The following is a 60948-nucleotide window of genomic DNA, read 5'->3' as shown; positions in this document are numbered from 1 at the left end:
TTGCCCCTCTGCCTACTGGGATTTAACACTGCACTCGAATATGCTCTGGTGCTTGGCTGGCAGGGAGCAGGGAACAGGAAACATATCAATAATGCACTGAGGCATCCTTGTCAGCCCTCAGGCTGTGCCCAATTTGCATATGCTCCAAGCTGTAAGAAAACACTTTGCACAGCAGTGTTGCATTTAGCAGAAATTACATTATAATTTCAGATGTAGAAACTTCTATTCCACGTCTGAGGCAGGGAGGTGTCCCATTGGGCTGTGCAGTCATTATCTTAAACAATTGAAATGCATGCTTGTACTTCATCAAAATCAAGGGAAGACATTACTCCAGCCTCCACTTGCCATTTCAGTCCAAAGTGGAACAAGACTATTTAACTAAATTAGAAACTATATTATTTCCCAATAATTCCTTATGAGATGGAGTTTGGCCAGAGCAATTTTTCAGAGTGTGCATATTTGAGCCAGCATCTCTATCCATCTCTGCAAAGCAAATTGCCCCCACAGAAGCTCCCTTCTTTGAGAAGGGGAATGCCCAGGTGCATTTAGGATTTGTGCTCACACTTTTCTTCCAGCTCCTTTGTGCTGCCAAGCAGGAGACAGGACTCGAGTTTCCCTTGGGAGGAAGTTTTGCAGTGCTGGCAGGGGCTTGGTGCCTCGGTGTCCTGGTTTAGGGTAAATCTGGGAGAAAACCTCCAAAAGGAACCCCCCAGAAAGCAAACCCACACAGTCCCTCCCCACTACTGGTTCGGGAAGGATTCCTTGGAGAGAAGTGGAAAGAACCTGTTTATTTAACAGGCAAATCGCCCCCAGCACACAAAATGAACAATACCAGATGACAACTCTTTCACCGATCTGAAAAGGATGACAAATTCAGAAAGCCTTTCCTGGGAGTGGTCGCTCTGTTGTCACTCCCTCCGCTGCTCCCTCTCGGTGTTTCCAAGGTCCCAGTCCGGAGCAGGTTCGAGTGGTTCCAAAAAGGGAAAGGAAAAACAGTCCAGGGAAAAATTTGGACTGCTTAGCTGAACTAACTAACGAGCAGAAGCAAAAGGCAAGAGCAAAGCAGGAGCACAGCAGAAGAAAGAGCAAAGCAAAAAGCAAAAGCCGCACTGTGTACTGCCCCGTGTCCCGCCAGCCGTGGGGGAGCAGGCTGATAACAAAACACCAAAACAAAATATTTGCTCTTCAGAGCCAGTCTTGAAGGCACAGAACACAACATCCAGCATAAACAGAACAACGATTTGGGATACAAGCATCGTAACCTCACACTAGGACACGGCCATTTCACTGCCCGGATTTCTGCCAGGGCCTGGCCAGGGTCAGGAGGCAGAGGCTGAAGGGATGGAGCCTGCCTCTCGCTGCTTCCTCCAGTGTGGCACATCAGAGCTTGGAGATGGGTGAGAACCTATGCTTAAAGCTGGGGACTTGCATCGTTTCCCTTTAGCGTGCTTCTCTTCCAGAGTTCAACGGGAAGGGTGAACACCAGTGCAGAAATGCCCACAGAGACCTTTCTGCAAACCAAAGTGTGAAGCTCCTGACACATATAGTTTTGTGAGGTGATAAAATACTGCTATGAGGTAGCCCAGAAGATGACAGCCTTTATTTCAGCCTGTGCCATGCTGCTGAGCTGGCCGTGCTTCAGCTCAGCTGTCCGCAGCTGGTGTCTGCTGACAGATTCCTCCTCAAATGCCAGCCTCTGCCTTTTGGAATTCAGCCAGCTGTCCTGGATTTAACCAAGGTTTTGATGAAAATGATGGGGCTCAGGCTATAATCCAAGGAGTTTTCAAGTGAGTGATCCGGTCATGGAAGTCCAAATGCCAACACAAGCAATAATTATATCCTTTGCTTCATTTTTAACCTCATCTCAAGTGGCAGCTGCCCTCTTGTACTGTGAGTGCCAGGCATATTTCATAAAGAACTGTAGGAAGAAGCAGATGGCAAAGGGCGTCTGTCTTATATTTTCTTGTGCTTGGTAAGGTTAGAGACAGTGCAAATTCATACCCCTGTCTGATCTGTTCATTATAGACCAGGGAACACCACATCCCTGGGACTATGGAAGAACAGATGTGTGGCTTGAAGGCACTGCTGACCTTCTCTTGCACCCAGCAAGGTGTCAGCACCACTCCTAGAGCTTCCCTCTCCTCTCATGTGTAATGGGCTCTCACTTGGGAAACTTTTTTCCCTGCTCCTTCTATGTGTCCTGGGTTATTCTGTCTCTGTTATGTAAGATGAGTCAAAAAAAACCCAAAACAATGACAGCAAGGAAGAGGGAACAGAACCTGGAAAGCCAAGCACTACAAATAAAAAGCAGAACAGGAACTGCAGCTGGAGTCTGAAGCATTTGCTGCCAAGTGCAGGAGCTGAATGGGAAAAGAAAAAGTTACAGTTCACTCACAAAGAGCACATTTGATTTCCCCTCCTGGATTTTCACCAAGATGAAATTTCCTTTCTCTGTGTGTGTGTGAAAAGCAACTGTTGCAGGGGACAAACAGCAAGGAAGAGAACTATCTATAGCCATGTTTCACAGTAGAGGACTGTCTGGTTTGTCTGTTTTTCTATGTGTGGAGCTGGGAGCTGAACTCTGTGCAGAGAGCATAAAACCAGTCCCCAGCTTGACCCCAGCATGGTTTCTGGCTGAGGAAAGCCCTTGCTGTCAGAACCTGGTCAGCGGGGCATTGGAGCCCACTGGTGGGAAACCTGGATGTTGAGATGTGTCAGACTGTGTTGGCACATCACCCTGGCTTGTATTTTTGTTCAAATACATAATGCTAATTTTGCCAGTAGTTGGGGGGGGTGGGTATCTTTGATCCTGGGAAAAGAGATCAAGTACAAACCTGGGGGCTGAATCAAATGTGAATTGAAAAGTATTATTGGTGAAGGACTAGCAAAGAGACCAAGTGAAGGCAGCAACCTCTTTCTTCCCCAGAATGGATTTTCACATAGTTATAGAATGTCTTGGGTTGGAAGGGACCTTAAAGATCATCCCATTCCAATTCCTTTTGATAAAAACAAGCTGCTTGGGGTTCTATCCAGGGAAGCCTTGACCACTTCCAGGAATGAGGCATGCCCAGGTCTCTGGGCATCCTGTCCCTCACCATTTTGAGGCTAGATGTACCTTTTTAGCAACCTGTGTGTGTCTGGTCAGACCTCCCCTGTAGTCTGAGACACTCCCCTTGTCCCACACAAGGAGCATGCCTGGAGGGCCACAGTGTCCCTGGGGGACATCCATGTTCACTGCTCCAAAACATGGAGCCCCTGCAACCTGGCACTGCTTCCTTGCGGTGGTGGCCATTTCCCAGACCTGCCACACAGAGGTTTCCAACCAGAGGGGTTCAGGTTGTCAGTTCCCATACCAGGAGGCTGTGGGCTGGGCAGGTAATGAAGGAAGGAAAGCCTTGCTAGGCTGATGGTGCTAAAAATCAAGGTGCTAAAAATGGGCACCTCCTGCCCATCCAGCCCCTGCTGACCCAGCAGCCCATCCTGTTTCTGGATCCCTGTCCCCATGGGCAGGTTGATGGCAGCCAGAGGGGAACAATCAAGCTGCAGCCGAGGGGAGTGGGCCAGAAAGGAGGAGGGAGAGTCTCACAGGAGTGTTTTTCCATCCCCAGGGCTTGGGCAAAGCTGCTATGCTCTCTGTAAGCAAACCTGATTAAAAAGAGGCAGATCCTGATCCTCTCACATATATCACCCCCACTTGCTTATTTTGGACTGCCTGATCTATGTGCTCAGTGGTGCTTCTTATTTCACTGCTATTAGAGAGCATTTGGGGCTTTTTTCTCCCTCTGCTACTCCTTCTGCCAGTGCTTTCCCCGGTCTTTGTTTTACTTCCAGCAGCTCTTTCACCTAAGGTTTTCCCATTTCCCAGGGGTGTCAGTGCAGTTTAGTTCCCACACTGGTGCTGAAGGACTTGGTGTGGACCTCAGCATCTCCCATCTCACCAGGGTGTCTTTGTCTTTCAGAGGACAGAACATTTCCCACTTCTGCCAAGGGAGTGCAAAGCTCTTCCTCCAAAAACTGGGGCACTGAGCACGCCTGATTTGGGAAGGTGTCCAAAGGCTTTCCCACTCCCCAGCCTGGGTGTGGGCTCTGCTTGGCCCCCAAAATAAAGAGGAGTTTCCCTGGTGCTTGATCCTCTCAGCTTTAATACCAGCAGCAGCTCACTTGGGGAGTTGTCAATGGTGATAAACTCAGTCCCATTCTGTTTCAAAATTGGTTTAAGAAAGATGCCTGGCTGTTTAATATTTAAGCTAAATGTTTAATGTTTAAACAGGGAAATTGGTCTGATTGTCAGAAAGGGCATTAAAGCAGGATGGGAACTGGTCTATAATCTCTGACAAATGCTGCCCTTTCTCTGCAGCAGCCTGGTGCCTGGGAGCTGCAGGAGTTTCAGAAATGCCAATTTTAATCAATCTCTCTCATTTCACTTGCTGCCTGCCAATCCCACAGCAGTGAGACATGCCTTTCCCTGGGAAGGGGGCAGTGTTGTACCTGGCCCTGTTTCACAGTCTGAGATGGATTCAGCTGAATTGCACTGGTATTTCAAACCCCAAACTAATTTCAATAGAAATGTGTGGCTAAGGTGAAAAGTGAAGCTGGACAGTGTTGGTTCATGGGTGTATTGCAGATGATTTGGGGTGTCTTTTGTATGTACAGAAGTTCTGATGTCAAGTCTAAAGTAAGCCTGAAAATGAATGGCTCCAATTGCTACAAATATACCTATGGATAAATTATTTTTGAACAGGTACAGGCAGTGTTTTTCAGGTGGTGGAAATGTCCCCCTGGGGGAAGCGTGTGGCAGTGTAGAACTGTTTCACACCACAAAAGGCTCAGCAGCAGCCTGTGCTCCCTCCCTGAGGAGGCACTGTGGCCGTGCCAGGCTGCATGCCCAGGGCTCTCCTTGTGCACAGCAATCCCTGCTCTGCAGTGGCTGGAGCTGGGGAGGGCACATTCAGCAGGGAGCCCTCGAGTCAATCAGCAATTCGTGTAACTCACAAAAAGCCAAGCAAGACAGAATCTGAAGAAAAGTTTATAAGAAGATCAAGGTTTCAGGACTATTGAAAGGCACATTTCACCCATGTTGAACGACAGCTGAGTTCATGGACACGTACAATGCTCAAAATTCATGGCAAAAAGACCACATAATGATGGTACATTGTGAAACATACATTCCAGACTTCCGTAAAACACTCAAGTGATTATTTTAAGTGTATCATGTACATAATAAGAGCAGAACAGGCAGATGCATCCAATTACTGTAATTTACAAGGCAGTAATTCGAGCCTTAAATACATTTCTCCTTATTAGAAGAAGGGGCCGTGGATTAGCAGCAAAATGAGGGGCAGTAAATGGACAGGGAACCAGGAAGCTGCTGCCATTTGGAAAATAACAGCCAGCACCTGCTGCAAGTCGGGGGAATTCAACTTTGCTAATTCATTTCACTGTGCTGTGGCAGCACAAGGCTGGGCTGGATGGATGCTCTCAGGGCAGGCACCCTGCAGAGCAGATGTGCACAGATGTTTCCCTGGCAGTGGGCAGGATGAAGCCCAGCCATGCCTCCTCTCTCCCTGCTCAGTGCTGTGCCTCATGCTAATTACCTCCTTTCATCCAGCTCGAGGTTAAGTTTCACGTTGCGGTGATTAATAATTAATCAAATGCATTTGAAAATTAATTTGGCAATTCTACGACTGATTGGCATGCTAATCTCTTCTGTGCAGTGGGGATGGTATGGGAACAACCTAGGATGTTCTGAGCTGCTGACTGAGGTGAATGCATGAGGGCATTTACTGTCTGTGTGGTGAAAAATAAAACACTGAGTGGAAATAAAAGCATTCTCTGAGACCTCTTTGCAACTCAGAAAAGGTGTGATTTGCATCTTGCTTTCCTGTATCAGAAATATATCACCGATATTATTATGTCCAACCAAAAACAAATGGACAAGTTTGAAAAACACCCTCACAGTTGATTGATTTCTGTTTAGCTGGTAGCAACTGCAGTAGATTCGATGCATTAATCATGGGACTAAAAAGAAAAATCACAAGGAGAACAACTTTTTGCTCTTTCCAGCTGTCCATGCCACTTTTCTCCAAAATAACACTCATCTGGTAAAAGGGGAGGAGATGGGGTGTGCAGCTTCCACTGGTCCCCGCTAGTTTCGGCCAACAAGTCCCTTTTTATAGACAAAGAGCCCTGCAGCAGCCACCGAGGTGAGGCACAGCGTGCAGCTCAGCAGGCACAGCAGCCCGGGCGCCGAGGGCAGGTTCCTCTCCCAGAAGCTGGTGGGGAATGGTCGGGCTGGGACATCCTGGGGGAAGAGAGGAGATGGTGACTTCGGAGGGTGCCCCTCACCACGTGAGCAGGGAGGTGGCAAACGCCCCCCCTGAGGCTGGGGAGGCCACAGGTATTTCCCAGGTTGTGCAGGGAAGAAGAGTCATGGCTGTGAGATGTGTGTTCTGTCATCCTGAACAGCCACAGGACAGTGAAGACGGAGTTACTTGTGGCTGGAATGAGGTTCTATTTGGCTTTAAACCATGGCCTGGGACTTGGCAGAATTAGGCTGCATTTTTCAGTCCCCCAGGATCTGAGATCAGTGTACTTGGCTCTTAGTCACCCACCCTTCAGACAGGGGTAACAATATTCCTTGGACAAGTCACAGAAATTAATACCATCAGCATGTGAGGTCACTAAAGCCTTGCCTGGGAGCAGGGTGCACAGGAATCACTGAAATGAATCACTGGGCAGCACTGACAGAACCAGAGGACACGGTCTCAAGCTACGTCAGGGAAGGTATAGGTTGGATATTAGGAAAAAAATTTTCACTGAAAGAATAATAAAGTACTGGAATGCTCTTCCCAGGGAGGTGGTAGAATCCCCATCTCTGGATGTGTTTAAAAAAAGGCTGGACATGGCACTTGGTGCTATAGTCTAGATTCTGAGTTGAGGTGCTAGGACATAGGTTGGACTCAATGATCTTAGAGGGCTCTTCCACCCTCATGATTCTGTGATTCTGTGAAATAGGGACACACCTGACTGAGGGGGGTGTGCCTGTGGGTGAATCACCATCTCTGGATGTGTTTAAAAAAAGGCTGGACATGGCACTTGGTGCTATAGTCTAGATTCTGAGTTGAGGTGCTAGGACATAGGTTGGACTCAATGATCTTAGAGGGCTCTTCCACCCTCATGATTCTGTGATTCTGTGAAATAGGGACACACCTGACTGAGGGGGGTGTGCCTGGCTGGGTACCAGTGACACTCTGGCTCACCTTTGACGCTGGCTCTGGCATCCAAATTTCACTCTTGGAGATCTTCCCCATACTGTGCAGTACCTAGAAGAAAAAAATTATTTGTACCATGTGAAAAAATTATAACCCACAATACTTCCAGTATTGGAGAAACAGAGGAAGTCAGAGCAAGGTGACATTGATAAAAGGTGACTAGCTGAAAGTCTCTTGAACCAGAAAATGTACAATGATTTCTACTAGAGCTTCTCTAAATATTTTTTGGATGGTTTTTAGGTTTCTTTGTTTGGGGGTTTTTTGTTTTTTTTTTTTTTTTTCCTGAGTAAAAACAAAAACGCTTTTTCTCAAGGCAGTTAGAGAAATACCAAGGTGAGATTACAGCCATGAACTTGGGACACAAAACCTGTTAGGAGTGATGCTTCTGGGATATGGAAAGAGGAGAGATGCAACCCAGAGGCTCTCACAACATAGAATTATGGAGCCCTCCCTCACCTATTCCAGCAGTACAAAGCTCATCAAGGATTTTTCTTGAGAATAAACTGATTGTAACAATCATGGGGATTTTTGGGAGCAAATGAATGCCTCCAGAAGACAGCTCACTGTCTTTGTAACTACTGCTCACAGGCATGGAGAAAAGAGAAGTTAGGTGACTTGAAATGAAGCAAGGAATAAGGATTATAAGGCAAATATGACATTCTGTCAAATGGAAGTAAAAGAGTGATTTTCCTTTAAATAACAACTTCGTGGCTTTGCCATGCAGTTGCAACTGTAATGTGCACCCTTTAATGCTTTTTCCCCCTCCCTCCAGATTGTTATAAAGGGATTTCACTGTGACTGGGAACCCAGCCCAATGTGTGTCATTCTGAGGAGATTTAGACATTATCAGAGCCGCACATTACAATTTCATAAAGCTCAGTTAACAGGACTGTCTTGTAAAAGGAGAAGCAGAAGGGATAGATCAAAAATGAGAACAATGTTCAGATTTTCAGATTTCTTCACAGGAAATAGCTGTGAGCATTTGAAATGACTTAGATTAGTTTTAAAACATGCAGTGATTAATTTGTTAGAAATTGAGGTAGTGTATCTACAAACAGCATCAGGTTGGGGGGTTTTTTCCTCTAGACATGCAGTACATGGCATAAGCTTTATTTTAAGTCTTCAGTTCAGTAATATTCTGATTTGGTTGATATTCTTGGCTTCACTTTATTCAATAACCAATTAAATAAGTTAAAAAAATAAAAATACTTCGGTCACATTGTTTTCTGAGATCCCTCCCTGTCAATTCTAGGAGCCTTTGCACTAAATCAGACTCTCCAAGCAGTACTTAATCCTTTCCAGCCTTTTGATAGAGATGTTGGAAGCAGAGCAGTGGTCTGTACCTCTCTGGCTGCTCTCTCTCCTGCCTGCACAGCTCCCTCCATGTATCCACTCCACTGGGTCGCTGTCTCCGTGCCAGCAAAGTAGATTCTGTCAACAGGCTGGCGAATGATCCTTCAAAACAAGTGGAGAATGTCAGGTGACAAGTGACAGGAGGGTGATGATCCTTCTAAAAGCAATTTATGGCTTTGATGGAGCACAGGGCTTCAGCTCTCCAGAATCCCTGCAGACCTGGGCTGAGGTGTGACAACCTGTCCCTGCAGGATCACCTGCTTGCTTCTGCACACAAAATTCAAGGTCTGAGAGAGAGAAAAACCTAAGGCATAAATCAGTGTTCCCAGCTTCCATACAAAGTAATACAGGCCTTAGTTTAGTGCTGGGATAAGGGATAATCCTAACAGCCTCCAGCAGCTGATAGACTTACGTGTTCTGCATGGCAGCTTTGCTGTTATCCTGCCATTACAGTGGAATGTGGATGTGGTTTCTGCAGTGCTAGATCAACAATACCAGCTTCTGTTTGGAGGCTGGACTTGCCTGGCTGCTGAAGGCCTGGCATCAGGGAGCTGCATTCTCCCCACAGGGTCACAAATCCAGTCCCTCAGCCCTGCAGTGCTGCACAAGCATTCCAGCCAACCCAGCTGCAGGTATTGAGCTCCCTCTGCCACTGGGAATGTGCCTGGTGTAAGGAGTCCCATCTAATCCCCCATTAGGCTTTCCCTGTTTGCTTGGCAGCAGCTTCCCCAGGCCAGACACCTCACCCATCCCTGCCTGAGTTTGGATAAATGACAAGAGATCAATGACTGTGCATGGGACAACTCCTCCCCACGTGATCTCGGCTCAGGCAGGGTCTAACCCCATGCTGGACATGGTGAGGAGCTCCTGGGCTTCTCCTGAACCTGATGCTCCAGTCAGAGGACACCCTTCATCTGTCCAAGATGTGTATCCCCAAGGGCTTGGGGGGGTCTCTAGAGGGATGCACTGCAAATACTGCATAGCAAACTACTGTAAATAATCCAGAGGGGAAAAGTTTTGTGGCTTTAGCAGGTCCCTTTGTGACTGTGTTTCATTTCCTTAAAAGCCATAAGAGAAACTCTGTTCTTAGTAAAGCAAACAGCAATATCGTTGTTAGCTGGGGAGTAGGGGAGTGGAAAGAGGGTTGAAGTTCTCCTCATACTGTAAATATGCCATGGGTGTGTTGCACAAGGTATAACGCTGTACATGAGCTAAAATGTGAATTAGAAAGCAAAGCAATCTGTGTTTTACCTTCCATAGGAATGCATTATGCCTGGTGGGAAGTAGGCTGTGTAGCAGCCCCCTGAATATTGCTCCGTGGCCCAGTCCTTCTCTTCATAATGCACAGGCTGTGAGTTTCAACAGAGGAAACAGTGAAACACTGACAGAGAAATTGGAAAGAAAGAACATATTGCTTTTGAAGAGGGGGATAACAGGCTAAGAATACCTGACAAAGGAGTGCCATGTCATCTGGCTAATGCTATCCATCTGCACAAAACAATTTTTTGTGCTTTTACAGAAACACCAGTCTCCCACGGGCATACAAATTAAAACATGCACTGCCTTCTCTTTTCTTGTGCAGGGTGAGACTGGCAGTTCTTTTCTTCTTGTACTCAGACCTGCCCTCCCCTTGTTGCATGGTCCAACACGCAATTTTAGGTACACATTTTAGGTGCCAGGAACTTTGCCCTCATCATCCAGAACAAAGGAGCAACAATATTGTGCAACAGAGCCAAAACCAGGCATTAATTCCTTACTTGTAAAGCCTCTTTCATCCCCAGTGCCTTGGCATATGCCTCACTGATCCTCTTTTTCCTATATGAAAATAAAATCAGAGTCAGAAAAAAAAAAAAAGGGGTGTGGGGGGAACCTCTCCACTCTCATTTTTTTTATAAAAAACCCAAACTTACTGCAACACATTGGAAAGAAAGTTGGGTTAGGCTTTGTTTTTAAGTCAGATTTCAAGTTCTTATCTTAACATGCATATTTCAAATGCTGATGCCTAAAAGTTACATCTAAAATGGACTCAGGGAATGGGAAATGAAGGTTGATTTTGGCAACGAGCTTTAAAAAAATAAATCTTTGTACAGCTATTTTAGGATGCAGAGCCAATTCATCCTCATGTTCGCTGGTGTAAGACCAGAAGAAAAGCAATATAAATCAATTAAATCCCTACAGATTTACTATAGCTGGGAATAAAATATGAGCTGAAGAATGCTGCTCACATTCCTAAGCAGAGCTCCCCTTTCACTTGCACTGTACCAAAACTCACATTTAGAAAGTACTGTTTGTTCATTTCACTGACTAATGGGGAAACCATACTTTTATAAACACAGAAGTTTAAAAATTTTATCACCCAGTCTGAATGTGAAGGAGACCCAAAAGGAGACATGTCAGCACTGCTGTATCCCTGGGTTAAAGCATCATTCAGTGGAGATGTAGTCTGGGAACATGGTTGGAAAAATCTTCTCTGTTCACAAAGAGACCCAGAATTGGTAAATCATAGCATGGAAGAGTGGTCAGGACTTGGAAATTTAGAAATATCCATAACTGGATGAATATTAGCTTTAGTGTCTCAGCCTGTTTATGCTAAAATCTCAATTTCTGCCCCAATTTCCAGTGTTGGCAGTTGTACTGATCATGTATAAATGTGCACATTCACACACATATTCACACACATTCCTGTGGGGAAGCATCCCAGAGAAACAATTTGTTTCTGAATATCTACAGCTTCTGAACTCTTACCTCTCTTCCTTGCTGAGGTGGGCCAGTTTGAGAGCCTTTCTGCTAAGGATGAAACTGAAAACAAAAATAAGGTATATGAACATCACCCCAGCTGATTTGCAGGCTTGAAATGACTCTAAAAATGGAAAAGCACTTTACTGGTATGTAATGAGCTGCAGGTTTGTCATCATAGCTCAACATTAAATAATTCCCTATATTGGTCTGATCCAAAAGGACTGAAATTCTGAGTTTATTAAGCTTTTGCAGTCCAGCAGGCAGCTGCCTGTGTCACTTGGTGTTAGTGAGTGATGGCAGCCTGATGCTCTGACAGGCACTGCACAGTGTCATGGATCACTCCTGCAAGAATTAATATTAATTAATTATTAATTATAGAAATATTAATCCTGCAAGGATTAATATTTACTCTTCTTGAAGGAAACAGATTTGACAATCTGACCCTAGTGGAGATATCCAGGGGATGAAGTATGTTCCTACACTCTTTTAGAAAGCCACATAAATCCATGAGGAGAAAGAAAGCTGGAAACTCTTTGCCATATGGGACTTGGAGGAGGTCTGCTGCTCTCAGGTCATGGAAGCTTTCAAGCCTTGAACATGCCCATAAACATGTACAGTTCAATAGAAGGGGTGAGCTTTCCCTGCCAGACACTCAAGGAGTAGTTGCCTGACATTTCTATTGGCCTTTTTTTGGCAGTCTCACCTCAGATTATGGTGGAAACACGTGTAAAGATTGTTTGTTCATTTGGTTTCAGCTATTTTAAAAGCCAGTCAATGTTGTAATGTATTTTCCCACCTGTTTGTCCAAACTGTAACATTTTTACTTGTCAGTTTCTACAGAACCTTGATTTTTTCACTGCACAGCTGCCTCCCTGCTCCAGCAGCTGATGTTCCTCAGCTCAGTGGTGAGAGGAGAAAATGAGGATTTCTTGGACAATTGTGTTGTCATTTTGGACCAGGCACTAAACATAAAAGCCCAACATAAGCCAAATACAGGCTCAGATAGGTAAGACAGGGATTTATTTCTAAATCTACTCCACAGAAAAAAAAAGAAAAAAAAAAAAGAAAAAAAAATCCCACCAAAATACAACAAATGTGAACTGAATGCTTACAAAAGGCTACAGCAGAATTCAACAACTCCTTCCCAACCACATCTTTGTATTAGGCTGTTTGTAGCAGAACCTTCACCAAAAATTTATATGGACTAGAGAGGCACAAGAGGCTTGGCAGAAGTGCTCTCCTCCATCTGTGCCAGCTGTGGAAGAGGGAAAGAGTGATGTAACCTGGTCATTTCCCCTCTCCCTCCTGCTCCCACTAATTCTTACAAGAAGAAATACACATCTTGGTAAAGCCAGCAGCTTTTACCCCATAATGGCAGGGAAAGTTCCATCAGGTTTTGTGTCATCTATAGTTATTCCGATTGGAGACTCTTCATCCTCAATGACAAAGGAACCACAATAACCTAAGGGGAAAGAAACCCCAAGATGATTGTTAGAAAAACTTGTTGATGATCACTCTTTCTGATAGGAATGAGCAGGGGAAATTATCCCTAAAAGGAATTGTACAGTAATTCTGTTATTACAAATAACATCTACGTGTCTGAAGTGTCTCTGTAACAGTTTCTATATTCTCTCTTACTCTGGGAAATTGTGTAAAAATCATTAAAATTCCATTGTTAGCTAACAAGGAATTTCTGTGGATTGCTGCAAGTCCCTTTGGCTTTCTATTTTGGGGAGGATAAACATTAAAAATAAATGGATCTAGTCAGAATTATGGTGATTCATTCCATGAGTGATTTTGACCAAAACAAAACTCAGTGGAATTACATCTGGTCATTGCAGGCTCAAATTCCCACTATTTTGATTTTGCTGGTGATAAGATTGTTAGGAATGGTGTTCCATAACAGTAATGCAGCAGAAGCATGGGCTGTCTAATCTAGGACCACATCAGGACATGTTTCAGATGAACATGCAAAAAAATATCACCTAGAAGACAATGCATGCACCTGACTGTATTCCTGCCTAATCTCAATGGCCAGGTTATGCCCTAAAACATGCAAAAAATTATATTACTTTGATTAAGAAATATTCTTATCACTCTCAATATTGTTAGGAAGAAAGTGGAACTAATCTGTTCATACAAATAGTTCTGAAAATAGTATCAGTTAAAGCGGAGAAAAACAAGATATTACAGCATGGAAAAAATATCTTGAGCTGAACAAAAAGCTAACCTACTTTTCCCAGTCCTCTGAGATATCAAGTCTGCAGAACAGAAGATTAAAATCAGGGAAAGGTCTTGCTTGCACCTGAAGCTCTACTTGTCATCTGCTGTAAATTCTCTTTGGCTGACCTAAGTGTCCTGGCAGGAGAAGAAGGGAGCTGATGCTTCTGTGCTCTGCAGGTTTCAGCAAGGTTTCCCAGGGAAACATTGCTTGTTCTCTTGGTCATCCCACCTCAGCCAGCTACTATGTGATTTGGGATCCTGTTTGGGTCTGGACAAGGCATGCACTCAAGCTCAGAGAAAGGCTTCTGCTTTCTAAGGAGCTTTGCTTTTCTGTATGTTTGATTTTGGGGTTTTGAACATTTAACCCTCCCTTGGATTTATTTCCTGATTGTTAGACAGCAGAACTTCAAATTTTGCACAGAGTTCCCAAGTCCTCTGCATTCCCCACCTACCCTTCCTCCTCCAGAAGGCTTCCCTGTAGTACATCATGGTTTTTATGACACTGCCCATAGGCAAACGCTGAATTAACTGGTTTCTGTCTGGTGGCAGCTCTGGTTTGTAGTGAATCTTAGTTGTCAGGATTGGAGGGATGGCACTGATCACGTACTTGCCCTGAAATGCAGAACAAAGTCAGCACAAGGAGCTGCCTCCCTGTGAACTCATCCCACAGGACATGTTTGGAAGACACTCTTAATAGCTGCTAACAGCTTTCCCACTCCTGACCCTGCTAGGTGGCTTTCCCACACACAGATTTCCAGGTGACAAAAGTAATTCTGCCATTTCAGAAACATGGAGCTGGAAAAAACAGACCAGAGTGAAACTTGCCTGGAGACAGTTGGGGAAATGGCACAAGAGACATCCTGTGGCCTGGGTAAAACTGCCTTTATTATCTCCAGGAAAATATGACCCACATTTGTCCCAGTTATAAGATACTAAAAAAAAAATCACATTTGTGCGCATTCACAGGATGTTACTTCAAGACAAGAATACTAATGGTGATTCCAGCTTTCCTGAGTGTGCTCCATCCCTCTCACAGGCCCTGGGTCTGACTGGAGCAGTGCAGGACTCTGTAGGGTGACACTAAAGCACAACACTGCTGCTCTCAGGTGCTCTCAGGCTGGTGGGGCTGCTGCTGCCCCATGGGTGCCACTGTGGGTCATCGTGGGTGATGGAGCATTTCAAAGCACCAGAGTACAGAGGCAAAATCTTACTAAAGGTGTTTGAAATGTTGTTTTTTTTTGTTGGTTTTTTTGGTTTTTTTTCTGTGCTGCAAACCACAAATGCAGACACAAGCAGGAAGGTTATTTTTTCTTCCTTTGAAATGGTCTCAATGAAGAACTAAAACACAAAAATACATAAAGACATAGAAAGTTAAGGCAGAAAAGTCAGAGTAATGACAGAAACCAAGTAGCAGAACACCAAGAAGAGAGCCAGTCATAAATAAATCTGTAAAGCAGGTTCCATGGAGAATCAGCATAGTCCAAGAAACAGACACACACAAATGGATACTTCCTGATTACAGCAGCCTAAGAGATACAGCAGATATATTCCCCTACTAATTGCATGCTCCACTCTTATTCTGATTGAATTACCTCATATATCTCATGGTTTAGAGTCTCCACAAGGACATTATCACCTGTCTGATCGATACTGATCACAGGTCTCTCCAGTTTAACTCTGCCTTTGAGGCGTTCCATTATTTTCTCTGATATCTGACCGGAACCCCCTTTAAACTTCCTCTCCTAAAACAACAAAGAGGAAAGAAACACGGACAAAAAAATCAACAGCATTAATCACAATGATATTGAATACAACTTCTGCTCACCATCATGAAATTGCAGGCCAAATCTTCAAGTCCTTAGGGTGCACAAAGACACTCAGACTTTCAGAAGAGCGAAGGCATAAACCTGAGCCTCAGTGAGGATTACTGGCTAAACCACTTTTGCAATGGCTTCCCTAATGACCTGGCTTAAAGACTCTTTAAGCCCGGAGAACATGCACATATAATGCAGGCTTTCTAGCAAAAATAAACATTTCATTTCATTCAAAACACTTTCTGAGTATTTTACCCACCACAGTGCTACCAAAACCCTCAAGTGTGACAAAGAAACCAACTCTGCAGTGAAATGCTGTGCCAGCCCAGAAACAAGACAGATCTTTAGCTGAGTCTGGTCTCAAGGTAATGAGCTTTCTCCCTGTGTCTTCTCTGGGAAGACACAAAGACAGCACTGCCAGGAAAAAAGCACAATCTATGACACATTTCCCTGCAATGTCCACGCAGAGGTCAGGGGAAGCACTGAAACCTCTTTCAGCTGCCAGCCACCAGCGGGAGGTAAAGCAGCTCACTTTTAAGTGTAAGATGCTGGTACTGGCAGGGAGGAAAGGATCCATAAAGTTTAGTGCTGCAAGACTGAAATGGCTGCCCAAGCAGGTTTATAAGACTTGGAAGGGCCACTAAGCCAGAAACCCTTAGTGCTTTTGCTCAACTAAAATTGACTGGGGTGAGGGAAGAAGGAAGCATGATAGGAACAAAGACAGCTTCTTCCATCCAGCTACAAAGAAAATAAGTTCTCTTCCCAGGTAGCTTTCCCTTTTCTACATGTTTCATTCAGCTACGAGTATCTTGGGATTAATTTTAACTCTTGCTGCAGCATCTAGCAGCTGCTGATGTGGGACAGCAAACATAACTGAGGGGCTCCTGAGGAGGAAGGCTCTTAGCCAGGTCTGTCTCCTACCACAGGACAGCATCAGCACTGTTTACATCCTTCCTGAAAAGTGATTGTCTATTCTTACCACAATGGACAGATGTTGATGGAAACTGTTGCCATGTGAGCTGACCCAAGAAGGAAGGGCCTTTTGCTATTTACCTCCAACTCTTGTCATTAGAGGCTTCAATAACAAAGAAACATCCACATTTCACTCTGAAGTACACTTGTTCTGAACTCTTGTAAACATTCAAATAACCCATAGAAAATAAATCGGCAAAAAAGCAACACAACTGCAACAACTTCAACAACTGCTGAAGTAAATGCAGAAAGCCCCCAATTCCTTAAATAGTCCCAATTTATTTCACATCTTAGCTAATAAAATCCTAAAACATTAACAATAAGCATTAAACAGAGTTAGTTGACAGGGCTGTATCACCCCATGAGAAAACATTTCTCTCTGATGCCCTCATCTTTTCATTAATTGCAGGGTTTTGATGGGTACAACACTGCACTTGCTCATCACAGTTTCAAGAGAGGAGGAAGGAAATGAGACATTTTGTACCTGGCCCCCATTGGTGATAGAGAAAATCCTGAATGTGCCCCCACACTGCCTCACATACCACAGGAACCAGAGGGCAGAGACTTCGTGAGGCTCAGACGTGACGTTGACGTTGACAAAGACCGTGGCGAAGTCTCTGACAGCTCTGCGTGAGACACAGGACCAGGAAAAGGCTGTCAGTAAATAGGACTTCCTGACTGCTTTCAGGATTTTATTTGCCATACTAAACAAGGGCTGCTTTCCCAAAGTCAGAAAAGTCAAGTTGATTAATATTTGTTTAATTTTTCAGTCTGTGGTGAGTCTGTTTAAATGGGTTTCTACCAGCACCTCCTTCCCTCCCAAATTATTTACTTTCTGATTTCACCTCCATTAAATACCTTCCCAGCTGCTATTCATTTCATCAGAATAAATATTTTTTTCAGCAGAAGAACATTTTTTGTCATCTGTTAGTGAAACCTTTCTCCATTTTTCATGGCAAGCTCATTGGGCACATCAGTTCCAGGGTCTGATGGGTCCTGAGGGACTGAGCAGCCACGGAGCCCAGACATTCCCTACCTGTCATGCAACACTGCTGCACTGATCCTTTGTGAAATCAAGAATCAGACTTGGTAAATAACCCAGACAGAGAAAACCTAATTGGCAATCATTGCAATAAAACTAAGGAAAGGGTCACTTGTCTACCACAATAACTCCTCTGAAATAAACAGAGGAACAGCAGCAGCACCAGAGGATCTGGCTATTCACATTTCCTGCATTTGTGGCCACAGATTTGTAAGAAAATTGAGATCATTTTGCAAAGAAGGTAAAAGGACTTTGACTTCAATGAAGCTTCATGAAACAACATGAATTTATAATCATCTGATAAAGGAAGGAACTTTGCAAGTTATCTGGGCTAAAATATGTAACTTATAAACTTTTATAACTTCATTTCTCAAAGTATGAAGTCCATTCACCCCTATTTCACTAGCCAGGATATGAAAACAGCCTGCACACAAGAGTCCTCTGTGACAATTCCGAGAGCACCAAGACACTAAACAGTTGCAGCAGGTTCAGGCCTAAGAAATATGAAAAAAGTCTCCAGGATCAGTAGATGCTGATCTGTAACACAGGGCAAACAAATCTTCTTTTGTAATCTTGGCCCTGAGTCATACAGAAAATGCTGTGAAGAGCTTTTCTGTTTAAGCACTGTTTTTTAACTGTGCGTAGAAAAATGTGGCTTGGCTAAAAGATCTCAAATGGGTTTTTACTGAGTTTTGAATGCATTTCAGCTGAGCACATCCATTAAAACTGGATGTTTTACTGACAACGTTGGCAGTAGAAGCTGCCCAACAGAGAAGTCTGTTAAAGGAGGGATCACTACAAACCCAGTCCTGCTTATGCTCCACCAGCTCCATGGCTAAAAGCAGCAGTAAAAACTGGAAAAAGAAGAGACAGTGCACTTGCAACAGCAGTTCAAAGTAAACAAGTCTGTAGGCAAAAGGCTCATAAAACTAATTGCAAAGAAAACTCCAATGGCACAGGGAGCCTGAGCAAGTCCAAATGGCTGTACAGCATATCCCATGGAGCTGGAGCAAGACCTAAGCCATAAAAATGAATTTCAAATGGAGAGTTTTGGTCAGGAAGCTGCAGGCACAGCACTAACCCGCAGTCAGAATGAAAGGGCAAACAGAGCACAGCCACACAAATAAAAGACACTGAATAGGAGGGAGGAGATGTTAGAGAACAGCAGAGGGGCTGGCACAGCAAGTGGGGACAGGACTGCTCATAAGAGCACACTTCTCTTTGCCTTATAAAGAGAAATGATTGAAAAGAGAAGGGAAAGTAAGAGAATTTCCAATTGTCATCACCTCAAAGTATTGAACATTGTTCCTTTTTTTATTTGTACAGTGCAGTCCCTCACAGAAAACACACCAGTCATTTTATAAATGATACAAGACCTTGAGCCCTCTTCCTACCAGCTGTTGTGGATGTTCTGTTGGATCTGTTGCTCACAAACAAGGAGGACCTGTGGGATGATGCAAAGGTGAAGGGCTGTAGTGGCCATGAGACTGTGGAGTTTAAGATCCTGAGAGGAGTACAGCACACAGCAGAATGGCAGCCCTGGAATTTGGAAGGGCAGATTTCATCCTCCTCGAGGGCCTGAATGTCAGGGTCTCATGGGAAACTGCACTGTAAGGCAAAGAGCCCCAGGAGAGCTGGCTGGACTTCAGTGATCCAATGGTTTAAAGTGAAAAGGAAGGTGGGAAGAGCCCACACCACCACTGCTGTGTCCAGGGACCTGCTGAAGCAAACCCCAGGCTCCTCCAGCACCTTTGGTGCCACCTGCCAGCCAACCAAGGCCCATCTCTGTCGCATTCACATTCTCTGAAAAATCCCTTCGCCCAGGATTTTTCTCCTGGGAAGATGAGAAGCCTCAGAAGAAGCAAAAAAAATTCTTATCTCGTTTGGTTCTCCTGTGTTGCGCTCCTGTGTGGAATGTGTTTGGAGATTGTTTACCCACAGGTGATTGTTTCATTGGTTTCTGCTGTAAATTATTTTGACTCAATGGCCAACCAGTGCCAAGCTGTGTCGGGACTCTGGAAAGAGTCACGAGTTTTTCATTATTATCTTTTTAGCGTTCAGTAAGTATCTTTTCTGTATTCTTTAGTATAGTTTAGTATAGTTTTTAACACAATATAGGATCATAAAATAATAAATTAACCTTCTGATAACATGGAGTCAGATTCATCATTCCTAGATCTCAAACACCTCCTGATCTGTACTCAGCTGTACCACAGACCCTGCCAAAAAGCCACTATCATTCCACAGCTGGCATTTCAAAGCAGGTAAAGAGTTACGTACTTGGTCCAGCAAATCTTGTTTATCAGCTCTTTCATGGTCATTTTGTCCCATTCTTCAGCATGTGGAGCATCCCATGGTGCATCAACAGGAATCTGGAGACAGAAGTGAAATACCCAAAAAATGATTCAGTACTTCACCGTTGCCTGGTGTGCTGGATTTAATTGATGTGCACAGATTTAATTGATATGTTGGCCAGGAGTTACTTTTGTCCCCTGCACATGGACATAAATTTGGAACAAATTCACTAAATGGAATAGTTTCCATTCACTCCTTTGGGCATGAATTGTACCATGACCACCAAATCTGTCTTTGGCTGACCAGTGAACCATATCCTTGTGTTGGGACTCATCTGGCTTTTAATTGTCCAGAAGCAATTCCAATTTAGTTGTCTTGGTGTCCTCTAGAAATTGAGGGGAAAGTTCTTTTTCCAGTCAGTTCCAAGACGAATATCCAAAGGCCCCTATGTCTCTCTGCTAATTGCAGAGTAAGAAAAAATGTCTAGATATTTTTTAAATATTTGAGGCAGCTAAATTCTTAATAATAATTATTTGCATGTGAGTAATGTGATGTGGATCCCTAAATCTTTTTAAAAATGTACTATTGACAAAAAGAAGTGTAGTATAATACATAAATTTGATTCTGCAAAACTACATAAAACCAGTGGAATTTGCAGGAGTACAGTGAGTTATACTTGGAGATTCTGATAAGCCCTTGGTTTGTTGCTAGATTTTATGGAAACTGATGAATATTTGAAAGAGAGTATAATGCTCCAGGGGCTGCAGTTGTACTGCTTATATTTTGAACTTTAAAAATAAAGTTACTGTGAAGTCAAACTGGAGCCCAGCTTAGGCAGCTACCAAAAAAAAAAATCATCTTTACTCAAAATGCTGTCATGAGGAAAGGGGAAAAAAATCCCTTCTAATATCCCAGCTCATGGAATATTTTTTCCTGTCATGAGAAAATACGTACACTGAGTTCAACCTCATTTTTTCAGATATCTTAGATACCTCCAGATCTTTTTGTCTCCTCTCATAGAATCATAGAATAGTTTGGGTTAGAAGGGCCTTTACAAGTCCACCCCCCTCTCAGTGAGGAAAACCTATTATTTCTGTCAGTTCCTGGGCAATATAGAAATTTTTCTGATGGATGTTTCCTTTCTGTTTTGTTCTGTTGTTGAGGGCTTTTTAAAAATATATTAAATAAGCAGTAAAAACCCTGCCAGAAACAAAACAAGAACAAACTCGATTTATTCATGGAGCATTGCAGGAAACACAGAATTTTGACAGCCTACCTCTTTTCCCATCTTGTCCACGGTTCTCCAGAAGTTATTGTAATCCAGAAAAACCAAGGGATTCCATGTTGAAGGGCAAATGTCATTGAAATTTCGTGACTTTCCCTGAAATGCACATAAAACCACAAGCAACTGAAATACAACAGAGCAGATCTTCATTACTGAAGAATATAAAATTCTCAGAGTCATCACATGTTTGATTTTGCCCCAAAAGACCTGGCTGGACTTTTGGGTTTTTATTATTTTTCCTGCATAAAAATGCAAGCAATGGAATGCATGTTGCTAAATAGGAGGGATAAAACCAGCTGGACTGGCACTAAAAAGGACAATAATCCCTTTTTATATTTACTGTTCTGAAGGGGTGGGGAGGGGTACATTTGGTCTGAGCAGGTTGTCAAGTTCTGGGCTAAGGATACTCAAGGCATGGCCAAAGAGGCAATATTCCTCGTTCCTAAGCATCCTTCATTTTTTACATTTAAATGAATCTTCTATCTGCCTGCCGCTGAAATGGTCTAAAATGGAATACATTTCAAACCATTCAAGCACCTTCATGGTATACCTCACTTTAAAAGCAAACATACCTCTTTTATTATTCCATGAAAGAAACCTAGTCCAAAAAAAAAAAAGTCTGAACAGGAAGTTTTTGGCTGCAGGAAGAAAAATATTGTACACTTGCAAAAGTGGTGTCAGTACTTACAATGTGTGTGACACAGAGTTGCAGCAGAGGCTGAAACTGTTATTATCTGAAACTGACTGTTTCAGATAATCCTGTGATATAACGACAAGAGAAAGAATCTAACAGCAGCTGCTTCTTTGTGATAACTTTAATCTGAGACAGGAGAGGAATGAGCAGGTAACATTTTATTAATTTGCTTTGAACCTTCCCCCACGTAAGTCAGTCGTGAATTTCGGATCAGACCTCTCTGTTCCCTGCCCTTCCAGCTGTGTCAGCAGTTTGTGTGAGGATGCAGGGAACCCTGACCATGACAGGCAGGAGCTGTGGTGCTGAAGCAGTTTGCACCCTGCTTTTCAGTGCCACGGAGCCCGTGGCAGCCCAGCACACCTGGCAGGTGGGAGTCACGGAGCAAGAGAGAGGCTGCATGATTCAAACGCAGGGAATGGGGACACGGGGACACAGGACACGAAGCAGGAGCCAAACGCGCCCTCCTCACACTTGAGAGAGAATTTATTGATCTTCCCCACTGACAATTGTGTGTAAATACATTTGGGCTCCTGATGTTCTGCAGAACACCTTTCTCTGCAAAGATCATAACAAAGATAAAGGCTGCAAGGCGAAACTCAGTGACCATAGCAAGCTTTCAGACTTGGCAAAAGGAGTGAAATACTGAAATTCCTACACTTTGGTGAACTCTTGTCAGCCCCAGGAGAGGCACAGTAGGGGAGGCAAATGTACGTGGGTAAGGGACCACAGCAAGTCCTGGCTGACCCTGCCTGGTGCTGTCTCCTCTGGAGCCCATCAGGTCACTCTGTGCTCTTCCTCCTCATCATCTTCAGTGAGGGCAGCAGCAAAGCCACTCTCCTGTTCCATCCAGACTCAGCAATTTCTGCTCTGGGCCAAGGAAAGCACCAGCTTCTGATCTCAGCAATTAGTTCAGCCTGAGATCCACAAGTTTAATGGGTTTTGTTGTTGTTGTTGTTTTTGGTTTTTTGGTGTTTTTTTTTTTTTTTTTTTTTTTTTTTTTTGTTTGTTTGGGTTTTTTGGGGTTTTTTTTGTTTGCTTGTTTGTTTTTTTGTTTTTTGTGGGGTTTTTTTTGTTTGTTTGTTTTTGGCGTGTGGATTTTTTTGTGGGTTTTTTGTTTTGTTTTGTTTTTTGGTTTTTTGGTGTTTTTTTTTTTTTTTTGTTTTTTTTTTTTTTTTTTTTAATTCCAACAAATGTTGTGCCTTCAAGTCACCAGGAAGTGGTTGGTTACCTCTGGATTTCTGGGTATGTAATCTCAATCTTGTGTGCCACGTACTTTTTTCTCTCTTTTATCCCTATTTTGTTCTTTTTCAGACTTACACTGAAGGAAGGTGGCAGGGGGCAGGGGGGATGCTGCTCCAGCCTTCTCCAGGTGCACGCCTGCATGCAAAGCATTTCTGCCACGCCAAGAGCAGAGTAAATGCTCCTGTGAGCTCCCAGCAGGGAATCCTCCACATGACACTGGCTCCTCCTTTCCCTTGAGGACAGTTTCTCACTGCCAGGCTGCAGCACTGTGCTCAGCCACAGAAAAGAGGGCCAAACAGTGCCTGTAAAGGGAAATATTGCATCCTACAGCTTTTACTGTCATAAACTAAAGCTGTATCAAACTAGGAGATACTGATACCAAGCAGCAACACACTACTAATAATTTTATTCTTATTGCACAACATTTTGCTTTTCTAAAAGACCATCAGACACTCTCAAAATTAATTTATTGCTAGTCTTTTTATTGTGGTTGGGAACACAGGTGCCATGCACATTCCTTCCTTGACATGCTTTAACCCCAATAATTCTGCCCTCCAGCAGAGATGGGGTGCAATGCTGTCAGGGCACCCAAATCAGGGTGAGGAGAAGTTATTACTGCCCTTCTGTTCTGTTGATACTGCAGCTTGTGCCCAAGCAGGAGTAGCAGCAAAAGGTCCCCAGTTTTTCACTGTTCAGTGAAAATCTCTTTCCCAAAGTCTTTCTGATGAGTGACTGTGTTTGTACAGAGTGATGTAACTTGCAAACAGCTCTCCTATCCTCAGCTTACTTAGCTTAAAACATCTTTGGCCAATGCCATAGCCCAGGGAGATCAATGGGAACACGTTTTAACCCTTGAGAACTACAAAATGACAACTGATAATTTAAAAAGTCTAGAGTTGTGTCACTTGTGGCTCTCTTCTGCATGTAAAAAAACCCACAACTTCAATAAGACTGGAGCCCAATGGCAGGAAAAGCTGGAAAAATACAAGTGCTAACAGACCTGGAAGAGGCTAAGACTGAATTCAGAGAGGCTGAAATAGTTTCCAGACACAGTGACACTTGTGTGGTGGGGCTGTACCTATCAGAGATGGGATCTGAGGAAACCCAACTCTAGCAAATTCCAGGCAAGAAATTCCCATTTCCCATCAGGCAGCACGAGCCCAACAGCCATAGACACATCAGTTCTCCAGCTTTCTCCCTGGCACAAGTATCTCCACAGCAGGGAGTAAATCCAGCCCCAGTGAGCTGGGCTGGCAAATTATTAATTTGGTTTTAATATTGTCTCCCTGCTAGGCAGAAGAGCTCTGGCTGCAAGTTTCACAGAGGAGCTCACTGCAAACAGGGGAGGTCTTGCAATATTCCATTTTTAAACAAATTTATGGTGTTCTGGATGTATCACTTTCAGAACTACTGTTTTCTTAACTGAAAGGCAAATAACCTACTGGCTTAGCTCCCATGCTAACACATGGCTGCCGGACTGACCGACAGAGTTTATCTAACTCTTTTTTTCATTTCCTGGTGTGTCAAGTGGTTTCCTGCAGACCACAGATCTGAGTCCTGCTGCCTGCTTGGATTAGTTACCCCACACCAATCCAAAGAAAACAAGATCCTCAAGCACCATCCCTCAGTGGTTAGAAAAAGGCAGTGAGAGATGAGCTCTGCAAGGTCGCTTCCCTGCCCAGGGCTATGCTGGAGCTTTTAGCCAAAACTGCAGGAATTAACCCCAAGCTGTGACACCACCCCAAGTCTCAAATTGTGCCAGAGGAGCAGACAATTTTATCAGACTTGAGAAAGGCAAGCCTGTCCCCTGCCTGCTGTGCCAGGGGCAGGGCACATCCCAGGAAGCACAGGAGGAGCATCCCCCACACCCCAGAGCAGGGGCTGTGACTGCCTGGGGCTGTGCCCAGCACAGAGCAGCAGCTCCCCAGGCTGTGATCCCTCAGGTGAGAATCCTTGCCTGATCCCACCTGCAGCAGGTGAGCCGTGCTGGGCCTGGGGCTGTCTGATCCCTGTGTGAACAGCAAGTTTGTGGTGATGGCAGAGTCTGTCAGACCTACCTGCTGCACCCTGAGCTCTTAATCTAAAGGCACCATGAAGGAAAGAAAGGACTAGAGGGCTAATCTGAAGCACTGTATAGAAATCCTCATATTTTATCAAGTGTTCCCCCCTCTGAAAATCATAATTCTTAATTAAGTAATATTATATACCCTGGAGCTGTGTGCTGCTGCCAGATGTTGGAGGAGTGCAGTTATAGAGAAGGTTAATACCACAGCAAGGCCCAATGCATTTACTTTCTAAGGTCTTCTACTAAAAAGATGAAAACAGAGCTTCAAGGACCTCTGTTAAAACAAAAAGCTGTCTGCCAGCTCAGAGAAGGGAAAACTCCAGCACATCTGCCCCTTCTCAGTCCAAAAGCATCCTTGCTGAACTATGGGACAGTAGCCACAGAGAAATTTAGCTGGTAAGAGGGCTCATAACAAACACTTCAGCAAACACTTCAGTTTTAAGTGACAAATTTACGAGGACATGATACAAAAAAAAAAAAATTCTGACTGACATTAAAGGAGTCCATGTTACCATGCTAATTGATGGGAAAGAAAGAACAAATTAAAAAAAAAAAGAGAGAGATAAACAATAGTTACATATTTGGATTTTCAAAGGAACTGTAACTACAAAGGAAACCTGCACCAATGAAGCAACTTTGTTAATAAAGCTTGCAGTATGTGGAATTTTTCCACACACATATGGGAAAAATTCCTGTCAGAGAAAAGAAGCTCATTAATCCCTCTGGGGGTTTTCACTTTCTCTTGGCTGCTTCCGCTGCTCGGATAAACTATTTTCCCACTTTCTCCCAGCTCAATCCAAGCAGTATCCTGGGAATCTTCAGAAAAAGCCAAGCTGAACTGATTGTTAAGGTAAAGAGAAGACCAAAAATCTCTTAATCCAAGGGTGCTGGAGATTACACACAGATGTCACAAACACAGCTAGAGCTGTGCTTAGTCATTGCTCAAAACTTCCTCTCCCCTCTGACAAAACCACACAACACTGCAGACTCTGGAGAAAGCTCTTGGGAGGAGACCTTCCTGTCTGGCCCTGGCTCCACACTCCTGGACAGCCACCAGACAAACACCAGAGAGCTGAGACACAAGGGGAGAAGATTTAATCAGACCTTTCAAGGTCTGCAGGTGGCCCATGGCTGATGGTGTATCAGCCCAAGAAGCTGAAAACATCCATCTTTCGGATTAATATTTAATTTCTGTTTGATATGACCCTTTAATATCAATCAATCTCTTTGCTAGCACTTTCTGCCATCTAGGAAATGTCACAGGTGCTTTGTTCCTGGAGCTTCTTTGATGAATGTGAGGGGTGCATCTGCAGCTGGGAGAGCACAGACCCTTAGCTGCACCTCCCCATCCAGCCTGGCACCAGTGTGCAGCAGGCAGGAAAGAGAGAGGCAGGTAAAAAAGAGCCCTGGGCACTGAGCAGCCCAGCCAACAGCCAGGACTGCACAGACGGAGTTCAATAAGCTTCTTCTAGACGTGGGATATAAGAGAGGGTTCACCAACACATCCCTAAATCAAAGGGCAGGGTGACTGCACAATGTCTCAAGGAAAAAGAAAGGAGAAAAAGCTGTGGAAAACCTTAGGAAAAGAAAATAGAAGAAAAGGGTTACAATTCATGGGAAGAGGATGTGGGAGAAATGAGACCTACAGGAAGAAAAGCATCACTATTATTCATCCAGTGCTTAAATCTGGGAGACCTTAAAGCCCCTTTGCTTTCACCCTGGTCCAAAAATTACAGCTCCCTTGGGACCCTGATCAGCTCAGCAGGACCACAATGACAAATCCAGAATTGATCCACAGCCTGTGATCCAGTTGAAGAGCTCATAATGCTGCCTCTTGCTTAGAAATAGGCTTTCACTTCAAAGAAAACATACAAAATTACATGGTCATTAGCAGGGATGTGCAAAATGCAGTGTGGGACAATAAAAAGCTGCAGCTTTGGTGTCGAAATGGATTAAGGGCTCAAAGTAATGTAACCCATTAGAGCCTTTTACTTAACATAAAGAAGATAAGTGCCTTTTAGGATGCTGAGATATTAATGCCTGAGCTTAAATTAGAGTGGGACAAACATTCTGCTGGTACAAACCAGCCCATCCCTCTTGCTGTAGAATTACATCAATTTTGCATGAGGGGGTGACAAGTTAAGTTTTTTAGTATTATGGAGTGGCTGTGCAATTATTTAAGATGTGCCTGGTTTATGAGCATGGCATCAATCTGCCCAATAAGGAGTGCTTGCAGAACCAGATGGTAAAACTTTGCAGCGTGAACACATTGCTCTAATTCTTAGGAAAAAAAAAGGGGAAGGTAATAGAAATGAAACCAATTAAGGATCCATCTTAACAGAGGATGGCTTGTCTATATCAAGTATGTCAACTGTGACTCATACAGGCTTCAAGTCTGGTTCTGCCAGAGTCTGTAAAGTGCCAAAACTAAATAATATTTTTTAAAAAATTGAAAGCGATGGTCTTTGCAAATTAAAATAATACTTTGTGTTATGGATACAGACAGTCACATCTCACATCTATGAGTCTTAAGCCTTTTTTTGTCGTTCTCCCTGTTGCTCTCACCCTGCCCTGGTTTTGGCAGCAGGTCCTGGGTAGGACCTGTGCAGAAAGATCAGTGGGCTAAAGATCTGGCACAAGGGCTGGAAATCTGCTCTGAGGACAGGTTCCATTGCTGCTCACTTTAGCCACAACAGGACTTGCTCAAGAGTGGCCACCTGGACTCCTGCTGCCCCACATCTCAGAGGTGACATTTTGGTGACTCTTGGGAAGAGCTTGTGTGGCACCATTATCTAGAGAGGGAAGCTCAGAGTCTCAGATTAGGTTATTAACTTCCAAACATGCATTTGTGAGATGAATCCCACTCTATGGGACTGGGGAGATCTCATGTGAATCCAGTCATGTAGGCAAAATATATTATCCTACTCCCAGGCTAGTTCCATAATACTGTTCTCCAGTATCCTCATTCAATACTGTCCATCAATACTATTATTTTTTAAATTTAAATTTGGCTTTTATTTCAGAACAAATATTTCCTGAATTTCAGGCAAAACTTCTTTGGAGGGTATGTTCAAAGACAATGTGCCAAATGCACCCCAGATTTTTTAGCTGCTGTCAGCTGCATTTTCTGAAGACTTTCAAAAAGAAAATAAGAACCATTTGTTACACTCCCAGCATGTTAAATCAGAATAACAACACTTCAAGCAGTTGATTACTAAGGGTAAGTTTTAAATGAAACCCTTTTGATAGCTGTCAGTAATTTCCAAGTTTCAGTGCTACCTTTGGGTACCTCAGCATGGAACTGCAATATACTTACAATATTTGCAATGTGCAATACTTACCCCTTTGTGATGGAACATGTGGCCCTCAACATACACTTTATAGTTCTCCACCCCCAGCTCTTTTGCCAGTCGCAGAATCCGGTTTTGTGTAGGTCCCACATATGATCCACCAACATCTACATAATTCACTTTGTCATTCTGGGAAAAAGAACACAGGAATCAGAAGCCAGGCAGGAAGATCCTCAATACAAACATCTAGAAGAAGAAAGAATTGTTCCATACTGAATGGAATGTATGTGCATGATATTCAGGAGGGATTTGTTCATGGGAAAGGTTGCGGAGCATGGAAATGGGCTGCACGGGGAGGTGGTGGAGTCACCACCCCTAGAGATGTTCAAGAAATTCACATTACTTTTCTTGTCACTGCAAAACATTTCTGCAGCTGAAACCACCTCCAGCATCAAGGCTTGTTTTCTCTCTCTAGAAACCTGCTTAGACTGAGCGCTGCAGGTGCTGAGCACTGCACTGCAGTTTTCCAGGAGATTCATCTCCTTTCCAGCACTGCATCCCTGGGCTCCAGGGACCCCCATGGGCAGGGCCCCCCAGCCATGCCTGCCATGAAAGGTGCTCCATGCACCCCTCAGACCAGCTCCCCACTCACGTGGGAAGTGGGTAGAAAGCAGAAGGTTTCAGGGATGCACACCATCACAGCAGGCTGATCTCCCAAGACAGTAACACTTAAACACTGTTTACAGTGAGTATTTTAAGCCTGGCACTCTCAGTGTCACAGAAGGATGGTGTTTATGCTCCATGTTTCACACACAATGATTTCTGCTGGAACACCACTGTTTATCTCTGGTTCCCCAGCAATGGCACCTGACATAATTTACAGCTCCCTCAATTCCAGGGTGGGAAGCAGAGGTAATGTCTGTATTACATTATCCTGTGCCACAAGTGACTCTTCATTTCTTTCATATTTTTTTCTAATGGAAATCAAGATGCATTTCATTTTTAAAAGCAGGAGTGTTATTTCAGATAATTTTAAGACATTTTAAAACATATGCCTGAGCCATAATGATGTCTGGTCCTGCTCACGTTGCTTCCTACAGGGCTCTAAGTTATCATGCCTGTTACAGTATGCAAAGGGAGATGAGAAAAAGAGGGGAAATGCTCTGACACTCCTGGTCCCAGATGATGGTTTTCAACACATTATTGAAGACTACGTAGACAAAATTCATTTTTCCCTCATCTACAAAGCCAGTCACTGCACCTTAGAGGGCTGTCAGGTTGGCCAAGCAGGGATTCTTCTTGGTGAACACATGCTGACTGATGACTTTTGGATTAGTTGCTCTGTCACCTTCTGAGGGATTGAGCTGAAGCTGTAGTTCCCTGGATCAAAATAATTGTAGTTCCCTGGGTCAAAATAACAGCACATTGTAGACCAGCACAAGAGGGAGTCCACATCTCATGAAGCACTTACCCTGATAGTGAATGTCCTTCCTCCCACTCTGTCCCGGGCCTCAAGGACCACCACACTGACCCCAGCCTCAGACAGCAATTTGGCAGCTGACAAACCTATCAAAAAAAGAGAAAGTGCATTAAAGGCAGTGGCAGCAATCAGCCACATTCATGGCTAAAAACTGAACTAAAGCTTCAAGGTCAGAGATTTCAATAGACAGCTCTCAAAAATCCCTGAGAGAAGCTAGGAGCTTTGCAGGGTACCTCACCACAGAAATCATGTGGTTGCTGCTTAGTTGTATTTTATGACCACTCACATCATTCACAGACTGAAGTTTCCTCCTTGGATTGCCATTTTTGCCTTTCAAAAGCACCAAAACTTCAATTATTAAGGGACAGACACACATCCTACTCTTCATTTGTGCAGCCTAGGAAAGACAGCACCCAGCTTGGGGGCCTTGCAGCGCTGCAGGGACATCAAAAATGCTCCATCCCACATCAGCCCTGCTCCTCCTTGGCCTCATTCACATGCAGAAGAAAAGTCTGCTTCACTGTCAGGATTCATTTTCAGCAATGGAGTTTGACCATGACAATCAAACAGGCTGCATGTAGATACTTTGTAAGTGGAATTATGGTCTCAGCAAAAATCATCTAATTATGGCACTTTGTGATGGAGCCACTAGAGACAACTGAAAATTCAATAGGACAGGAGACCTCTTTGCTCCTGACAGATGCAAGCTGAAATTGTAAAAAGCAATCATGAGTTGGTGAAATCAGATTATGCCACTGCCCTGCAGGCCAATTTGGCACTGAAGCATTGTTTCTTGGGAGTTGTTTCCCCTCCTTAAGTACACGAAAGGCAGCCCTATTGATCAGCACTTCCAAGACATCCTGAAGGCAGGAGTAACAATATTACCCTCATGTTTATTACACTACCCTGAAATGTGATTAAAATCAACTTTTTGTGAGCCTACAAAGAAGGCATGTCTGAAAAGACCAGGGGAGAGGAATCATGCTGGGAAGAATTAAATGTACTCCTTTATTCTGAGGGCAATGCAGAATTGACCAAAAACTCCTGTGCACAGAATCTTTCAATGGGAAGGTAGAACACCATTCACTGGAAACCAGAAGTGAGGAAGTTCAAATGTCTTATATTGCCAGAAATTATATATCTAATTTTCATACTCATCTAAAAGTAACTTTACACCCTTGCACCATATTCTTCAGATTGCTGTTGGAGCAGAAGTATACTTAATTCCTTCATCTATTTAATATTCTAGTTTTTTAATTGCAAGCCATTTTCAGTGGAGTGGATATATTACAAATTGATCTAATTTATTTCAGTGATAATTTTTTTTCCTCCATGAAACTCTAGAAACAATATTTTTCTAGCTAATTCTTTAATCATTGAGTGATGGTTTCTCTTCCCCCCAACATAAACAGAGAAGACACAAATCTGTGATGTTGAAAACACAAACTGCAATATTTTCTTACAAATATATATTTTTTTATGTGCAGAAAAATGAGATTTCAAAAAATACACAGGTTTTGTCACAAAATATAGGATATCCTACATGTATAAAATAAAATACTGAATTCTCTATTCTGTATAAATATCACTGGACACTCAGACATGAGTGGGTAATTCTTTTGTAAGAAAGTTTGCTGTAGATATACATGCCTTGAAAAAATTGAACATGAAGCCAAAAGAAGTCTGACCTAGGTATGAAAAAAAAAAAAAAAAAATAAATGCAATCTCTGGTGCCTAAGACCGTAATTTCATACTGAATACAACAGCTCTATTCCTGCTACAGTTGTTTAGGAAGAATAATGGTCACACTGGACTGAGCTGGAAGTTAAGTTCACTACTGGATTATAGTTTAATTATGGGATGTATCCAAATAAAGCAGGGCTGCTAAGGGATGAAGAACATGTTGTAATGTGACTGAGGTTCTGTAACCTGTTTGCCTGTTCAACTGTACTTGTTCTCCAGACTTACAGGTGGTTAAGTTTCATTACTGCTAACCCAATGGTCATCTGAGAAACTGATCCAAAAGAAAAGAAAAAAGGCTTTGAAGTTTCATAAACTGGGAAACAGCAAGAAATAAATTAAGACAGAAATGGCTCACTGGGAACTGGGAGAGGGCATGACTCACAAGTATAAACAACACAGAATATGTTTATTTAAGATTACTACTACACAATTATTTGCTCAAAGCATGGAAACTATTTTCTTTCAAAACAGAAGACTAGGAACAACACCCTCACACAGCATCTCTAAGCCTATCTCTATCTCTGAATGTTGGACCCACATCTTTGGCTCCATCCTGGTCAGATTGAAGTGCACCAGGTCCAGGTTCTTCCACAGGTTCATCTGAAGGACCCCACAGATCATGGAGCCTCTGTGCTTTTTGTACACAATAACTCTAAATTGGCTGCATATTTACCCTTCATCTTCTCCATAACTTGAGTTTTCAAGACTTTTATTGCTGCTCCAGTATCCTGGAGAGGACTGGACACCAGAGAGTGACCATTTGATAGATGGGGTAAGAATGAGAGAGGAAGGAATGAGACCGTCTCCTTTCCTGCTCCTTGCCTCATCCCTGCCTGCTCAGCTCCCCTCAGGCTGCATGGAGCTATCCTCCCACTTCCTCTACATCATCTCCATCCCAGAGGACATCATGAACTTCAGCAACTCCCAAGGGACAGGGAAGAAGCTGTGGCTGTCCCATCCCTGGAAGTGCTCCAGGCTAGGCTGGATGGGGCTGTGAGCAACTTGGTCTAGTGAGAGGTGTCCCTGCCCATGGCAGGGGGTGGAATGAGATGGGTTTTAAGGTCCCTTCCAATCCAAACCATCCCTTACAGGCACACTATTCCAGGCCAAACCGGGCTCAGTGCTCAGAGCAGGCAATGCCAGCACTCCAGGGTCTGCTGCTGTGACTGTGCAGACACTCCTGTCACAGCTCAGCCTGTGGCTCTGTCACCTCCCCCGAGTGCAGCCCTGAGATAAAGCTGGAAACCGCCTCAAATCACTGGACTAACTACTTCCAGATATCCCCTAATTCCATGAATCAGAAATACACCACTTTCTGCAGCAAGATGGAAGGAGCCTGCCAAAACCACAGCTCATTCTCAGTGTCTGCTCTGGAAATTCACTTATTGTAAAATGGGAACAAACAAGGCCAGACATCCTCCACAAGGGTTTCTATGGAAATCTCACCAGCAGCTCCCCTCCTCTGAAGATGCCAGGCAGGAAAGCTCTGTTCCTATTGATTCTGCAGTGCTATTAAGGACTCGGAATTGCTGCTGCTACAGATCATACTGTGGCTGCTTTCATGCCAGAAAATTGTCATAATGCTACCACAAGCAAAGCCCTTTGAAGTGCACCAAAACACTGGATATACAGAAAAAAAAGATAAAAAAATAAAGGAAAATAAAGAAAAGAAACTAAGAGGAATTGATGCCAACCTGCAGACTACAAGACACACCCCCTGACTGAAACATAAGGACACCGAACAATACTGAATTTTATAATACAACAAAGCCCATCTCTACCTCACAGGAAAGAAAAGTTCAACTCCATAGGTAGTGAACAACACTGGGACTTAAGAGACTTGAACTTGATTCCAGAGGAGTCCTGTAATGTGGAAAATGGTTTTCTGTTTTGTAGGGAAGTGTTTATAAGTGTAGATTTATGAGAATAATTCCAAGTTGCCTCAATACTGGGGTTGATACAGAGCATATGAGCAGAGATTATTTTTATAGCACAAACAGTGAGATAAACTTTAAAAAGTTATTTTATTGGAAATAGCCTAGTGAATGTATGCTAACAGTACAGAGTTATAGTTTTCAAAATCTAGGCTCTGTAAATACAGAACATTCCTTCATAAAATCCTTATTAATCCACCCTACTGTACACAACATGGGATAGACACATCCCTGTGAGAAAGATGATTAACTCATTACTGTAGTGTTCTAGCAAGATTTAATAGAAGAAATAGGGAAAAATCTTCCTGTAAAATCCCTACACTTTTCTGATCTTGAGTGGGGAAATAATTTTAAGACTTTTTTGCTCATTTTTTCTAACACACATCAGTAAAATAAAAGATTTGGCAATATATCAGTATTAATGTTCCAATGTAATGGCATTCTAATGCTGTGATTATTTTTACTGTTTCATTGATGGAAACCCTAACTTTTTCCAAACACAATTGAGTAATTAAACCTGGCAATGACCACCTTAAAATCAGCTCTCATTTTTCCAGATAGAAATCCCTTTGGCAAATAAAAATGAACCTGTCAATAAGAGATGCAAAACATTTCTGTCATTACCATAGGGTAAAATCTCCCTTCCTCACCTCTTTATGCTTCTCCTTCAACCTTGACTACCCTGTCACTGGAATTTTTGTGTACATCATAGCATTTATTTAAGTCTTAAAATACAATTAAAATGTGCTCAGTTACATCTGATTGACCAGAAAAGCCACTAATGGGCAACAGCACACAGAAAGCTGAGAATGAAAGAACTTTCCTTTCACTGACTAAGGATCTGAAGATTTTAAATTGCCACTGAAAATATAAAAAGACCCCAAGCCATCAATGTTATTAATTCAGAAAAAGCATCTTAAATCCACACAAAAGAGCAAGAATGCACAGTGTGGATCACAAGTCTACATTTAATGCTACTTCAGTGTTGCCTAATACCATAACATCACTAATTTTCTGCTTGTCAGAAACCATGTTTTATCTTGCCATACTTTCTTTCATGTCCCTTCTTGTAGAATTGAGAGAGATTGAGTCAATGTATTTTGTTCTTTTCAGGTAAATCTATTTAATCTCTTTTTCATCAGTATTTTTTCCCTTCTAGGAAAAAAAAATCCACTTGATTCAGCAAAGATCTTAAGCAAAAGAGAATAAATATTTTCTATTAGAGTGTACATTGTCCAAATGAGACCAAACCACTTACTGGTCTCAATGGCATCACTGTCTAAATGCTTTCCACAGATGCAAGCCTTGTTCTCAAGGGCACAAAGACAGTTTCTCATGGACAATGCTAGCAGAAATACAGTGGGCAGGAAGAAGGAATTCTATCCCAAGGATGAATCCACTCCACACACACCCACTGGGATTTTTCATGTCCACAGCTTCTTGCAGTAAACATTCCTTCCCCAAAGTAATGCCCTCCCCCAAAACAAAGACAGAAAAAAGTTAATGAGAATAAGCACAGGCTTGGAAATCAGGCACCTTTCCTCCCATTACATATTAAAATGAGCAGTTAAAATGATGGCAGTTTGATCCCACCTAGTAATGGAAACAACCAAGGTAATTATTCACATTTTATAACTACTGACAATTTTTTTAGTCAGTGTTGTGAAGAATGAATTCTCATTACTTAAATGGTGATTTTCAACTAAAAAAGAATGTAAAAAAATATTGCTGCTAAATTATGATCAATGTCTTCACCACAAATACCAATAATAATCAGTGCTGGTATTCTCAGAAAAGATGTAATGCCTGTCCCATGCCTGGTTTTATTATGTAAGGGTATTTTTAGGGATCTGTCCTAACTACTTGGCTATTTCTTTTGCTTTTAGGACAAATAACACTCATAAGATTTCAGTAGCAAAACAGCAGAACACTTTATGAAGAAGGAGGCAAATGGAAATTGGTACTTCTGCTTATTTGCAATTATTGTATAAAGCATCCATTACACTTTGTATGGGATTCTGGGAGTTTTGTTCCTGCTGTAAATTTTTGTCATAATGACAGTCAGCTTGCTAGGAGTACATTGGGAACTCAGAGCTCTGTGAAACACTGGTATTTATTTCTGCATCCCCAAAAATGGTCTTTAGGAATCTCTGCTACTAAATGACAACATTATCAGCTTTCAGGTTGGATCCAGAAAGAAGGAAGGAAGGAAGCAGGTAGATGGAACCCAGCACAGGGCAAATGCAAAGCGATAAAGAGAGAATACATGTTATTAATCAAATATTACATTCCTATAGGTCAAATCCCACGTAAACACAGAAGTAACAGTAGGGGAAAAATTATTGAAAACGACTCCAGATTTACACAGGTCAGAGCGATTCTATCTCACACCAACAACCGTGTGTTTGACAGTTTATCTGACACCACCACCCACCAGCAGCTTGGCGTGCTGTCAAAACAAACAGGGCAGTGTACCACAGAAGTTGTGCTGCCAGGATGGCAAGCAAGGAAAATCTGCATTTCCTCATTATCCAGTCTTTCACTCAGAGCCCAAAGCCAAGGCGTGGGTAGCTCGAGGGGTGAGGCTGTCGATCACACACTGGAGCTGGAGATGCCAACACAGAGTGCTTCTCCACAGAGAGGAAAACAAAAATGTCTTAATAATATATCATATGTTTTATTTCTATATAAAGGCTAATCACTACTATTTTTACATCCCAGCTTTTCCTACGATTTGTGGCCCTTGGAATCCTCCATAAGTGCAGCAGAAAAGAGTGCTGTTTCCTGCACATGGCTGGGAAAGCTCAGCTTTGATTTTGTATAACCACGCAATCTCCTCTTTTCTAGATAAAAACAAACATCTTTTTCTGTGGAAACAAAAACTATCCATGTCAGCAAATTATAGTATTAAGTGTAAGATTCAATTATGTCTGGTTTTCTCTTGTGTTTTGTACTTGTAACACAATGTGCTGAAATTTCTTCCAAACCATATTTGCATACAAGATTTTTTGGACTTCTCTGCTTCTGGTGCATCTCTGGTTTGCATTATGTAAACAAACAGTATTAATTCTCCATGCAATCTTCTGATAAACTTGGCTTCCACATAAGATGAGGTTGGCACATGATTATACACCCATGAAAAAAAGTTAATGTATTTTGCTTACATTCTTTTTTTTTTTTTTTTCAAATTTGGAACTATTTAAGCTTGAATTTTCAGGGTGTGTTTTTTAGGGTGTGGTTTTTGTGATTCTTTTCTGCTGGAAAATCTCGGTCAAAACTGACTATTTCTAAATGTCTAGGGAAAACATATTCTTTGATTTTGAAAAATTGTGCTTTTTTTTAAAATTCCTATTTTGGAAGTTGCAGAAGCAACTTGAAATTTGGCAGGGAGGCAACCTTGGAGTCAACATAGCAAGTTTTGTTACCCATATGAAAATATGCCCCAATAAGGTTGGTTAGAAAGTTTTGAGAAGGTCACAGAAGTCATTCTCAGACCTGACAAGCTGAAGTATCTGAGGTTTCTGTCAAAACTCTCTGAGCACTTAATGCTGTCCAGTTGTTAATGAGCAGTGCCTGAGGAGTGACTGAGCACCCAGGTCCTCCTTCCAGCATTTTGTGCCATCAGCTTGCTGGGTTTCAACAAACACACAATCAAGTAAAATTAATCATGTCAAAAGCAATCCAAAACAGCACTCTTCAGTTCAGTAGAAAACCCTATAAATAGAAAATGGGAGCAATATTCGAGCCATATAAATAAAAACTCCCTGTGGGTATGGGGAAAGTCTTTAACTTCAGGCACCAGTTTATTTAATATGCTTGGGTATAAAATGCTGTAATCAATATTAACTGTATTACAGGGGACATTATCTATTAGGAGTGACACAAACACGTGCCTGGGGCTGTTACTGGGCACAATCTACATTTGTAACATGCAAGCCCAAGTGGAAAGAGAAATCTATCCCAGCCTCTGCAGCTCCCTCTCTGTAGGGGTGCAAAGGCATTTGCTGATGCAGCCTGGACAGTTTGAGTGAGATTCCATGGGGGACAGGTGGAAAATCCCAGAGGAAGAAGTGGGTGTCCAAGCAGAGATTTCTTCCAGAAGCTTTTTCTTCCAAAAGCACTCTTTGCAGCTCCCTCCACCCCTAGGCTGAGCTCCCTACAGGCAGAGGGGATTCTGTGTCCCTGGAATGACCACATGGTTCATGCAGAGGTCAGGAGCAGGGATGAGCAGAACATGCTCAGAAATTCATTGTTCAGAAACTGCCTCTCAGGACCATGCTATGCTTTGAGGAATAGACAACTCCAGAGCTGCCTGTCAGGATTTGGGCTTCATTTCACAAACACTGGACAAATAATTTAAAAAGCCACAGCATCACTGCTGGGAAGTTCACACTTAATAGAACAAGCACCTTGTTTACACCTCATACAGATTTCATGTATTTGTAGGAAAGAACTAGTTAATCCCAGAGTTTCCTTTCCCTTCCTGCAAGCACCAGGTACTGAGTATTTAAAATACAATAGAAGGAGAGGAGACAGAAATCTCACTAGATGAGTCAACTGCAAATTCAATTTCAGAGATACAAACAGCAAGTCAACACTGGAATCAGAGAGATTGAGGGAAAATCCTGTCCATACTGGAGCATGATTTACTATGTATTCCATCTGAAGCAGAACTCTAGATACAGATTACTTTTTTTTTTTAAGACCAGAAAGCAGCACTGTCTAACCTCTTGCAGAACTGAGGTATAGGCATATTGGTGCAGGAATGGTAGTAGCAGAGAAGCTGTGAGAAAAGCAAAACAGACTAGAGGCTGATCAGAGTTTAATCCCCCAGCTATGAATGGCAGTGTAGAGTAAAAATGGATTAATTATTAAATAAGGCATTTATTGTCTATTTTTCAAAGGCTGTTTTCTTAAAATGATGCCTGTTCTAACTGATACAGGCAAACAGCAATTTCTATCCCATTGGCATGGGGTTTCCATTGCATGAAAAATGTTCCTGCATCCCAGGAGTGCTGTGACATGTTCATTTGTCTTCCTCATGCCACTGACAATTTTTCAGGGACTGTGACCACCGTGAAATTTTCTGCTTGGCTCCATTTCAATCCCCACACCAGGCTTTGGGCCAAGGCACAGGTGTTACAAAGTAACTTAGTGTTTTTGTACCAGCAAGGCAAGACATCAAATAGAAATACTCAAAGCATTTTCTGAAACACTGCAACAGGTTGGGGACCTGGAGGAACGAGGCACCCCGAAGGGAACAGTTTGTCAGAGCTCTAAAAACCATATTAAGAGGATGTCACCATCAGCTGCACACAGAATGGGTGGTAATTCCCTAAGGACACTCTGTGCATTACAGGAACCCTAACGATGAAGACCAAATGTCTCATTCTAGCAGGAAAATTACCAGGCATCTGGTAAAACTATAAAGCACGGAAATCCAGGTCCACACTCTTCCTGTCTGTTTAGCAATGCTACAGATTATTTGCTGATTTACATATTCACAAATAATCATTTAAACAATAACTGCTTTAGTAATGAAATAACATAATTATGTAAACCATTTGCTGTTTTATGCATTAATTCCCTGCAGATTACACCAAAGGAAAGCCTCTGACTCCTTCTCAATACTAATAAAGACCTAACTTTACCCACACCAAGAGTGGCTGTAATATCACTGGTATTCTACAGCCACAAAGCTCACCTTTTCTGAATCATTAGTGAAGGAAGAATTGCCTGAAAACTGACATCTGGCCAAAGCTGCCAACAGAAAATTAACCTAAGGGACAACCTAAACACTAATTTTCTCCAACACAGCAACATTCTCATTGTAGGTAACATAAAAATAATAATATAACAGGGCATAAGCATAAGGGTGAGGGGCCATGATGCAATTGCTGGTGTCAAAGTAGATCTAAAGAGTATTTTGGGAAGTGCTGCCTGGTGAAGTGTGAGGAGCCCATGGCACCTGGGGAATCGGGCTGCCTCTAGAACAGCTCTTCTCGCAGCAGCAGAACCTAACCTACAGATACTCCCAGATGTTTATTCTGCAACATTTTCCCAAACAAAACATCTGCCACCGCTGCACGGGCAACCTAAAACAAACCAGGTCGAAACACCACGCAGCCCGCATCCCTGTATCCCCAGCTGTGGGCACTGCCAAGTCTTCTCCTCCAGCCCCCCTCCCGACCCGCACCAGGAGCAAACCAACGCAAGGAGCGGCGATTTGTGAGATCGCGGCACGGATCGTTTCCCCTCTCCCTCCCCGAGTGCACCTGAAGCCCCCGGGGCCCCGGCCCTGCGCTTCCATCGCCACCCCCGCGCCCCCGCCCGGCGCCGCTCCGGGAGCGCTCCCGGCGGGATGCCCGGGGGAGGCGGGCGGGGGCGCGGGGCCGCGCCGATCCCCCCCGACCCACCTGAGATGCCGGCCCCGATCACGACCACGTCGTATCTCTCGGCCATGGCGCTGTCCCCGCTGTCCCCGCTGTCCCCGCTGTCCCCGCTGTCCCCGCTGTCGCTGTGCCGGCTCCGTCCCGGCCCCGCTCTCGGGCAGCGCCGTCCCGCCCGCCCCGGCCCCGCCCCTGGGCGTGGTCACACGGCATTTCCACCAATGGGCGCGGTTCGGGGGAGGGGCATCACCTGGCCACGCCCTCCGCGGAGCTCCGTGCGGCCCGACGGGGCGGGGGATGCTCGGGATCACCGGGAGCACCGGGATCACCGGGAACACCGGGAATGCCGCATCCCGGTGTGCCCATCGCTACCGGCTCCGTGCCGCACCACGGCCGGGGGATGGAGGCAGGCGGGCGGCAGAGTGCCCGGTGCGGGATGCAGCGTGCCCGGTGCGGGATGCAGCGTGCCCGGTGCGGGATGCAGAGTGCCCGGTGCGGGATGCAGCGTGCCCGGTGCGGGATGCAGCGTACCCCGTGAAGGATGCGGTGTATGAACCAGCCAGCGCTCGCTTAACCCCGCGCTAGTGACCCGCATGACTGCAGGGCAGGAGGATATCCATGGAGCCAGAGGTTATGGCAGCCTGCCAGCCTCACCTCCTACTAGAATCAAGTTGTACTTGATCCATGAGCCGGGGAACAAGGGGTTAACCTTTCCACGGATGTATCTTCCCGAAGACAATGCCTGAAATAATAATTGGTTGTCAAAATTCTGTTTGTACTTAGCCGCTATTACTGCCCTGGAATACATGATGGTTGAGATATTCCTTGTCCATGCGTTTTACAGCTCGTACGGGTTTTATTGCCAAAGTGTAAATGTCATCTCTGTGGAGTGGAAAAAATAGAGAGCCTGTCCATGTCCTTCCAAATAAGCACAGGAGACCTTTACAGTCCACAAAATTATAGGAAATCCTAGCGCTGTTTCATGTTAAATATTGGTATAAGTTCTGAGAGTTGCCCAATTCTGCATATTCCAAGCCTGGGTATGACCAATGAATGCAATAATACTGTAATACTTTTTGGCTGGTGTTCTTCAAAATGAGTAATTTTTCTCTTCTCTAGAGAAAATACAAAACTTTTGGTTTTTGTTAATTGTCCAAATGAGTGAGATGTAGACCTGTTGGTGTGAACCAGAGGAAGGCTACAAAAATGTATGGAGCACCTCTCCTATCAGGAACATCTGAAAAAGCTGTGGTGGTGCAGCCTGGAGAAGAGAAGCCTCTGGAGAGACCTTATTGAGGGCTTTCAGTACTTGAAAGGGGACTATGAGAAAGATGATGACAGACTTTATAGCAGAGCCTGTTACAATAGGAAAAGGAATAACAGGCTTAGACTAAAAGAGAGCTGATTTAGGTTTGCTATAAAGAAGAATTTTTTACAGTGAGGGTAGTGAAGCCCTGTAACAGGTTGCTCAGAGATGCAATGGATGACACATCCCTGGAAACACTAAAGGTCAGGTTGCTCCCAGCAACGTGGTCCAGTTGAAAATGTCCCTGCTCCTTGTAGGGTGAGTGGACTGGCTGAGCTTTAAAGGACCCTTCAAACCCAAACTGTTCTGTGATTCCATGACAGCAGGGACTGAATGCAAAAACACCAATAAATCACTAAGCAACGGTGCAGGAGACAGAATAATGGATCTTCCTCACCAATAAGAACAGGTGCTTTACAAAGTGTAAGTGCAGAGCTCAGTAAGTGTGTTGCTATATCTCCAGACACAGAAGTGCCAGACACTGTAGTGAGGCAGAACAGCAGATCCCTGCTGCTCTGGGTGATCATTTGCTGACACAGAAGCTCATTATCACTGCTATTGCTGCTGCTCCATGCCAGGGTAAAGGGAGCACAACGGGAAGACACCAAGCCTGTGAGAGTGGTATGGATTCTGAAATGGAAAACCTAATGTACCAACACCCACTTTGTGCTCAACGCAGAAAAAAAATCTCTGTTTCTCGAGGGAGACAAGGACACCCACTCCCACAGCTCTGCTGGCTCCAGTGGGCAGGTCACAGGGAACCTAACAAAAAAAAGCTTCACTCAGGGGCACCTCCCTCATCATTCAGAAGCCAAGTTTGGAGGAAAGCAACAAAAACATCCTTTGTGATAAAGCAGGAAACTTGTGTGCATCTAGATAACTTGCTGACAGATAAGCTTGCCAACAAATCTCCAGTGCTAAAAGGAGCCGTAAGTCTTGTTGAAGGGCAGTGGAGGCTGAAGTGGTTCTACCTGGACCAGCTCTAATGATGAGAGATGATATCCAAGTGTGAATTGCACAAATTGTTGGCTCAACCACTGCAGTAAAGACTGAAAAAATTCCTGAGGGGTTACCAAGGGTTACCTCAGGCTCTGACAGATTCCAGAGGTAGCAATGCCTGTCAGAGCCATGTGACTGCTTAGTCCTTGGCATCAATAAGAGCACTCAGAATAATTCTCTCTCAACTCAGGCATCTGGGATTTGGGAAAAAAATGAACTCTGAAGCCTTGCTTGATAACAACAGGATAAACCCAATAGACTTGCTGAAAATGCAAGTAGGAGGGAAGGAAGAAGGTGATGTGTCATATTGAGAGTGATCCTTCTCTTCTAAATGCAGTTACCATGTTTTTAAAAAAATATTTGAAATGTGTCAGAAATCCACAGAAAATAAAGGGATGCCAAACCTTACACTAAAGGAAATTCCAAGCAGATAAAATTTAATTTGGAAATAAATCAGCTGTCACTCAGAAAGGAGAGTTGATTAAGAAGGAAATGCTCACCAATGGGCTCTCTTTGTTATGCAGTATAAAAAACAAGGGAACAACACTGAAGGATGAATATAGGAATCTTCTGTTGCTGAAACCATTTCCTAGCAATCTCTCTAGTTGATTTATGTCTGCCTCAGTGATTGATTTGTAGCCATAATTTGCTGAGCCTGCAGAATGTGCATGATCATAAATGTGAAGGTATAGAAAGTCTCAGACACAGACTTTCAAATTTGCCAGAAAAAAAAAAAAAAAACAAAAAACAAACACTGAAAGCTGCTGAGAAATAAACACTGAAAGCTGCTGAGAAATATAGTGGAATATCAAGAACAAATCTTTCATTTGAGATCATATCTGTGTCAGCAACAACAAAAATTTTTGGGTAATCCCAAGAATGGGCAAAAATTGATCAATTTGTTGATCAAAGAACATGAAGAAAAGTGTCCAAAAGTAAGTGTATGACCAACTCCTTTATTTTACTACCAGTGTTTTGCTTTCAGTTTTTCCAGCTACTGATGTGAGGAAGTCAAACTTCTCACATCATGCCATAAAGAGCCTCAGTTATTTTGTATCTGCTCCATACCCCAAATGATGAGTAAAATCAGTCATAATTGTTGTGAGAGACACAGATATTTTGCATTCCTTCCTGATTTCAATGTTACTTCTTTTGCCAATGCATCCAAAAATTAGAACACAAACACAGGGAAAATCTCTAGCATTAAAATAAATTGTTTTTGTAAAAAATAAAGTATATTATCTGTTGTACATGTTTTATTTTGTACAGGGTTTTTAGTTATTTGTTTTATGAGTGTATTTTGAAAGGTAAATAGAACGTAAATGCTGTAAATGAAGAATGCATTATCCCTGGAAGACTGATTGTCATTACCAAGGTCATAATTACCATCACTTAGCCACCTCTAAAGTCATGTAATTCTTGTATCTTAATGACACCAACAGAGCTCCTCTAAAGTACCCTAGAACCTGTCATCTTCAGTGTTACTGTCAGCTGAAATTTTCGCCATTAACTCATCTTCTGTGTTGATTAGCACTCTACTCTGCACACACAAAGATGAGCTTTCCAGGGAGCACCAGAGCCTTTTGCAAAGCCTAAATCACAGGAATTTGCATTCACACACATATTAATTCTGGTAATTATAGGGTTAGGAGCATGGGTTGCATCAAGCTGAAATGTGAAAAAATGTGAAAAATAAACTCTCCCAGGCATCAGACTCAGCAGCTCTGTTGGCCCCCCTTTTGTGGGGCAACAGGGCACATGGTGTGGAGCAACTTCAGAACTCAGCTGTAGGCGATACTGTATTTTCTAATAACAGTTTTCTATCTTTGAACAGTATTTTAGACTATCTTAAGCTAAATTTAGGGTCAACTGCTAATTTATATGGCTAATAAAGTTTATAGATGGTGGATTTATTCCCCTTCCGCTTCTCCTCTCCCTGCCCAAGGCCTTTATCAGTAACAGAGATCATAAAATACTGTGTAGCACTTGGTATTTGGACAATGTTGCACACGATAAGTAGGGGGAAAAAAGTTCCATAAAATGTTCCAGGCTTTGGAGTATTTTCCTCTGAAACAAATTCCAAACAAACAGCAGCAGTTCATTGTCTCCAAGGGTTTTGTGCAAGAGGAGGGAGAGAAAATGTGTATTCACTAACAGCAAGGAAGGAAAGAAGAACCCAGCCTTCTGCCCAAAGCACATCCAGGGCTTGCGTAGGTTGAATGCACTGAAGGATGGGAAAACCACGAGCTCTGTGGGCTTCAGGGTCTGGGCACCCTCAGAGTGAATCCTGTTTTCTTTATATTGTGCTGGCATTGCCTGTGGCTCCAGGCTGTGCTTGCTGCCCCTGTTCCACCACAGGGTGCTCGGGGTGCTTTTGTGTTTTGGAACTACTCCTGTTGGAGGCATTTCAAGAAGCTTTAAAGCCATGGCACTGCCAAGTAGGTCTTGAAAGTAAAACATCATGAGAGCATGCCTTCAGTGAGTCCCTTAGGGAATATTCCTACAATCCCTTAACCTCTCTCTGGTCCCACAAATACAGAGTTATCTAGATCCACTGGAATGGTCCCAGCTGGGGAGTCACAAACAGATTGTTCAACATGATGGCAAAAAATTGGTTAGAATCAAATTAGTAAACTGTGGATGGCATTGTTGAGTATTAATCTTTGTTTTTATAGACGAGGATGTATATTCTTAGCTTTTCAAGATAATTTTCTTCCTTAGATGTGTATTCAAAACCGTCTGAAAACCATCACCAGTCTGATGTTGCAGAACAGTCTTCACTGGTATGAAAAATGGGTTTGTACACAAAGGTGGCTGAGGCAGATTTATTCATCAATGTTCATTTTTACTGGCACGTTTTCAACAGTGCTAGTGATCTCATGCCTCCTGACCAGCTCTTTTTTGGGCACTGTGCTGAATTCTAATCAGTGAATAATCACCTTGAAGAAAATTATCATTAATCATGGCTATTAGCATTTGGTTAGTTCCTTTTGCCTTATAATCACAACCAGGAATCTTCTGATACATAAACACAGACAACAAAAATTCACTGTCCACCCTCTCCTTGACCCGTGTTTCCCTCTGGTTCATTTACAGAGCATCCCACAAACTTCCTGGTGCAGTGCCTGTCCTGAGTGCAAGACAGTGGGACATGGAAGGGGATCAGGGGAGTGGGATGCTCTGAGTCAGCCCCCAGCACTGGCAGAGCTCCTGCTCTTCAGCACCTGATTGAATCAGCATCTCCTTATCCCTTCTCCATCCCCTACACAGCTCCAAAGCTCTCAGCTCCTCCACAGCTCTGGATGCAGAAGGCATCATTATGTGACTGCCCTGCATTTCAGAGCCTGAGAATAAATATGAAAAGGGAGTTCCATGAAGACAGATCCAGGCTCTTCTTGGTGGTGCCAAGCACAGGAGGCAATGAAGAAAATGAAAGTTTTACCTGAATATGAGGAAGAATTTCTTTCCTGTGCAGTGACCGAGCACTGGAACTGATTGTCCAGAGAAGGCATGGAGTCTCCCTCACTGGAGATATTCCAGAACCATCTGGACACAATCCTGTGCCGTTTGCTGTGGGATGACCCTGCTTGGGCAGAGGGTTGGACCAGATGACCCAGGGTGGTCCCCTCCAGCCTGACCCATCCTGTGAGTCTGCAGTGGAGAAAACAGGAAACTGCATGTCAGGAGTTTTCTTAAAGCCATGAAGAAAAAGTCAGCTACTATGCCTTCAGTGCCCTTAGGTAAATAAACTAGAATATGTTTAAAACATTAATTAAAATTTCAAAGTGCTCTTCTACACCTGGGAACAGAAAAAACAAAACACAAGCTTGAGACTTGCTCCCTCAAGAGCAGTGCCCTCAGCTACATGCAGTGAAACTTTCTGTTCCCCCAGAGAAACCTGTTATGTACTCACTGCATGAAGTTTCACTTCTTCAAGATGCCAAAAGATATTTTGGCTTTACAGAAATGTGGAATAAAATTTTAAGTTCTTTTCAGCCACCAAAGAATTAGGTAAATGATTTCTTTATTTTCTAGGATAGCATCAATAATTTAATTTTGCAAAATATTTCCTACTCTTTATTTAATGGTGTAATACCACAGAATTAGGCATGTGGGGTACAAAAATTCAAAAGATAGTTTGAGAAGGAGACTGAATTACCTCATTCAAATTTTTAAAATAATTTCTCTGCATGGTGATGCAGTCTGACTAAAACAATTAATGATCTTTCAACAGCATCAGACACTCCTGTTAATATGTGTCAGAATTGTCAAATACTTTTAAATTAAGAAAATGTCTCGATTTTCTTCAAAGTTTGAGCATCCTACTGATGAGTATTAGGCAGGCTTCATCAGTGGGTGAAATGCAGCACAAATTTCCAGGTACCAGAAGCCAGGTGTGCTCAGGCAGGTCTCACACAGAGAAGGAGCTGTTTGGTTCAGAATGAGGAGAGCTTTGTTCCTGGTGTTAGAAGACACAAACACAAAGCTCCAGGAAGTAGCAGGTAATGTGCAAAGCCCATTTCTCTCCAGACTCAGCCTTCCCCCAACACAGCCTCTCTGAAAGAAAATGATTTTTAGATGTCTGTACAATTTCATAGCTAGTCAAGTTCCATTACAGTGGCAACAAGAGATTTCAGACCACCTCTTAACAAACATCTTCTGGAGGCAAAATGATCACAAACTTCAATTGTTGCCTTTAAAATTATACAATCCCTATGTGGGAGTGGGTGTTTTTTTCAGAAGATGTGAAAGAAACATAGCTGCAGATACATCTCCTGCTAACAAAATAAATAGAAGATATTCAACTTAAAGTTAGCATGTGTGACAAAAAAGATTATGCTAGTAACTAATTTTTAATCTCTTTAGCTCTCTATTTTTTTTGTCTTTAATTATGTGCCTTAATTCAAATGCCAGTGTCAAGACCAATGAAATCTTTCCCTTTCTCTCTAATTTATCCTCATGACTCATTTGCCTTCAAAAGGAGTTTATTGTAATAACTATGGGATAAAATATAGTCACTGACTGCTGTAATAAGGATTTTAAAAAATATGTATATTTCTGTATTTGCTTTCAAGATAGAGAAGCCCTGAGATTTTTTTCAACAAGCTTAAATTAAATAAATCTTTCAGGAACTTTTTATTGGCTGACACTTTCTGCTCCAATATGAAGTCAGTAGGGGACACCCTGCAAAGGAGGTCCAGAAGAAGGGCTCCAGGTACTCCCCAAACCTCTGGAACTCCTTCATCCCATCTTGGTGAGGAGGAAGATCTTGCTGGGCAGGACACATGGTGCTTTCAATGCTGTCCAAATAGCTGCCAGCAGGTATCTGCAAGATTTTTGTCCAAAAGTGGTGTAAAGACCCCAAGAAGAGGTACAGGTGACAGCAGGGAGCAGCCACGGCAAAGCTGCCTGAGCTCTGGGAATTGGGAGAAATTTCTGCATCATATCTCCCGGTCCCAGCCCCTCAGCAGGGCGTGGGTCTGACACAGCCTGCACATTCCAGGTCTCTGACTGTCCCTGTGCACCAGACTCACTGCTGCTCTTTCTGAGGGCACGGTAAATTGACTTAGTTCCACTCTTAGTTTAGCAGATCCTGTTGATTTGCCCAGACTCCCTTTTCAGGTTTTGGACCCCTGTGACCTTTGGGGAAGGGCTGGTGTTGCACAGTGTGTGACCCAGCCAGTGAATGGGACTTTGTGTGAAGTGAATGAACTTTGCTCATGTTGTTTAAAGCACTTGGAGCAGATTTCTACTCTGCAGTGTCATTGCTGCTATCAAGTTTTCTCCATGCCCTTCACCACCACTATAAAATTTTTTATGCATCAGGTTTTAAAATGAACTTTCAGTGGTATTAACTAAATGTCCCCTTAATTGCCAGCTCCATAAAAGAGTGGCTTGTATATAGCTCATGGATTGCTGGCATCATTTGAGGTTAGATCAAAGCTTGTATAAGAGATAACAGCAATCTGAATATAATACTACCTTTGGAGAACAAGGATTTGTTATAGATCACAAAGCCTGGCTGCAGCTCGGACAGGATTTTAGAAGCAGAACTGCCATTATAGGCTTATGGGGAGATGAGTGGAGATCATTAGTGTAGACATCAAAACAGCAAAGATTTGGTCTGAGAGAGTGAAAAGCCTGGTAGAAACACCAGCAGGAATAAATAATCCACTTACAGACATCCAACTCCAGCCAATGACAAAAAACAAAACCAAAACAAAACAACAACAACAAAACAAACATCAAAAATCTTTGCTATAACTAGATAAGAGAAATTTGTCATGCCCTCTCACTGTCTATCAGGTAAAACAGCACTGGGAATCCACAGAAGCATCCAAAAAGAAATAAAGGTTGTTCTCCACTGCAAATCCTGTGCAGGACTGAAGCCATGAGCACAATTTAATCTCTCTCCAAGATAATTGGCTGCTTCACTGAACACCTAAAACCCTCAGCACTCCTCCTGAGAAGCAAATTTAGTGCAGGGGTTTGGGAGCCGCATAACCCTTTCTGCCAGCCCTCCTCTCCCTGCAGCAGCCCCAGCCCTAAGTTCCACCAGGCAGAAATCAGTCACACAGACACAATTCCCTGCCTCTGCCAGGGAGATGGGCTGAGGAGAACAGAAAAGTCATTTCCAAGGTTCTTCTTTTCTTTAAAGCCCTTCACTGGGTGTTACCCTGTAGATGCAGGATGTTTTCTAGCATGACCAAAGAATCACATTCTTGTAATAAACAAATAATGCCAATTACCTATCTTTCTTTTTGCAAACTCAGAGGATCTCAGATCTCAACATTGTGTTCATTCCTAAACTGACTTGGAGGGATGTGCATCCTTTTCCCTCACAAAATCACTTAAATTTGGATAATCAATTATTAGAAATTGGCCAGAACAACGAATTAGCAGATTTTGTAATTAGGAACTGTAAATAAATTGGTTACAGTTAAATTCATGAGAAATGTTAGTAAGTGCGTTGAGCTCTGGTGTTACTATACAGTCTCAGCAGTATTTATGATAGTGACTGTTGCTTATCTGGTGATATCAGACATTCTCTAAAATAATATTGATTACTTCTGCTTCATGCAACTTAGTAACATATTAAACTTTTTGACTGCTTCAGAGAAAAAAAAATGTCTTAATCTGCATCATTTAAAAATGCTCAGAAACCAAAAATAATCTCTGATCAATGTGCTTGCTGCAAAAGAAAAACAACTGAGTGTACCCTGTGATGAAAACCATCAGCGCTACATTACACAGTTTTGCAGTGTAGCAGTAGTCACCAAACAACTGAGTGTACCCTGTGATGAAATCCATCAGCGCTACATTACGCAGTCAGTAGTCACCACCAGCATCCACAAAAAAAACCCCAAAACCACAAACAAAAACCCAAAACCAACAACTAAACCAAAAAAAAAACCAAAACCAAAACCAAAAACCCAAAACCAACCAACTAAACAAAACAAAAACCAAAAAACAAGCAAGCAAAAAATGCAAACAAAAAAACCCCAAAACTTCATACAGTCCCAGAAGGGAAATGGAAATCCCTGCCTACATATAATTTCCTGAGTAATAAATGTGGATGCAGCATTCACCTGCAGAGAGCAGGCAGGGTGAGGCTGCATGGCCCCAAAGGTTTATCCCCAACACGAGCAGAGCAAAGCAATCAAAGTTGAATTTGCAGTGCCAGGGCAGCAGGAGGGAGGGCAGGAGAGCTGCTCTCAGCCCAAGCTGCTGCTCCTTTCAGTGATTGATCTCCAGCCAAAGCTCCCAGCACACGTCAGTGAGATTTGCAGCAGAGGAGGCAGCTGTGTTTGTGCTCTGCCTTTGGCACATGCTCCAGGACAGGGCTGCACTGCTGCTGCCAGCACAGGTGCCCAAACAGGGTGGCAAAGTCCTTGCTGTCACCAGCTCATGAAGCTGCCTGTTCCTCCACAGAGCTGGGAGCGTGGGAAGCAGCAGCAGGCAGGTTTGCAGGTCCCTTGTGCTCCTGAGTCATTAGAAAAATACATTCATTGCCTGTTTCTCTCCTCCTGATGTGTCATTTGGGGGACAGGGTGATCAGTGCAATTTTCCCAATGTTTTTGTGATGTTTCTGAAGGAACTGTAAAAGGTGGTTCTCAATCTTGTGAGCAGTGTTATGAGCCACGGGTGTCTTTATGAGTTCAAACCTCACCTTACACCTGTGAGAAGAGGACTGAGGGAGAAAACACTCATGGGAGTGCACATTTACTTTGTGTTGACAGGACTGAAGCCACCTGATGCACTCTGGGCAGGCATCAGCAGCGTCCACCAGGGCTGCTCTCCCTTCTGCCCACCAGCGTGGGCAGCCAGTGCCACGGAGGCAGCAGGGACAGGGGACAGCAGCCAGCCCAGGGGACATGATTCCTACCCCGGGGTTTGGGAGTGGAGGTACCTGGCTGAGAGGAGGGATTCACAGCACCTTTTCTTGTGTGTCTGCCACGGACTCAAAAGGGGCTGGAGGAAAACAGTGTCTCCAAAAGCTGCTTTCTGCCCCTCCTGGGGAAGCTTGTGACTCCCCCACTTGCTGCAGAGTCTGGGGGATGCAGCACAGGCTCAAGTGCTCAGCCAAGACACAAGGTGAAAGCACCATCAGCAAGAACTCTGACTGTGGATCTCACTTCATATTTTTCTGTACTCTGGTTTCCCTTTCTGGACTTTTCTACATGACAGACCCACCTGAGACAAGTTCCTGCAGCTTCCCCTGCCTCTAACAACTGGGGGTGCTTGCCTTGTCTGATGCAATGCCTCAGTGTAAAGATTATTTCTGTGTATTAACTGTACAGTGTTTAAGTAAGCAAATATCTTATTTGGTGCTCTTTGGATTTTGACTCCTGGCAGGTTTGAACTTTACTATCTCGAACATCATAGAGCTATCAGAAGGAACCTACAGCAATAAACAATTCATTTTGATTGCTCTCACAAGTGTGAAAGTACACTTTCTGAACTGTAGGAGCCTCCTATGCGTGAGATTTCGTATCTGCCTGAACCTTTTACCTGCAGGAGGTTTTGTGTTTGCAGGTGTTGAAGTTTACACAGTGATGAATCATGGAATTCTTTGAAAGGAGAATTTTACCTCTTTTGCAATTTGAGTGGCTTTCAAATACATTTCTAAATAAACAATACCTATATATATATATATATTTATTTTTTTTTCCTGAGAAAACTTTTATCAGGTGATAGAATGACTACCAACAGGAGATTTCTGAAAAGAGAATGAATAAACAAAGGCACAATAAAGTGCCTGTGTAGACAATTCCTGTGTATTTGTGGGCTAGGACATGGGTATTAGTGTGAACCACTCCCAGAACATTTGTTATATGCTTTCTATGTTTTTTCTATGCCAATTTAAACCATCAGCTTGTGACACATGCTTGTTGCAATTTTAAATAGCTCCTCTTTTCTAGTGTATGTTTGCCATTTTCTCAAAGTCCTTGTATTTCTGAGGTGTGCTGATCACATCCACATATCTTAGTGACAAATCTGATGGGAAATAATCCCATTTATTAAATATTCTTCTATCAAGACTCTGCTTGATCTTTTTGTCTTATTTTCTACAGAAGAAAAATATATGTTCATGTGTTACGCCACGTAATTTAGATACTTGTGGAATAAAACATATTGATTACCTGCATGTTTGTTTATTTGTTTGTTTGTTTTCATGGAGTTTTCCCTCTGCTGGGGAAAAAAAAAGCCACAGTGCAGTAGCCAAGGGCAAGCAAAGCAGGTTGCAGGCAATTGTGACAGAGCTGTTCCTTTCTAACAGAGCAGGTGCTGACCCACAGGATGTGCTGGCTTCCAGGGTCTTCCCCAAACCTGGAGAAAAATCTGGATCCTCTGCTTCCATGGCTTTAGCCTCCTGTACACGAAAATACATGGCTAATTTATTTCTAGGACACCCATAACCAAAAGCATCCCTTATTGTCAGGCCAAGTAAGCAGGGAGTGGCTCTGAGCACAGTGCAGCTCTCCTGATTCATCTAATGAGAAGGAATTTAAGCTGTCAGCACAGTTCAGGGAATGGGGTGCATTTCACAGGCAGAATTCATTCTGCTGAAATTGCATTTTGAGGTAAATGTGTGGCAGTGGTAGGCAATATAAGCTCACAAAAATACAGAAAAAACCCCCCAGCTTTGCATTGGAGAAAACTGTAACTGGGAAGGAAATGCCATGGACCAGATGAGCTCCTGCACAGCACGCAGGGCTGCTGTTCCCAGGTTCACTGCAGAATGTAGAGTGATGAGTTGCATGAGCACAAGAGACAGCATCAGGGCTCCTACTCATGTTTTTATGCACTTCAGTGCTTCTTTGGCGTAGCTGAGACTTGCAAAGGGAATTGTTGAGATCCCAAGAGACAAATTTCCCATTCTGTCACCCCCAAGACAGATGTGCTGACGGTATTTGTTCCCTCTGGGAAATTTCCTCCTGAGCCCATCGCTAAGTTTTTCTAAATGAAAACAGATCATCTGGATTTTAGTTTGAGACATGTGGACAGCTCAGGTGGTGATCCAGCTCTCATGCTCCTGGTTTGACCTGCATTTTGATGGTTGCATCAACCTGCTAAAATTGCAGCACAAAATCTCTCAGACAGGAGTGAATGCAGTGAGATCTTGACAGTGATGACTGCAGCCAAAAACTCCTTCTCATTCCCAGATCCTTTAACAAAGGAATTGTGTGCATGTAATTTGCTTTTTAAAATCCATACACACGTGTACATATATCAGCACACAGAATCCTTAAGGCTTAAGCACACCTCAGCCTCTGCTCATCAGGAATTTAGGATAAACACAGTTCAGGTGCTAAGGCTACTTCCACAATCCTTTACTCCAGAAGCTGGCAAAGCCTTTAAAATAAAAATGCTAATTCAGAAAAGGAACAATCTATTAAAAATTAACTAGTGCATTAACAAACAGAATATTTAGGTAGTTAATAAATGTGTTTTCTGACTGACTAGAAGCAATTAATTCCAGAAGGAAGTAGGTATCTTTAAGCACCTGTGAAAGAGATAGAAAAAAAGAGAATGTTTTCAGTTGTATAGGATTGTAGATATGGTGGCACAAATATAGAAAACCTCAAAATCCTGGAATACCTGTTAAGCATTAACTGATAATTTTCTAAAAGTAATTTCTGAATTTTATGATTTTTTTAGCAGTTGATGTACTTTTTAAAATACAGTTAATGTAGCAGTTAGCTGAATTTTTTTTTTTTTTCCTTTTCTTTCCATGAATAGCAGGTAGGTGCCTGCAACACCACTCAAAAACAGGCAAGCAAGATAAAAAATAGCCTTTTGAAGCATTTCTGATTTCTGAAGATTGCATTGGATGGTCAGGGCTAAAATCTAACTATGGAGTGGGTTATTCAAAACTGCAATCCCAATGATGAAGTATCATAGGCCAGCATGGTTTTCCTGTGTAGAAAACCATGTACAGTTCAAGGCACAGTGTCTTGGTTTGAAAAGACAGGTGTTTGGTAAGGAAGACAAGACCCTCCATTTAAATGGAAAATGTAAACCCCCTCCCTATGAATTATTATAATTTTGAAATTAAAAGGCTCTCAGGCAAAGATTATGGGAATAGGAATAACTTCTTTATTAGGAAAATTGAAAATAAAAATGCAATAGTGCACATGACAGGTGGGAATTGAATACACACCCCATTTCCAACCTAAAACACATGGGTTTGATCCTGTAGGAAGGACTTGAATGATTTGGGAACAGCCTGTGGCCACTGCTGTGCCCTGGCAGCAGCTCTGCAGAAGCAGCTCTGGTGTGAGTGAAACTGCTCTGATGTGCAGCTCTGATGGGACTGAAACGCTGCTGGTGAATCCATCAAACTGACACAAAGCCAGGCTCTATTACAGTTTCAACCTTTGACATCAATAAAGGCCGTAGTTTTCCCTCATTACTTTGCATTTTCATCTCTGGCCACAGTCCATCAGATTAGGATGGGATATAAAGCTGAGATACTACAAGGATGGCTCCTCTCACAGGAACCAGCATCCACTTTTCCCCCCAAGCGGTGTGGCAGTTCCAAGCACTGGGTTTGGTGAGGAAGAGGAGGAGGATGATGGGGAGTGGCCATCAGAGACACCTGATGCCTCAGAGGGACTCTACATCCTCTTTACCTCCTCCTCATCATGCTCTGGGAGTGATGTCAGGAGCATTTCTGAAGCCCAGCTGACTGTGTGTATGACACTCTCCTTACCCAAACACTCCAGTCCATCTGACATTTTGAAACCCCTGAGAAGTGACCTCTCCATGGCTCTCCCTCTCCAGCTGCCCATGAGGGCAAGGCTGAAGCCATCTGCTGATGTTTATGCCTGGTGACCAGAGATGCAGGCAGGCGACAGATGGGAACAACATGGGCAGTGGTTATCCCCAAATCACAGGGTACACATTCTCAGAGGATTGGGGGTGGCAGATAGCCAAGCACCATCAGACAGGCCCTGTTAAAAAGAAAAATTGGCTTAAAACCGTTTGGAACAAAGGAGAACCATAGAAAGAAAAGAGTTATTTGTGCTATTTCTTTTGCTGTGTTAGAGAAGTTACAGGTGCAGTTTCTTCTCTGCAGCTCTGTCCAGCCAAACCTCACTCCTCTAAAGCCAGCACAATCCAATATTTCCATAAATCTTAAGGACCTGCAATCCAAAGTTTTAAAGACAAAGTGTCATAACCGTGGGATTTTTGGTGGAGGCAGAAGAATTGGCAGTTTTGCATCTCAGTTGTATGGAAAATCCAACAGTTGTAGTAACTTTGAGAAAAGCACAGAAATTTTGGGCATGACTCTAGAAAAAGAAATCCTGGGCTTTCAGTAGTTGTTTTCTTTACTCTTGTTTCTCTACAGTCAGGCCTGAGGCAGCTGGTACCAACCTACAGCATCTCCAGTAGTGCATTGATGATTTCTGTCCAAGCATAATGATTCATGTAAAAACGTATGGCACCCTCAGGAACATGCTTCTGGAGACAAAATGTTTTATAACAATTAGAAATACAGATCTCCTTCCACACCTACCTACTGCTTGTACCAATACTCTCATGTAATAAATGCTTTCCCTCTCTTTCTTTCCACACCGAAACACAGGCTGGGTGACATATGAAGTATTTGTACAGTGTTTGCAAATAAGTTATGCAAAATCCAGTAAATGCACAGTGTTGGCACTGTAAGATGTGGTGTAAATCAGGTGCTGCTTTCCTGACAGACAGCAGCTTGTGTCCCAGCAAGATCAGGCTGCCAGGCCCCCTGGATGCTGAATTTGTCACTGTGCTCATTTATCTCCTTGTCCCTTACCTGGTCCCCTCTCAGTGCTGGGGGACAGGAGCCAGTGCCACCCTGCCACTCCTCTGCCCTGGCACCTGATGGAGACCAGGACAGGACACAAATGGGACTGGGATGGAGGACAGGGCCACCCACACAGATATTGCCACATGAAGTGTTTCTGCCATGAGTTTGGCCCCACTCTGGTGTGGGATTCCTTTTCCCAAGCCTCGTGAGCTCTTCACCGACCAGAGCAGGAAAGTCCCACAGCCACCAGTGCCTTCTCCTCTGGGTGCTCCAGGGTCCAGGACAGAGGTGGTGGCCCAGGCACAGGAGAAGAGATGCTGGGGGAAGTCAACCAGAGGTGGAATTCCACATCTGTTTCTGTTTGGATTCATGGAATGCTGTGAGCCATAGGAATGGAATTTCTGAGGCTGCTGATATCACTGGCAGCACAGCATTGCTGGTCTTTTGCATCAGTTGTTAATTGAAATAATGATGTTCAGCTCCTTCACTTCCATGATGTTTAACAGAGACATGTTGAAAACATGGCAATGCGCAGGAATGTGACAGACTTGATATTCTTAACCATGGCAGAAAGGGTTGTATCCACAAAGATTTAGCCCAGATCATGACATTTCCCATGCAGTTTACAATCTCAGTTTTATCTGGACAGAGAAAGGGAAGAGGATGTGTACCCCTGTGACAGCCACCATTGCAGCTCAGAAAACAGTGTCTGACATAGATATTCAGAGATAAAACTGTAAGCTGGCTAAGCTTGAACTAAATTAACATCAGGGGCTGTAGGTGCTCCTTGCAACAGACCTCAAGTAGTGGATTACAGGTATTTCACAGGCTAAGAAAGATAACATTCCTGTGGTCCCACACAGCTGGCTTGAATTCATTCTCCTGCTTCCAAACACGAATAAAAGACTTGGTGGTAACCCCAGATGCCAATTAAAAGTAAAGATATCTAGGCCTAAACTGTGACAATAAAGAGTCTCACAGTAACAGGCTGTCACTCCACTGCCTCCTTCTCTCCAGCTTATGGTACTTGACCCCCACATGTGGAGACAGATTTGTCAGCAGGGCCTGTTGTGATAGGACAAGGGGAAATGGTTTTAAACTAAAAGAGGGTAGATTCAGGTTAGCTATAAGAAAGACATTTCTTATGCTGAGGGTGGTGAAGCACTGGAACCAGTTGCCCAGACAGTCAAGGTCAGGTTGGACACAGAACTGAGCAGCCTGATCTAATTAAAGATTGCTCTTCTCACTGCAGGGGGTTGGACTGGGTGGCCTGTAAATATCCCTTCCAACCCAAACAATTCTGTCATCAGGCTGGACTGTGTGATTCTCCAGTTTGGTGGGTACTCAGTGCCATCCTGGGATTACCATGCTTGCCCAGGGACAGACATGGAAAGCAGATGCCAGCTCTGTTAACAATGAATACCACTGGAGAAGTAAAAGATGCCACCTGTTTTTTCAAGTCCGGTGCTTTCTTTTCAAAAGCAGTAAACTGAAATAAAAAAATGCACTCTGGGAAAGTAAAGGATCAATTTTTTTTGTTGAGCATTTCACTCTCTGAGGTACAAAATGGAATGGTAATATTTCAGATGATTTCTCCAGCCTCAGAGTTTGTCTGACTCTCCCTCTCAGTTTCCCAGAGCTACTTTCTAGCTTATGTATCCTGTCTGTGATTTGCAGTGGACTCACACCCCTCCAGCAGGGGTAAGTGCTGCCCCTGCTCCTCTGCAGCCTCCCCTTCCCAGCCTGACCGCTGCTCCTCCCCAAGACTCGGTGACTCCTCTGGCACCAGAACCTTTGGCATCTCCCCTTTCCTCTTCCTCTCTGCTCCTCTCACAACTTTCACCAGGCTGATTTGGTGGGGGCTGTTTCCTGATGAATTTTTGGGCAGTTTGTGTCTTCACAGACTGGATCAGGGATGGATTAGACCATCTGCACCCCTCCCTCCTGAGCAGTTTCCTTAGGGATGCAGTTTCTTGAGGGGTGAGCAAGGAGGGCACTGCCCCTGCTAGGAGAGCAGCCTGTGGGATGCCCTGGGCACTCTGTCCCTAACCCTCGTGGGGAAGCCTCTCCAGGAAAAATAGCTGAGCTGGCTCTGGAGTGACCTCCCCTCCTGCTGAGCAGGCTGTCCCCCAGCCCCATGCCAACCCTCTGACAGCCTGCCTGGAAAATCCAAGGCATTGGCTTTCCTGATGGGTCACTTCTCAACTGTGACAGATGTCCTCCAGCCCAGGACCAGACAGCTCTTTGGATAAGGATGAGGAATGAGGCTTTATGATGAGGATTTAAAATACAATAAAGGCACCAGCATCTTCCTGGCTGCTTAGCTGGCACCAGAAAAGCAAAACTGGATCTTTAACAACTCTCCTGGACTTCAAGCTCAAATTAATATTTTAGACATTAACAGACATGATGTTTATCTCTTTGCTTCATTTTTTTCCCCTGCCCTCCAGTTAGACTAAAATATTCAAACACCCCAACTCAGCTCTTGCTCAAAGTCAAATCACATTAAAAATATTGAAAGCCAAAATTGCAGCATTTCTTTTAAAAGATATCTCAGCTGCTAATGCCACAAGAAATTCAGCAATATTTCATCTTTTGAAAGATCTGATGATTTTTTCTCTCTCGGGCAGTCTCTATGAATTTGTGCTTTCAAACCTTCCAGTGGAAAACGAGCTATAAAGACAGAAATGGTCTGGGAGCATTTCTTACTCCTGAGTCCCACCCATCCACAACCTGCAGCACCCTGAAGCAAAAACAGAATATTCTCTCACAGGCTGGGTCTGACCACCCTCCAATATCATTGACTCAACCCCACTCTAAATTAATTAATTCCTGTAGATTAAAAAAAAAAAAGTTTCTGTGTTGGACATTATTTTACAATTTTGATGTGCTCTAAGATAAACCTCCTGCAGAATGTTTAATATTGACAAAGATTGTCTGGGGGTGTTTTAGGCTGATGCTGTGAGATTTGCACACTCCCACTAATGAATACTCCAGAGCAATGGATGCTGCAGACAAGAATTGATTAACTGAGTTTGCTGGAGCTGGGCTCTGTCCCTGAACCTCAGCACTCCCCTTGGCCCTGAAAAATGTATGGATCTGGCATGGGACACCTGACACGGCCAAGTTCCAGCTGCTGCAGGGTGTGAGAAGTGAATGGAGAGAGAAGAGGAAGGAGAAGGGTCTGGAGAAGGAGTTGTGGGCAGGCACAGGAAACTGGCTGGCCATTTTTGCTTGGTTTTCTTTCTTTCTCTAATTTCAGAGAGAAACTAGTGGTTCCTCTGCAGAGGGAACAAAGAACTACTTTTCACACCCAGATTTCTGTGTTTCATGTGTGGTCAATTAAATTGCTCTAATCTCCTGTTTTGAGGTTCTTGATAGTGTTTGCTGGGTGGGAAGAGCTCTGTTTGGGGTTACCTGGTGTAAACATTACAAATGGCCATTTGCCAGGCTGTGCTGAGCCAAGCCACTAGCTAACTGAGAATAAGCATTCAGTGGAACAAAATTCAGATATATATTGTAAACAGGGCAAGCTGTTCATGCAGGAGGACAGCAAGATTCATGGAGGTTGGTTAAAGGGCAGGGAAAGAGCTGGGAAAAAGCACTGGCACATTACTTGGTGTGTGCATCTCAAACGCTTCAGCACTGTTGAAACGTTTTGGGAAATAGTTGCTCTCATACTGTAGAACTAAAGAAAAGATGAGTCCTCTCATTTTCTTGGCTTTGGCACTGGCATGGAAATGATGCTGTGCTGAGCTGTGAGTGAAAATCAAGGCACAGCCAGACATCTGCACTGACATCCCACCCAGAAAGCCTTAGGATGTCTGTGGGGTTGCTTCCTCACTCAGCTGAGCCAAGGTAAAGAACAGAGCAAGGAGAGACAAGTCCAGGATGCCCTGGGAGGGATGCAGGCTCATCACTGAGTACAGTGACACAGGGCAGCTCTCACTAATGCGGGATCAGGTTCTTGCAGGTGCCCTCTCCTCCTCAGTCCCCACCTGTGCTGGCAGAGCTGCTCCCTGGGCCAGGTGTTTGGCATCACAGGAATTATCTGATTGCTGCAGCAGAGAACACCTGGGCTTCCACATGCTCTCTGCTAATTGCTGCTAATGAATTGCTGAACTAAAAAGGCTTAAACTCCGTGATTTGGGTCAATGTCCACTATTCATTCATCAGTGGACACTGCCAATAATTTAAAGCTTCATTAGGCATGCAATTGTGCTGAAACCCCTATTTCTTATGCATGATTTGGACTACCAAGAAAGGGGAGTAATGTAGAAAAAAACCAAAGCCTCTGACTTTGACAAAGCCTTTGACTTTGCCCAAGGCAAAAATGTCTATGTGGCAAAAGAATGCAGAGGTCAATAAAATATTCCACAGCTGTAGCCAAGCTGGGGCTTAAGATGCCAGCAAAAGTACTGATGATGGAGATGCTTTGTTTAATTGAGCAATAAAATTACTTGAAACCCCAACAAAAACTGCATCAACATCAATAAGAGTCAATAAGTGTAGAGGTGCTTTTTGTTGGCCAGCTTGTTTATTGCAGGTGATCTCCTCCTGTGAGGATGTGGACTGAAGGTTGGTCAGTGTTGTTTGGTGATTGGCCTCTGTTGGAAGGACTTGTGAGGGGAGAAATGAGGACAGGTCAGGGTTAAAGGGCAGTAGGAGCTCTAGAGACATGGCTAGCTCAGGCAGAACTGGTTTGGCATTAATTCCTGATTTTTTCTGCTGGAATTAATAAGTTGGACTGCGACAGAAAGGCTTCCTTAAACCATCAGACCATGTCCAGTGGACACAGGGGTGGAAATAAAGGCAAAATAAGGCAGGTTGAGAGAAAGCATGGTCTGACACAGTTGCTAGTGGAGTCCTTTTCTGAAATAAGAAGAAACAGCATGAGATTTTTCTGTCTGTGTTGGGAGAAGATATGCTGGGCAGTTAAAACGAGAGCAGAATCCTGCCTCTCCAGTGCTGGCAAAGAGACCTGGAGCAATCTGCCAAGCAAACAGCCCTGGAGAGAGAGGATTATCAGGAAGGCACAAGGTTATGAGGCTGAGAAGCCGAGACCTTCTTTTGGCTTTTACCAATGACTGGACAAATGATTGCTTTGCTGTTTTAATTGCCAGTGCCTGTGCAGAGGCCTGCTGGGTGCTACCAATGCCCCTGTGCAGGGTGAGGCAGGATTTTGCTGTGGGTGTCACAGCTGTGCAAGGCAGCACCTACCCAGAGCTCCATGGAAAAACTCACTAAGGTCAATTATTTAGGCAATATTAAAAATAAAATCATTTTTACTCCTGAAATTTCCATCACTACATCCAAGGCTTAGCACACAAACATATCTTTAACATGGGACAAGCAACACCCTCACTTATTTTTCCCAAAACTGGCTTTGAAGGTCTTCAGGGCTTTTGTGACTTGTGACTTCTGGCATTGGAGAAGCTGGAACAACAGGCACAGATCAGAGGGCTGGACAGTCTGAAAAACCCATTTCCAAACTAGGAAGACAAATTGAGTCTATTTA

At 43.4% G+C, this 60948-nt stretch overlaps 1 protein-coding gene across 1 annotated transcript; it reads right to left on the bottom strand.

The window, feature by feature from the left end:
* Positions 1-5010: 5010 nt before the first annotated feature.
* On the bottom strand, positions 5011-39945 carry LOC121333510 (amine oxidase [flavin-containing] A-like). The gene is made up of 15 exons (XM_041399903.1): positions 39859-39945; positions 29757-29851; positions 28337-28474; positions 20986-21090; positions 19695-19786; positions 16857-16998; positions 15179-15328; positions 14039-14198; positions 12729-12825; positions 11370-11423; positions 10382-10439; positions 9876-9973; positions 8615-8726; positions 7260-7322; positions 5011-6301 (listed from the first exon to the last, which is right to left on the bottom strand). Exons 1-15 carry the CDS (start codon positions 39902-39904, stop codon positions 6146-6148), a joined length of 1566 nt encoding a protein of 521 aa, XP_041255837.1. The 5' UTR covers positions 39905-39945; the 3' UTR covers positions 5011-6145.
* Positions 39946-60948: the final 21003 nt, after the last annotated feature.

The sequence above is a fragment of the Onychostruthus taczanowskii genome, unplaced genomic scaffold, assembly GCF_017590055.1.
Source record: "Onychostruthus taczanowskii isolate IOZ18803 unplaced genomic scaffold, ASM1759005v1 scaffold17, whole genome shotgun sequence".
Classification (NCBI taxonomy): domain Eukaryota; kingdom Metazoa; phylum Chordata; class Aves; order Passeriformes; family Passeridae; genus Onychostruthus; species Onychostruthus taczanowskii.
Note: the sequence above shows the minus strand (reverse complement) of the source record. Positions and strands in the feature narration are given on the sequence as shown.

Excerpts from the sequence above, each read along its gene's own strand:
- LOC121333510 (XM_041399903.1), bottom strand. The coding sequence starts at position 39,904 with ATGGCCGAGAGATACGACGTGGTCGTGATCGGGGCCGGCATCTCAG. Across the intron at positions 15,329-16,856 it reads CTATCACCAATGGGGGCCAG|GAGAGGAAGTTTAAAGGGGG; the intron begins GTACAAAATGTC and ends TTGTTGTTTTAG. Across the intron at positions 8,727-9,875 it reads ATAATGCATTCCTATGGAAG|GATCATTCGCCAGCCTGTTG; the intron begins GTAAAACACAGA and ends CTTGTTTTGAAG.